The 72,089-nt window shown below is 39.4% G+C and overlaps 1 protein-coding gene across 2 annotated transcripts; it reads right to left on the reverse strand.

Annotated features, from left to right (window-relative positions):
* Positions 1–22,138: 22,138 nt before the first annotated feature.
* MMP2 (matrix metallopeptidase 2) lies at positions 22,139–56,853 on the reverse strand. Of its 2 annotated transcripts, none has more exons than XM_009807737.2 (13): positions 56,544–56,853; positions 51,960–52,186; positions 50,202–50,350; positions 47,937–48,065; positions 45,619–45,792; positions 40,541–40,714; positions 38,320–38,493; positions 37,161–37,316; positions 35,201–35,324; positions 30,000–30,136; positions 28,016–28,175; positions 24,473–24,582; positions 22,139–23,166 (listed from the first exon to the last, which is right to left on the reverse strand). In XM_009807737.2, the coding sequence occupies exons 1-13, from the start codon at positions 56,685–56,687 to the stop codon at positions 23,063–23,065; spliced, it is 1,962 nt and encodes a 653-aa protein (XP_009806039.2). In that variant the 5' UTR covers positions 56,688–56,853; the 3' UTR covers positions 22,139–23,062. The 2 variants fall into 2 exon arrangements, with proteins under 2 accessions (XP_009806039.2, XP_009806038.2); XM_009807736.2 differs by having other exon boundaries at positions 35,201–35,354.
* Positions 56,854–72,089: the final 15,236 nt, after the last annotated feature.

Consider the following 72,089-nt stretch of genomic DNA (forward strand, 5'->3'; position numbering starts at 1 on the left):
TTGGGAAAGGAGAGGGACAGTAGAGGGAGAGGGAGAAGGAAAGGGGCAGCAATACCCTGAGTGGGTGCAGAGCCGGGGGGAAGAAAGAAGTGCCAAAAAAGGGGAAGATCCTTAAAAATATCTCAGCAGAGGTCTGATGGCTTCCCAGTGTTGAGCTAGCCTGTTTTCTTCTGGAGCTACTGTGGAGAGTGCTGGACCAAGACACACCTAGTCCTGACTCCGGGAACTTCACTGGGGTCTGCAAATAAAGTTGGGCTTAGACCCATGATTATTCATTGCAGCTGAAAGGCCACCTCCTCTCCTGAATGGCAAAAATAGATGTTTACATCCTCCTGCTCCCTTTGAAATGGAAGGATATTTTGGGACTGCAATCAGGGAGGGTTAGCACACCTTTGAGTTAGTCTGTGCTATTTGACATCAGTGCTGTAGGCGGTGATTTTGTGGAATTTAGATTGCTGTCTTCTTGCTTAAATGGAAAAACCACCTTGTTTGGTCTGATTTGAATTTTAATTATTTTTAATTTTGCAATTTATCCTTTTCTGCTGAAATTCTTATAGATTATTACAGTAACCAGTGGTTCTACCTTTAGAAATCCAAATTTATGTTTATTAATTGTACGGCTATGTTTTTATTACAGGATTCTTTAGTAGCAGCAACAACTGCACATTCATTTTCTGAAAGATTGCAACTTTTTTCCTATTCACAAGAGGGCGATAAATCCCTAGTAATCTTCATCCAGCCTCGCTATTAAGTGATCAGTACGTTACTGTAAAATGTCACGAAAAGCAGCTTGCTGTCAGATAACTGGTACATATATATATATACTGATCTGTACACTGATCTTTTCTTTTGTTTTATGGGAAGTTTAGGCTAGGCTCTGTTCATTTCATGCCACTGTAGATCCTATTGTCAGTAGAAACTAGATGTGGAAACATTATTTATAATATTCTGCTCCACTACAAGTGCAAGTGTTTTTGTCATGGTACACTTGCAAGTATTAAATTCAGATGAATGTCAAGTGCCTCAAATAATGCAATTTTCAGCATACTCTGTGGGAGAATTTCCCATAGCCTAAAGGTTGTTGTGTATGTTTATTTCTTCCTCACAGTGAAAGTGTTTCTTTGGTAATCAGAATTTTCCATTTCTGAACTTTAATCCTTTGCTTCAATGAAAGTATCTTTTATCTTGAATCTCTCCTTTATGTGCAATGTTATTTCATCTAAATACAAGGACCACAACTTTAAGCCTTTTTGTGGTGATAATATCAGTATGGGAATCTGCTGTTAGCACTTTGATGTCTCTATTTGTGTAGATAATTTTACAATTTAATAGTACACTATTATATTTTTAAATACTTAGATTTATTTGCTTTCACATTCATTGTCTCTCAAATAGTTTCTCTTTTACATTGTATAGTAAGAATAATTTCAGGAGTTTTTCATGGAACAAGGAGTAAGGGAAAGAAAAAAGAACAACTGGTTCAGTATAGTAAATTATTTTATGTCTCTGTTGATGTTGCCTGAGTTCATTCCACCTCCTGTGTTTGAAGGAGCTGGATTCCTTCTAGCTCTAAAGTTCCATGACCCAGCCTATGCAATTTTTAAGCTGTCAGTATCAGAACAAATTTTTAATAATTTACGGCATAGTATGGCCTCTGAAGAATGTTTTCACTCGGTGTCTTAATATGAAAAATAAATAAATGCCCCAAGTCTCTAGCAACACACTGAGGCATTTGCTCAAGGAGTTAGTACAGTGTCCAACTGGGTTTAAGAGCCTCAAATGTTGTGACTTCCAACATATCCCTTAAATAATAAGACAAGTCCCTGACTCCTGAGGCTCTTTTTGCAGTCTGAAATGAGTTCTGGGGCTGTCTCAGATAGCTGAGACAAAACCACCTTTATATTGTCTTTCAACAACTTCAGCAGTCTTTGGTTGCAGAGATTCAGTCTTGCCTGGCCCCTTGCCCAGTCTCTGATTACCTCAAGCCTCTGGTAGGAGGGAGCTGTTAGAAAGCAGGGCTACCCTTACCTTATTTATTTTGATATTTTCTTGCCTGTAACAACCTTCACAATTCATCTCCATCCCCTCCTCACCACTGGTGTCTGCAGGGGCTGCACCAGCGCAAGGGCAGAGCTATCTTTGAGCGTAGCAGCAGTTCTGCGCTACTGGTAACTGTAATGCAAAGGGGAGTGTGACTGTGCAACAAGCGGAGCTTGGAAGAGATGCATGTTGGAGTTTTGGGGAGAAAAGCTTTATCTTTCTTATTCTGTTGAAGTGAAATTAGAGTCTGCCCTGTTCCTTTCCTAATCACCAGACAAGGTCTATGGCGTCTTCACTGTGTTTTCTCAACTGCAAAGCCAAAGGCTTTTAATGGGTGTCTTGCCACAGTCGGTAGTTCCTAGGTTGGGAGCTCCACTTTAAACACAAGCTCCTTCACAGAGATTCTCTCAGTACAGTCAGGCATTTTGGCTATTTTAGTTAAGACCAAAATTATATAACAAAACCATGTGACTGTGTCTGTTGGTTTACCATCAGCTTTCCTCTGGACAGCAGCAGAGTTCTGTGTGCTTCATTAACGTCTTCTAACTTATTTGGCAGATGCAGCCCCAGTTCTGCTATGCATCTGAGGGTATGAAAGTCTTAATAGGGCAAATTAAATTGTAAATATGATATGCCTCACAGTAATGTATAACTCATGTGTTTCCAGCTAAGGAAAACAAACCCTTCTTACCACAACTATGCGCCCTCCAGAACTTCATCCATATGTCAGAAAGATACTCGAGTCATATTTTTGTCATATTATTTAAAGTTTTAAGTAGACCACAGTAGTAGGAGAGCAAGTATGCAGACAGGCCAATTCTTTTTATATATTTGCAAGAAATAAAGAGGAGTTGAGAGCGAAGAAGCAAGAGCAAGTGAGGCATTTCCAGCCAACTCACTAACTGTGACTCAGCTTAAGTGTCTGAGGAAAGTAAGACATTGGAACTATAATTAAGGGGGGAAAGGAAGGCATGGAATAAACCTTTTTTATCTAGCAACTGTAGGAAGATGTCCTCCAACTTTAGATATTTTTGTTGAAGACAGTGGGCTTTTTACAGTGGGTAGAATGAGAAAATCATCAAGAACTTGCTTTAGCAGTAGGAAGCTGAAGAGTCAGTGGTATCACTGACTGAACAAAAACAGTGGGAAGCCCAGCACACAGCATGGGTTGTGTCAAACCATGAAGTCCATTTTACCCTGTGTGTTGATGTAAGTCTGGGCATGACCAAAGGTTGTCCATTCTGTAGTGTTAACAGATAGCTGCTTTGCTCAAACAAGTTTCTCAATGCCTTTTTAAGTGCTAACCCTGAAGCCATCCTAATGCCATTAATAAGACAGGTGTGGCTGCAAGATTGTAAGGACAGCAGCAAAATTCAGGTGTGTGAGCTCAATTAACACCAATGCAATCTACCCAGAAGTACACTGTCTTTTCAAATGTTGCAGATTTGTTGCTGATGGTGAGAAAGCCAGGTAATTTAAAGCAATACCAAGTACCAATACTGTTTGGGAGTCAGGACCGATGAAGACCACAGCAGTGTCTCTTCTACACAGGTACTTGCAGATAATGTTGATATGACATAGGGACCAGCCTAGAATTTTGCTATGAAGCACATAGCAGAGATGTATTGTGAGCATTGGAGTACAGGTTAAAAGAAATATTTTTTTAGAGGAAAAGAGCAGGAAGAGGGGAAGTGATGACAGTCTTGCAAAAAAGGAGTGAATGCTAGGGAAAAGACTTGATATAACTTGGTGGCTTTCAGAGACCTGCTGCTAGTTCTGCATTAAGAATAAACATTCTGCTTTTTCTGCTGACCTTAGCCTAAGTTGGTGACAAGCCAAAAGGCAGGTGAAGCTCTGAGGAAGAGCATGCATCTAACAGGGAAACTCCAGATGCTGATTACAGGTGCTTTGCCCAAGTAAACTCCTTATTTCAAAGAAGTTTTGAGTCTGGAAATGTGCTTTAGGATTAGAAACACTGCCTAAGTTCTACCCAGCTGGCTTGGAGAAGCTTTTGGATACTGGTATGCGAGGCAGGTTCAACAGACTGGGATTGGGCCTTGAACAGTAAAACAATAACCTCTTTTTCTTCTGTGGAACCAGATCACAGATGCGGATGTTAACAAAGGATTATGGAGCTGTAGCTCAGTTCTCATAAAGAGAAATGGTGATTAGTTACAGAGACTTGTGAGCTTACTTCTTCCCAGCAGCAGAGGGGCATGGACCCGCAGGGGCCGGGTGTTGGAATTTCACCCATGCTTCACTGGGCAAATGAAAGCAACTCTGTGCTGGCTTTCCAGTCTGTAGTACGATGCGGTTATCTTACTGAAGGGATTGAAAGGCATAATCAATTGTAAAATGCATTGAAACAGAAAGCGTTATCTCGGTGCAAAGTGGTTTTATCTACTGCTGCACACCCAAAGGATTTAATTTTGAGGTGGAGACACATTTCTTAATGCCTGTGATTTGTACCGAAACAACTGGAAAGAATAAAGCCTTGGGTTAGTGGTGTTGGAACCTTGTTCTTATTGAGGTCAGTGGCAATTCCGTCACTGATTTCAGCCGGAAAAGGATCAGGCCGCTTTATCAGGAAGCATTAGGTAAATACAAGAGTTGCCAAAACTAAGGAACTGGGCTTTTTGGAAGGCTAAATTATGCAGTGCCAGCCCTCACCCCGGTAGTCCGATGGTTCACTATAGAGACTTCATGTCAACTAATTACTCAGGGATTTATTAACTTGAAATTTTAAGGAAACTGCTAGCTTCATTTCTGTCTACAAACAAAACATGCAGAGTGAAGAATGTTTGAATAGCCTAGGGATTTTGGCAGAAAGTGAACATAAGATAAAGTGTGTTAATTGAACAAAGGAAGGTAATTTGAAAGGATGTGTGCCATTAAAATGGATCATATGATCCATGAAAGAGTTTACAAATAAATACAGCGCACCACTGTTGTGGAAATCTCAAAGTGACAGTAGATGGGAAGAAACCAATAGAAAGAAAGAAAGATAGAAAAAACTCCACAAAAACAAACCAAAAAAGACCTTGTGGAGATTTATGAAGGTTTACCCCAACATAAATCTAGTTTAAAATGTATTGATATTTGGGAGATGCCTCTGACAGTTATGAAGTCAAACAAGAAGCATGGCTTTTGCTCTGAAGAATTTCAGAGTGTATAGATCTGCTAATAATTTATATATCAAAGCAGTCACCAAATGGACTGGAGAGGCAGAGCAACAAATTATTTCCAGAGGCTGCTATTATCAGGATTTAAAAGTAATGTTAATCTCAGTGTTGCTACAAAAGTGAATATTAATGTCTGTATTTTAAATAAAATCTGATTTTGATTTTGGTATCGGGGCTTAGAACTCCTTGGAATTGGTCTTGGAAAACTGTGCTGTAGCCATGTCATCTGGAGTCTTTCAACATATAAATGACAGAAGTCTGGAAAGTTTTCTAAACTATATGTACTGTCTTGTTAAATCACAGTGCAGTGTTTCATCTACGTTGAAGACCCATGTAGTAAGTAGAGTTAACAGACAGGTGCACAGGTGACTTTCTTATTAAAAATCAGAATATCCCTCACTTATGTCTGACGTTTTTCTAAAGGATTTGTGTTTCCAGATGATTTTAGGCCTTTGCATTCATTTCTTATTTTGGAAAGGAAGATCATTTAATAATGTTTAGCATCAACCTCGCCCACCCCTGCAATTTGCTGCTCTGGTAAGAGTGCTGTTCCACTGCAAAAGCTCATAACATGCTATATGAAATGTCAAGAATGATAAAGCAAAACAAAGAGCCTCTGAAGGAAAATGTGCTTCCATGAATATCTGAAAACTACTGACCCACTGCTTTATTATACTTAAATTTCAATAAACACTTTTCTTAAGAGCTTGTGTTTCAGTAGGCAGGGAAATGTGTTTTCTATGTAAATAGCAGTGTTTGCCTTTTCTTTAAAAAATGTATTCTCACCACAGTGGTAAGTCCTACAAGCAAGCTAAAACACAGTTTAGGCTGTGAGATATGGAATAAAGTCTCTGAAACCTCTCTCTGTGCTTGTTGGATTGCCATTTGTGGCCATAGAGCAAGAATGCCTTAGAAAACTGATTTTCAGTATGTTTTTACATACGTTCAAGTTTCGAAAATAAGAGAGAAGGGAGGAAGCCAAAACCTTCAAAAGGGCACTAATAAGCTCATTTTGCCTCTTCCTTGTTTTATGTCTTGCTCCAGATTTTATAGCTTCACTCTTAGCAGATATGGTATGGCACAAGATTTATTTCTGAGCGCTTATCACTCCTTAGTAGAAAGCGTTTAAGTTTTTCCATAAGAATGCTTTCTATTCACCTCTTCCTTGATAGCATTTTTATCCACTTACTTTACCCTGAAGTAGCACTTAGAACACTGCTCAGAGGTTGGCAAGGGTTAGTGTAACCATTAATGCATTAAAGTTGGATGCTGGAGGTGTTAATTCTTTGCTGCCGGTTGTGTTTCAGTGCTAGCTGTCTCTGGTGTCAAAGGACTTCCTTTCCTAAATGCAAGGCCAGTGTCGTCCTTGTCCGAAGTCTTCCTCAGTAACTCTACTAACTCTCCCAGTCACCACTTTTTTCTTTCCCAAGGAATCAGGCTTAGAGCCTTGAAAGTCTGAAAATGTATCTGTAATTGTTTTTACAAATGTTTGCAAATATAACTGGTTTTCCTTGGTGGTCATTTCAGTATGTTTCATTTCCATCTCTTGAGTGCCAATTTAGGAGCCAAGCAGAAAGACAAGTAAAAAGGGTTGAGCGTAACAGGCCCAGTTTGTGACTCTGTCCTTTGCAGAAATGTCACTTGAATAGTATTTTCAGAATGACAGGCAGAGCCTCCACTTCACTTTTATATTCTGCTTATGCTTTTGTACTGCTCTTCTGCAGAACATCTGAGAGCTTTTGTGTAGTTCTTCAGGTGAGATAACTGTTATCTGTCATGCAGAGCTTTCTCTTTTTCTCCTCCTTTCCAAAGAGGATCATTATAAGGGAGTAGTATAATAATAATATTGCTACATGTATCACATTGAGTGCTGTGGCGATTGCTTAGTTTTGCACGGGCTAGAGAGTTGCAGTGTTCTTAAGTCGGCTGGTGATTTATTCGGTGCAGTTGGATCAGTTCTCAAGCTGGTTTAGGAGAGATCTGTTCCACTGTGGCTAAAACTAGCAATCACAATGCTTATCCATGAAAGCAAAGTTGCTTACTTTTGCACAGAACTAAGGCACATCTCCCTTGGAGATAATGTCATAGAATAAAGTAGTTTAATGAAGGAAGAATGGAAACATTGGAGAATTCTTTGGGGTTTTTTGAGATTTCATCTTCCTGTTCTCTATCTCAAAGTAAACATTCTGTCTTTGCATGAATAAGTTGAATTGTATGTCAAGACCTCTGAATATGCTTGGATAGCTTAAAATGAAGAGGCTATGTCATAGCATGGTTGAGCACAAAGTTTGTGGTTGAGTTTAAATGCTTCTGAGAAGAGAATAAACATGTGTAAGGAACTTCAAGATAAAAGGCCAGGGATTTTAGCATGCACAGTTGTGCAACAGCGTTCCAGCTTGTTGTGCTTCGTTAAAGAGAAAAAACAGTGTAAAGAATTACTGATGTCCTGTGACACAGTAGACTAATCAAATGCCACTTAGCAGATCTTTGGTCCAGCATGGGTTGAAGTCTTATTGAAATAAAGAAAAAGCTAATTGCTATTTTGGGCTGCACTGTTGCATGCTGGGTTGATTGCCTTATCCATTTGGGAATGTCTTATGTAATAAGCTAGGACATACTACCGTAGGTGCAGAAGTTCCTATCATGTTTTCTGGAGAGAAGTCCAATATATAATTGTGCAATTTCTATCAATAACTCTGAATGCTGAGTGCTCTGACCTTGTCTTTCTGAAGGGGAGACTGTATTCTGTTGTTCCTACGCATTCTGCAAAGGCAGAGTCATGACACCAGCTAGATTCTTTAGTGCTGCTGGATTGGAAAGCTGCTGGCTTTTGGGCTAGCACTAGTAGTCTACCACTAGCTGCCCATAATTGCACCAAAATTAAGAAGCTCCATAATTATGAGGAGTACGGTCATGTTTTCTTCTACCCTGCCCTGCCTGTTGCTCGCCATACAAGTCTTCAAGGCGGAGGGATGAGCAGATGCCTGTGGTTGCTCTGCAGTTCTTCAGAAAAGGTGGCATTCTGGATCTGGTGCCTCTGCCTGTGGCAGCTCAGACTCCACAGCAAACTCCCCAGTTCCCAGAAGTGCCCTGTGGATTAATTAGTTCATGTTTATAATGTGCCTTGGTGTAGAAAGTGTTGTTATTACTTAAAGCTCTTGAACTACTCCTTGGTATAGAGATGCAAGACTAATAGGTTTTAATTACTAAAAATACATATGCTGAGAAACACAATCCCATTGTCTGAATTCCAGTGAGTTTTTCTTTGTGGTTTCCTGTTGCCGTCCAGTTGACTTTTAGGAACATGTGATTTTTAAATTTTATTTATTTTTTTATTTAGAATGGAGGTTGCCTGATGTTAAAATATTTAGATTTATTCTGATTTTATTTTTAATTGCATACAGTGCTGCTTTGATTGAAAATATTTAGACTGACGAACCTGTGCCAGTAGGCTGTATTTGTATTTGTGCTCAGTTCTTCAGGAAATTGCTTGTCTGTCTCTGTTGCTTGGCTATAATGCACTTAATGAAAAGAGCTTTTCATTGTTGTTGTTTTTTAGAGTAAATCTGGTGTAGAGACTTTGGGAAGAAAATGCTGCTGAGTTCCCAAATAATTATAAGAAACAAAGTGTAAATCAATTTGTATGTAAGCTGTATTATTTCTCATTCATTGTATTGCTTTGCGTCAGAAGCCTTGGAAAAGCTAGAAGTAGGTGTTGCCATGGGCAAATGATGTAACTGATGAAATGAACATGGTTTAATATGGAGTCCGTCTGTCTTAAAGTTATCTATTCCACTATCTGTCGATCACATGCAATACTGCAAGTTGATGAAAGCAAGAGCTTCTTTTTATTTCTTGCTTTAATGAGGAATCATTTCCTTGACTCTGAGTCTCACTGGAGGTTGACAAGTCCAGACCTCATCCGTGTCGGTGCCTGAAAAGATGAACACAGTAATATGGTTCAAACACTTTTTGTTTTAAATTAAATATTAATAGTTGCATTATTTAATTTATTCTAATTTAACTTGTGAAAATGTGAAGTTAACCTCATCGAATGTTTTGGTTCTAGGAAGACCAAGTAGTTCTAGCTTCTGCTTAGGGCACCAGGGTTAGCCTGAGTTAGTGAATATTATAAAACAAAGTTGCGATCAATGAACTAATGTGAAGCACATTTTCAGAAACACATCTGCAGTCAATAATCCTGAAGAGTAAAGAGCATTATGGACAAATTCGTTGAAAGCATATTCTGTATTGGATATGAAATTCTTGTGCACATGTATAAACAGTGTAATTCTTGGGCTCTGGAGGTCTGATACAGGGCTTTGGATAGACATTTAGCTACCAGGGTTTGTATGTTTGCACATAGTTCGTAAACAGCATGATTTGGAACCCAGTCATGTCCTGTGGTTTCTGCATATCCCTCATGTTGGATGAAAAATAAGCTGTCATTCATGGCATTGTGGAAACAGAACTACTTAAAAAGACAGCCATTGGATGTGGTAAATTTTCCATTGTTTATAGCCTTTAAATCAAGGGTTGTTGCCTATCTAAAAGTGACTGTGATAGATGTAGTAATCAGTGGCTGAAATTTGAGGGGACATTTAAGGAGATCAGGCTAAATTATCACAATGTTCCTTCAAGAGTAAAAGCTACAAAAGCAATACTGAGCCTCTGCACAATCGGAATTTTATGTACCACATTTATGTTGAAATGGGTATCTACTGTTCTAAAGCACTTGGGGGGGGCAGGGGGAGGAGGGGGCCTTCACTTTAACCTGTGCGTCCCCAATGTCAGCATGAAGACTGAGTTATTTTAAAGTGGCGTGCAAATAGGAAGGAAGAAAAGAACGTCCCTCCTTTATCCATAATGCAATGCTGTTGTGTTTAATTCTAGGTCAATGCTTTTTTCCCCTAATAAACAAGAGAATCTTGCATTTTGATAACCTAAAAGTGTGTTTGTGAATAGCCACCAGTGCTGTGATACAGATAAAACCTGTTCATGTTAATAGTATGCACCCATCCCATCAAAGAAATGGAGCGGTCTTGCCAATATAGATTAGATTGTGATGGTTATTAGACAGTAAGGGAGAATAGATTAATCTATATAAATGTGAAGTATTTAGTGGTATTCTTCAGCTCCAGATAATGAAATGCCATTGAGGCACAGTTAAATTTCTGTTTATTGACAAACATCTGCTGCAGTAAAGAGCCTGGCAGGAGCATAGTCTATGTTTTGAATTGATTTTATATCCTGATAGCTCTCCATAGTTGTGTGAAACATGCCCCAGTGCTGGAATGGAATTCAGTAGTTCTGTCTATACTAATAATTTATCTGTTACCTTGTCTATGATTATTCCTCTTCCAGTGATCACCCCCCTCCCCCTTGCAAATAATAGCAGAAGGAAGACCTCTGCTTTGCCCCTCTAATGACAAGGGAGTTAACCTCAGAGTTTTGAGCTGCTTGAATATTTATTTTATACTGTCAATACTTTGTTAATATTTCCATGATGCTTGAAGCTTTGGTATCTGCCTAAGTGCGGTAGTAGCTGTGAAAGCTGTTTGGTTGACAAGAATAATTTTTGGACTCAACGTGTAGCTTTATGTTGCTGCAACTCAGGATCCGACAGTGAGTGCTGAGTGATGTACAGGGTAGGATGACATGGGGGACACGAGACCAGTGCTGGCTTCCCAAGGTTGAAACAGAGCCACAGCCTCTGAGGAGATGAACCACATGGCTGCTTATCTCAGAATCCATTTACTCTACCACTTCCCTTGCTTTTTTAATATGGTCATTCTCCCTTATGGCCTCTATATGTTTTGGTTAATCCTGTGAAGTTATTGGCTGGTAGCTCTGTAGATTCATTGTTAATCCAAGAGTGGATTGCGCTGCCCTTCCTCCTCTGTAATTCTCCAAACATGCGTGTTAGGGGTGTGAGTGTACAGCAATTATCGCTCCTAATTAGCAGGATTTCTCACTGTATCTACTCTATTCTCAAGCACACAAAGATATTTCAGACTATATTTTCGCTGTGATGCCATAGTTGTGCCATACCTTTTATTTGTAGAGGCAAGGCCTGCTTAATTTCCCGTTCTCTGGGCTGAGAAGTTGGCATGCTAGTCACACGCCAAAATCTCTAAAAAATGACTTTGCAAAGGGATTTCTAGAGTTAAATAAACAGTTTCATGTGTTGAATTATACTAAAGAATTGCAGTAAGGTGACCCATTAAAATTATATTCAGGTGGTATCAGTTTAAAGAACAAAGAATTTAACAATGTGCATGTCTGGAAAAAAATACAGATAATGGGTGGGAATATAAATAGTGCATGGCTGAGATATTGCTGAGCCGTGGGCCAGAGCAGAGGTTTACTGGCAGCACACCGCGCTGCTATAAAGACGATTTTTGCTCTTCAGGCTGGCAGGAATTGCTGTGGGGGACTTACCTCCTACAATGAGGAAATGCCTTGAACCCGTCTCAATCACTCCCCACCCTCTCCTGGATGAAGGCTGTGCGGCTTTGGATGACTTTCCTCCTTTGGCTTGAAGGGATGGTCACTAAAATGCAGAACTGAGGGACATGGGGAGGAGGGAGGGACAGACAAACTCAAGGAAAAAGCATCCCCTAAATGAGCGCAGAGTTTATATATAGTGGAGTGTATATGTAGCGGAGTATATATGAGAGTCGTGGAAGATGGTACAACAGTTCTCACTCTCTTTAAAGAAAAGCTTTTGTAAACGCATTTTCACACTTATTCCCAACAAAATGTGCTTTCCTTTTGATGTTTAAATACCCTTTATCTTTTTCAATAGCTTGGTATTACCCGAAAATAACTGACACAAAGAGAACAAAATCCTGCAAGCCTCCTGCTTGGCAGTCTCTTGCTCTGCATCGCGGACTCGGAGCGATACAGCTATTTTCTGTGCTGCCTTTGGTACGCAGGCTTGTTCTGGGGCCATGTGGGGGAGGAGTGGGTTTGGGCTTGATGAAGGCCCTTTTCATTAGTTCTCACTGAACTTGCTCCAGAGGGTGGCTGGTGCAGTGATTCATTTTAGCCTGCGAGTGGCATTGTTTGTCCGGTTACTGGACTCAATAGTCTAGATTATCTGAAAACCTTACCTAAATTGAAGTATTTCAGAATCGCTCTTTCTTTTCAGATGTTTGTCTGTGACAGCCTGTTTACTGACTCTGAAAATAAAATCAAACTAGAAGCAATGCTGTGTCAACGGCAATAACTCTCCCTCGGTTTGCTCTGAACCAGTCAATTATTGTAAAGCCACTTCTTGGCACTGCAGAGGCTTTTCTCTCCTTGAACTTCAGGAACGCTTCCAGTTTACATCCACATTTCATAAATGCCCTTCTGAATGAGCTGCCTACCTTGGGATTGTACGTAGGGGTCTGGTGAGGATGCAGCGTATTTCCAAACTTAGGAGAAAGTAGGGCTGTTTAGGTCTCATGAACTTTGGTTATATTATTTCCACTGTCATTTCTGCAGAGGCTCCTTTGGCATTTTCACAGTGTACCATGTGGTGTCTACAGCAGCTCAGCTCATGCCACAGTTATTCAGGTCACACTCCATTATTTAAATACAATTCTTAAGAATTTTAGCATTGGCAAGCAAGGGAGCTACATCTTCTACGAAGATACAGGTATTAAAACAGCATCTTTGTTTCTAGGAGCTACTTCTTTACCTGCTGCAGTTAATTTTACTCATGTTATGTTGTCAATGCGAAAATGGAATAGAAATTCTGAATAGTTTGCTAAGCATGGCATTCCAGACATACCTGAAGACAACAGTGCATTTCCCATTGATCCATTTTGGGTGATTTTTCACTTTTGAAAAACTAGAATGTATTCCCACAAGGAGTGTGAAACCCAAGAGGGCCTCTTTTCTCATAAAATTTTGATTAGGAAATGTGGGAAGGTGGTTCTCCTATGGGGCTGTATTGTGCTGAGGAAGGGATATGGAGCTGGAAGTCTGGATTCTTTTATGGCTTCAAGTGATCTTTGCACTTATATAGCAAAGTATTTAGTTAGGGTTCGTGGTACACTCGCAGACAAAGTGTGAATCATTATCTTTAATTTTTTAAGTAGAGAAACTAAGGCCAGTTCAACACATGAAAAAAGCTGAAGTTAATTTAAAAAATGAGCACCTAAATGGATATTGTAACATGTGTGTTCTTAAGCCCTCCACAGAGTGTAGCCTTTACCAGCAGTGATTAAAATACTAATGAGGAGGAATGAAATATTCCAGAGAGATGAGGAAGGTGAATTAGACTTGGTGTTTACCTGTAAAGTTTAAAAAGGTGAGAAAGAATGTGTTCCCTTGACTCCAGACCACTTCAACTTCATAAAAGAAAAATTCCCCATTAATTTAGGACTTCACTGCCTGTGTGTAACAACCTTTGAATAGACACAGTTTTCTCAGGAATGCTAAAAGCTGCAAGGTGCCCTAGAAACATAATATATTTTAGCAATATTTATTATGATGTTAGTTTTAATTTTCAGAGACCATATCCAGTTTTGCATGGCTAGAATTTATGGAACAGAACTTTTCAAGGACTAGAATTATTTAAGAAGAAATATTTTCATTTTTCACACACAGAGGCCCTATGAGGTTTCAGAATCTACCCAGCTTTCAATTTTTGGAGTATTCTTTCCTGTGTTTTCAGGAACTTTTCACGTTCCTGAATCTAGTTATGGGATTTTCCCTCTAATTGAATCCAGGCTTAAATGCTGGAGTCACGCATTCTGTCAATTAGTGCAAATAAGTTCTCCAAACTCATTTGGTGGGTGCAAATAGTTTTCATTTAGAGCTGTCTGTAGCATTGTGTCTCCAGTGTATTTTGTCACACTTGTGCGAGGGATGCTGGACCGTTCATGTTTGTAAGCTTTCCAAGAAGGTCACAGGAGAAATGCTGTCTGTTGGGAAAGTTAATCGCGCAGTACCGGTCAGCAGTTATGCTCAGCTGGCTTTCAAGGTGCTTTTCTGATGGTGGTCCAGCAGCAGAATTAGTTACACAGCTTTTATTTCTTGGGGTTACCCATCGTGTGGCTCCCTGTAGTCAACATAGCACTGGTGGAGGCCATGGCTGGACCAAGGCAGTCTCGGGTACTAGGTATACCATAACTCTGAGCCTGCTTGCAGGCATCTGTGTGGCTTGGAAGGATGGTGGCACAGAGCCATTGTTCTCTTAGGGAGAGTTGGGAACAAGTGTATGGAATCCTTTTCTCAAAAATGGTGGGTTTGCTTCTTCTCTGTGAAAGCAGCAGAGCTACCAAGATGGGGTCCTTGCCCATGTGCAGCCTGGGAAACCCACAGTGCTTAGGCTGTTGGCATCATCAGCTTATGGAGCTTCCTTGGCCAGTTTTCTGGGCCACCTTTGCAGCCAGTGTTCTTTTTTTTTCCTCTTTTTTTTATGGTTTTGGGGTATTTTTGTCCAGAAAATTGAACTTCTGACATACAGTCCCAAATGCAGGAGCCTGTCTTGGTGGAAACCTTGGTCCCAGTGAAAGAAGAAAAATTATGTTTCTTATGTTGTGGACAACTGGACAAAATGTGCCTAGAACTTCTCTTATTGCTACCTTTACTGAAGAGTGTCAGGTAAGGAGCTAGCAGTTGGAAAAATAATGGTATAGACAAGACCACAAAGGGATGTCAGACTGTCCAGGCAAGCTTCCCACTTTGTTTGGGCAAGAGTTTGCCTGCACAATTTTACCCTGCCTGTCTAGTTGTGTTTTCTGTCATAATATCTTATGAAAACTGATGAAGTGCTTTTGCATGGTTTGATTATTAGCTCTAGCATGCTGAAAGCTTTCAACAGGCTGAAATCCCCTGCACTGTTTATTTCATGTGATACTAAAGATCTTATAGCATTATAAGCAATCCATATTTAATAGCTTTCTGCATGCATTGTTGAGTGTCGCTTTCAATAATTTAATGTGAAGAATTGCTAACACAGTGGAAAAATCAATTGTATTTATTGTACTGAAAGTAACCTGATAAGAATGCCATCTGCGAGTGTCTTTCAAATTGGGTTGGTGTACGAGTGCATAGTTATGTCTATGATTAGAGAGATACCAGGTAAGGGGCCTATGATGAAATTTTAATATTGCTTTAAATTTGAGGTTTTATTCTTAATTTCCCTGCTAAAATCTGCTTGTGCCTAATGTTGTCATCTTTGTTTGGAAGGGTGCACACATTGATCCAAAACATCGGGAAGGGCGAATCAGCTTTTTACTACATTCTTACCCATAAAAGTCAGTAGGGATTCCTGCGTGAAGAAGAAATACAGGTTCAGATCCTGAATAGGAAATGTGAAGCTCTGGAGTTGTCACTTCTTTAACAATGTCATTTGTTTGCGCTTTCATATGAGGATTTTGTAAAGTTTTAGGGTTTAAATGTGCTTTTTTTTTTTTAAATTAAATACTTGGTTATCTTTCAGAAAAGCGTGATTGCCACGTGGCAAGATGGCCTGTATTTATAGTAGACAAAGTAAAGAGTACTTGCTGAGAGCATGACCCTATTGCAATAAGCGTCAGTTTACCCTGAAGAGAAAATAGTTTTTAAACCGATGTACAGTAACCTTGTTTTGAAGCCTTCAGTTTAATGCAGTCTCAGTGTGTGTGATTATGTATAAAACTTGCCAAAAACAACATGGCCAAATGATGTGGCTAGACACCTGCTGGGCCTTCTTAAAAATGCTCTGTAGGGTTAAGCAGGAGGTGATTACCTTGGTCTAGTTTAGGCTCATCTGCAATTTTTTGGCTCCTAAATGTTTTAGAAAATAGGACCTAAATCGTGATGTGCTATTGGTTTCCTAAGCTTGTAACAGGTTTTCTGTGAGCTCTAGATAGAGTAAATATCTCGCCCTATTCTACCTCATTCAATGTCTTGCTGTCAGTTTGCCATGTGTTGTATACCAAATGTCCACTCTCAACTGTGAACTTCTGCTTAATGCAGGTGTACAGTATTTTATGCAAATATAAATTTACATAAATACACATATTTATTAGGATAAAAATATAATAAAATAGTTGGCATTAAAATTCTTATGTGGCCTCTCTGGCTTAAATACATATAGATGAAACTCCCTTATTCTGAACTCAAAATCAAAAGCAGAAAAGAAGAGTCTGTGTAGCATGTATTAACAGCCAAGGGGGCGCTGAGATTTAAATAGAAAGGCTCTATTTAAGCTCATAGTTTCACTAAAAAAAATACAGCAAATCAAGCACAGAATCTGCTTGCACAGAATCACAGAATTGCCCATTTTTTCTGTCCATAGTACAAAATTTGCATGCAAAAATAAAGAGTGTATGTAGACAAAAATATCTGAAGGTGACATACATGGTCTTGTTTCCTAGAGTGGGTTGGAACTGGTGATTTACAGGTAACAGCTAACTCCTCCCTGCCAATTTATTGTTTTGGTCCCAGTGTCTAGTTCTTTATCTAAGAAACAAAGCTGAACGGACAAAAGAGTGAAGAGGTGATAAAACTGCAGTGAAACCGAAACAAAATCTGTAAAGGCCAGGAGTGCTTTGATATATTATGCATTTCCTCAAAGGACTTGCTTGAAGCAAAAGCCAAAGCAAAACCTGAAAGCTGAAGATCCGTTAGGCAGGTGCCCTACCTTTTGGGTTGGAAACTTACTCCCTTTTAGCTTCATGATGTTCCTAGATTCAAAAATACTGCATGAAAGTGAGAGGAACTGGAATTTACCTATTTGAGCATAGAATGAAGCCATATTTGTACACACCAATCCATGATGCAAGACAAGAGATAGAGGACTGAGGCAGCGCTATGCAGTACTGCTACACAGGAAGGCATCTAAATGTAAGAATGGATGAAAGGCATTATTCACAAAGAAGAGAGTCCTACAAAGTCCTACAAAGTTGGATTTTAAAAGGGCATAAATAGAAGTCTCTCTGACCACATGGGAAACAACAGAAAAAGGATTTTCAGGGTAGGTCCTCCTACTTCATACTTTGGAGCTGTTGAACAAGAGAATTGTCAGTGAAAGTACATGTTTCTTAATGGAAAATAAAAGCTTGAAAATGCAAGAATTTAATGAGCCTTGCCAAGTCTTCAAATAGTGAGAAATCACTCACTCTTTTTAGAGGACTAGGTTCAACAGTTACTGCACTGACCACAGAGAGAAAGCAGACTGATTGTCTTCCTTTTGCATGCAGGACTTGTCTCTCGGTAAATTGCTTCAACTTGGTTTGCCTAATACGATAGTCAGCTGCCGTCCTGTAGCAGTGAACCCTACTGTGGTGGGTTTCCCTGTAAGTCAAATTAAGGGACTTTAAAAGGAGAGCAATGGAGAGAGGCAGTGGCCAGAACTGTCAATTATAAGTGCAACCGCAGAAGGAATAATGTCTCTGTGGCTTAACTAACTGAATGATGTGACACTGGATGGGAGACCTGCGGTTGAATTTCCTAATTCCTTGGCTAGTGGTGATTAGAAACTTTGTGCAGGGGAGGTGCTGGGTCTTCATCATTGCCTGGCACCCAACTGCAGAATGGGACGCTGCTTTCTAGCTTCAGCCCTTTTGGCAGCAGTAGTGTGGCTGCTGTAATAGGCATAGGGAAGACAGGATAAGGCTATGAAGCAGTCCAAGATTAGAGCAGTGGTTAGAGACACGAAAAACAAGCCCACTTGTGATAGCTTAATATTGTGAATTCCTGTCTTTTAGGAAGGGGAGACCACCTCCAAATAACTCCAGGGACAGACTGCCAAGCTCCAGGCTAATGTAAATTAAAACAATTATCCTCTTACAATTTTAAGTTTATTTTGGCATTGCTAGGAAATTCTTAACAGCAAAGCAAGTTAGTCACTCAGGAGTAGTTCTGAGAAGTCCCGGAGGAAAGCACTGGGCAGTAACAGACAGCTGAAAGCTCAACGGTTTTCTGTTTTGTCACCCTCTGGTTCATTGTGCAGAGAGTCTGCAGCAGGGTTAGCAAGGGAAATGCAGACCTGTAGTGACATGAAGCCTTTTGTTCTTACCTCCCTTTTTTCAGAGTGGCTTGTTGGTTGTCTGGTAGAGTCTGAGCATGCGCGTGGTGAAGTTGGCTGAAGCTGAACTTTAGAAGTATACTGGGAGTTTGAGGATTTGCAACAAGAGGTGGAAGAATGATCCAGAGATTATATTGGCAGGCAGCATGGATACAGCCCTCCCAGGGTTGGTTAGGCTGACCAACCTCGTAGTGTTGTTAGAAGCTGCTATGACCTGTTGAGTGGTCACTCATTCAGCTACTGCAGCTATGGAGAAATTACTTACTGTTTGAGCAATAAAACCAATAAACTACTGATTATTTTGAAATTCTTGACTGTTATCTCCACTAGTGCTGCCAAGGAAGAACACCTGTGCAGACTGAAAACTTGTATTTTTATCTCACAGTATTGTCCTTTGCTCAGAACGTGGCGTATTTTATGGCGTATTTAAGGGAAAAAACGGTGCGATGTGCTTAGCAGGTTAAGGTCAATTAGCATCCAGGCAGTTGAACTAGATGATCGTTGTAGGTCCCTTCAAACTGAAATAGTCTAGTCTATTCTAATGTTCATATGGAATCCTTAATATTCAAAATGATATTGTAATATAACCATGAGCTATTTCTTTGTGTGTCTATATGCGAGTACACATGCAGGCATATATTTAATACATAATTTTAAGAAGCTATTTTATATACTTCTTAAAATTATATAAATTAATTTCATAGCCTAAGGCAGTTCAAAGCTGTTGGGTTTGTTGTTGTTTTGGGGGGGGTTGTTCTGGTTTTATATTTTTGTCCTTACTACAGTTCCCTGTGTTGAAATACCTTAGTGTTACAAGCATTTTACATAACCAGTCTGGAACAAGTCTGTTTCTGCTTGCAGGTATAAATCTCTGCATTTGCAGCGATCCCACAGAGCCCAATGCCTGCTCCATTTGTTGGCTTCATCTCTTCCAAAAGCAGAAGAATGTTCATTCACCTAGTCTTTTCTGCTAAAAACACGCATGTTTGGGTTCATAAATAGAAATAATTTGTCCAAAATGGGCCCAAAGGACTTACTTCCTCCTGATTTAAAGAACAGTACAGTTACAGTCAATTGCTTAAATTTATGGGTGACTTCTGCTTTGTAACATCATGACAGAATAGCAGGAAGAAAATGTATTTTTAACAAATACAGAGTGTTAGTGAGACACAAATTGTTAAGCATGATTCACAGTTCAGGCTGCTGTGTCTATTAAGTATTTAAACTATGGCATTTCATTATAGCTTTGGCTGCCTTTTATGTATTGTGACAGGGCAGTTACTAAACCACTGCCCTTTACTCCATTGGATTGGAACTGCCCTGCTGGGTGCGTACAGCCTGTCCTGCTCATAACTGATAGAAAATTTCCTTCGGCTCAAGGAGCAAGAGTGTCTGAGCAATATCCATGTTGCAACAAGCCCCTGTGCAGCATGTGTGCAACCCTACCCTGACACCAAAAAGTCCTAAGTGAAGCTGACTTTAGTTTAATAAAACTGTAGAAGTAGAACAAGTTAGGTAAAGGTTTGATAGAGTTTTGTGCTGGGTTTTATATGGATTTGAGATAAACGCTTATGCTTTTGGCCTTTGTTTCTTCCTCTGTGAAGAAGATAGGTAAAAATCTTGATTCAGTTCTGAAAATGTCTTAGGAGAAACATGTTGAGGGCAGGAAAGGCAAGGGCAGTGGCCTCACTGACAAGGGCACAGTCTCGCAGTGTGCAAGAGAGGTGAAAAGAGCAGGCCTGGGGAGGGTAATCTGGTTCAGCCAAGGGTCCACCAGTCACCAGAAAAGTCCATAGTGATGGGGCAGGTCCAAAGTCAAACAGGGAAGCAAGTCAGTGGGATGGATCGGCATGGGACATGGCCAGGTACAGGCAGAACTGCAATGCTGCTCAGGCAAGGACTTTCCATCTCATGGTTAACTCATTACAAACAGGAAAGAAGAGGCACAAAATTGTTGAGGAACTGTACAATTTCTTGAGTTTTGGCCGTAGGAAAAGAAAAGCATCCCTAACTGCAGAAAATGCATTAAAGTAACTTTTTAAAGTTTCTTCTCAGTTATCATGACTAGGTGATATCCTGGAGGTGGAGTAGGTCGTTTCTGGGTTCCAACAGTGAGGTTTTAGAAGTGGCTACCAGCAAGTGGAAGTAGACCCAAAGACCTTTTCAGGACACTTTTTGTGACTTTTTGTATTTCACAGGTCAAATGTGAAAGGTTAATGAGAAAGGTCAGTATACTCCTCCAGCTCATCTGATACATGTAGGTGATAACCTGGCAAATGTTACAGTTCATGAGCAGAAACAGATGTGTTTACAAATGACCTGTGATAAACTTAAGGTTGCCAGTCTGAGACTGAACCCAAAGAAGTGCGAGTTGGTTTAAGGACAGAAAATTTATTTCTGGTTTTCTGCCAGTGATGTAGTCATTGGAGAATGGATTTACAAGGCAAGAACAAAACAAGAAGCTGAGCAGAGCTCCTTAAACCTACCAGATGTGCGGAGTTTTGTAGGATTATGATCTTATTATTACAGAAGGTAAGCTGGTAGATTTGCCAATGTTGCAAAACATATACATAAGTTGTAGTCAAAAAGGAAACTATTTCAGTCATCAGTAGAAATGTGATTTAGCAAGTTCACAGTGAAAAGGTCCATTGCTAATATTCCTCTAGTATATCTGTGTTTCAGAATCCTTCCATATTAAATACAGATGCTAGAGCACGCAGTTTGGGGCAGTATGTACCCAAGAACATAAAAATCTTGAGGGGATGGCTATTGAGGATGATTAAAACAGTTAGAGCTTAAATTCTCTAGGGAGAGATTATTGCAACACTCAAAAGGAACTGACGGCAGTCATTAAAGCTACAGAATATTTTCAGCACCTAGTATAGGAGGATGTTTATAGTCAGGACAGATCACACATCCCTGCAGTGGCTCAGTAGGTCCTGCAATCCTGAGAAGGTTGCCAGGTGTCTGTAAAAACTGTAACACTATTGTTTTGCAATTACAACTAATTTGTTTTGTGCCTTTTGTTGACTCTGGTGTGGGACTAATTGGGAAGGCGATTAATGGTTTCTGAAGAGAATGAGGATGCTCAGAAGGAGAAAAGCCATGTTTCCTTTTGGCATAGGTGAAAATAGTACTGGTTCATCCAGGTGAGAATTGTCTGTAGTAATCAACAGCTTCCCAAAGTGGGAGTTATATCTGGATAGTGTGCAATGGAGAGATGATTTGGCAAATGCAGCCACTTTAGAATCAGTGTAGTTTCAAAATACCATAGTAAAAAACCTCTGCTTAGAACAGGAAAGCACTGAGTGTAAACATGAAGTTGTAGAGGACATGAGAAGAAACCAATTGATCATTGGCTCAGGTGTTAGTTAGTTACTAGCCAGTTCTATGAATCATGGACTCAATGTGAGAGATGTGTTGAGAAGGGTCTGGGTTGCATGATGCAATCCGTAGAGTCTCACAAAGTGTTTCATGTGCATGGAGCTGGATAAGATCCTTGGCCAAATGGTGTATGATCTCATGGGCAGGAGTAAGGTTTTACATCTCTGTTTCTCAAGCTTACATTCCCTATAGGATACGTATACCGCTGTGTCTATGCTGACTCTTCCTGTCTGGGTTGTGGTGAGGTAGCCTGCTGATAAGGAGAAAGAGCGTGGATAATAGACAGGCATGTAAGCTGTTCTGAGAAGGCAGTGGGCTTCACGGAGGTGTGGGACCATATCATCTCTTTAATGTAAATTGCTGCAGTTACATCTTAGAACTAATAGAGAAAATAACCTAGGTTTCTAAATAAATCCAGTATGCAGTTATATACTGGGGTAATACTGTCTTTCCTTTGACAGGTATTTCACTGTAACATGCTACTGAATTTCTAATTTCAAATGATACAAGGAAGCCTGGCCATGAGAAGTGTTGACAGTGTAATTTGATTTTATTTGTATCGTTGGCACTTCATGTGTGGGACATTCTTTTCTGTTTTATTTTTTTAATGAGAAACATTCCATCAGATTGTGAAAAGAACATTTTCTGTTGCCCAATGCATAAGCAAAAAACCTAACCGAACAAAATCCCAATATTATGAAGAACAGAAAAATAAAACAAGTTAAACAATAATACTTGACTTTTATGTATAACGCATTGACTTCAAAAATCTGAGTCATTCCATCCATATAAACAAGTTATATAGTAGTAACAAAGTGCATGAAGCAAATTGCTAAATTTAACTAAGGTATTAAAATAAAAAGTACTTTAAAACAATACTTTAACACAGTTTCTTGCCATGATTCCATCATGCATCAACACAAATCAAATCCTGAGGCAACCTGTGCCTTTGACAGTCTTTCTGTATTATTCTGTAAATAAATGGAAGTAATGATCAAACTCGCAAGAGGGTGAAAAACATCAAGACAAACCATCTATTTATAACAGCGTTGTATTTAAAAAAAAAAAAAAATCAAAGTGCACTGCTGGTACATCTCATTTGAGCCTATTTGGGATGTGTATAACACGAGGGGGTGGTCCAGTCTCCAATGGTTTCAATGCTTTGTTTAAGCACCAGGGGAATAAAGAATAATGGATGTTCTGTTACTAGCACTACTATGACTAGCATGAAAACTGAAAAATTGTACCAGAATATATACGTAAACATCTTTTGTATACTGAGGAGGCAAACACTCTTAAATTATCTGATGTGTACAGTACTGGTACTTAATGTTGTGGTGCCAGTACCAGACTGGTCCAGTAATTAGCATTCAGATCTATTTCTAATTACAGATAAGGCATATAACAAAAAAGTAAATATTTGGTTATTAATATCTCATACAGTTCAGCAACCCAACCAGTCAGAATTTATCTTGCCAATTTTAACGATCTTCAAACTCTTGTCTTCCATTTGTAGATAGTACTGATCTTTGAAAAAGTAGGTGTAGCCTGTGAAGGTAAATAAAAAAGCATACTCAGATTATGGAGCACATAATTCTTGATCACAGCTTTTTTGTCTGTTTGATTTCATGAAGCTTAATGAACTGGAAGACTTATTTCCCGAAATACTTATACACAATAAAAAAGATTTATTTTAAAAATTCCCGTCCTGGAGAAGAGAGGTCTTGTTAAATGGAGACTGAAGTCAGGTTACCATTTTGTGAGCCAGAATTTTCTGGGAAGTGTTTGCTGGCAAAATAGATGTTGAAAATGTAATCGCGTCAAGACTCATGTGATATCAGCAGTGCTTCCAGACATTTACATGTATCTGTGCAAAATATGAGGCCACTTAAAACCATGGGCCAGGCTCTCAGCTGCAGTTGATAGGAGGTTTAAAAAAAAGAGCAAAATACAACCCGTTTCTGCCTGTGATCAAGGAGATTATTGTACTCGAGTTCTGGCTGTGCTAGAGCAGGATGATGCTGAAATGGTGCTGTGACTGCATGCTGGTACTGAGGAACCTATGGAGCTGTCAAGAAGCTGGGAAATTTCCAAGCCATAGGGACTGGCCCAGTCCTGCCTTCTGGTGTTAGGACGTCCTGTGTATTAGGTGGAATGAATTGCTTTAGTCTCTGTCTCAAACTACACTAGAAAGAGAATTCTCCCCAGAGCTAATTTTCCCCATGCCCAAACTGGAAAACCAGCATGAACCCAGATCTGAGCCTCAGGGACATCTTAATATAAAAGTGACTGCATGATGGATTACTTTCCTCCATGTCCAGTCTGATATGTGTATAGCAGATTTCTAGACCTGTACAACGTAGCAATGGAAAGCAATCAGGTGCTTCAAGACACTTAAACAAGACAGTGTATAGCCTGGCAAGGAATAAAAGGGGGAAGATGCTAATAAAAGCTGTTTCTTGCCTTGTTAAGCTTTGCAAAGTGTTCAGCATCAAGGAAGTAAATGATAAAGAGTAGTAGCAGATTGAAATTAAATGACCTTCATGGAAAGGGAAATTAGCATAACTATTATTATTTGCTTGGATAAAAATATTCAGGAGAGGTCTTATTCTCTAAATGTTTCATTTTAAAAAGTCTGAACTGTGATTAGTAGGGTATTTATCAACTGATATTTAATGGGAAAATAAAGAGACAAAAAAAGTTTGTTTGAACCAGTAGTTTGCAAAGCTGAATGGGGGAATTTGGCTCAATTTGGCTCCTACTCATGGACCATAAGAAATCAAAGTCTCCAAGAAGTTTCACAGCAGACAAATAGGAGAGCTTGTTAGTGACTTAAATCAGAATTACAGCTTACCACTGTCACCAAGACCCAGGACAGCATCGAGGTTATCTGGAACTCCATTCCAAGAGTCAGCAATGAATTTAGGGGATGCAAGCTCCATTTTCTTCTTTTCTTCATTGTACCTGAAGAAAATTATATCCCTGCATTACAAATCTGTATTTAATGTTAAAATTTAACATAATTTTTCAGGGACTCCTCAGCAAATGTGACTATATAAAACAATCAAACAGAAATATAATAACTGCGGTTGTAACATTGTTTCTATTTCATTATAATTATTCCTGACTCCTTTAAAACCCTGTGAAATTTTACATCTTTCCTTTTGGAAATGCAATTCTTGCTGAATTGAAAATACACTTTCTAAGCAAAACCCTTTTCAGAAATGTAGCTTTAAAATTCCAAACATAATTCTAGGAAAGGTAACTTTTTTCAGGCAGCAGCCAACATCTGAAGATAGCAGATTTTAATGTGAAATGGCTATCTTTTAAAAATCTTATTTGAAATATGCTTGTAGTCCATGTAATTGATGGATTGCTATTAAATTACTAATTACTTTCCCTAACATTAAAAATCTCTATTATTTTCACACAGTCTCTCTCTCAGTGATGATCAACAGATAAATGCCAAGTTAAAAACTTATGCTTTTCTTTGGGGGGAAAAATAACCCCAAACCACAATGGCTTTCACAATCCATGCTTTAAAGAGGAAAAACTCAGCTGATGTAAATCCACCTAACTCCACGGAAGTTGGATCTAATCTGCAGTGTCCTTCAGAAGTGAGTGTATCCACATCTGCAGATGATCAGTTGTTTCATTTACTCTGTGTGCTTTCCACTGTAGAATGCAAAGATAGATTTTTACACTCCCACAAACAAGTAACCCAGGATCTCCCTTCCCATATCTAGAGAATAAATGTCCCAGGGGTGCAAGCTCCTTGAGAGTGAAGATGGAAGGAGCAAGACTGTGGCTTTGTTTCCCCATTTTTCTGATTCATAGACGGGAGTCAGCGCTGAGCAGGAGGAGTGGAGATGTCCTGAGGAGCAGTGACATGGGATATAGTTTGAACTAGGCTTCCAATGCATGTGAGGCCTCAGTCACCCTAGCAGCACCTCTTCAGGAGCAGTGGACTTCAGAGAGGTCGTCTTTCACAGGTAGTGGAGGGAGGGAAGCATTTACGTTCTTGCTTTCTGTTTATCCATATCTGTATGTATCTCGGGTTACCTTTTCCTCATTGCTGTATGGAACGACTTGGATTATGTCCAAAGTTAGATGAGTGCAAGTGAGCAGTAGGTTGGTCAAAATCAATTTAAATGACTAAATTAAATTACTTACTATTTTTTCCTTGGATATTTAAAGAAAATCTAGTACCTTGCTGGGTAGCTTTAAAACTTCAGCTGAGGAATCTGAGCTAGCTCCTCTTCCTCTCCCTCACAAAACTTCGCTTTGCTTAACAATCTTGTTAAAACAACCCTAAAATAGCTTGGGGCTGGAAGGAGGGAGAGGAGAAGGCTTCCAAAAAATCCATTTAAAGTAAGTGTGATAATGGCACAGGAAGGACTATGGTATGTAACTATTTTGATTCCATGTGGCAGAGTCCTTGTATAAAATAAACCAGCCACATACTTAAGGGTTATAGCGTCTGTATTAAATAGAGATGCATTTTTTTCTGAAATATTTGTGAACTGCTTGCTTTCTTCTTTACACGGGTAGAAATCACTTAAGCTTATTTTGATTCCTTAACAATAAATTATGTGTTCTGCAGTGACTGCAATTGATAAGGTACTTTGATAGAAATACTGTCTGTGATTAGAGTGATGAATTACTTGGAGGCCCTGGAGTACAGTTAATCAAAACAATAGTTGGTACAGAGGAGACCAGCAGCTTTGCTAACTCATAGTCTGTAGGTTTTGGTAGGAATCTGAAGTATTGCAAATGGCTGTATTAGAATTACTTGCAAATGTTTAAGATGGTCTGTACAATACGACATTAAAAATGTATAAAATTCTTTAGCTTTTACGTTCTTTTTTATTTCTTTAGATAATGGAGAAGAGTACTGTCCTCAAAGTAATTGGAAGTTATGATCAAGTGGCAATTGTGAAAGGGTATTTTATTTACTTACAGGAATCCACAGCCATTAGGATGTAATAAAGACACTCATCCAGTTTGATCATAACACGAAATCAATGTTCACATAAAATGGACTCAATTATACTGAGACCTCCTTTGATATTTTATATAGAGCGTCCTCAGAAGGAACCCTTATAGCTTGGAGAATCTTTTAGATTTCTGGTGGGTGTTTCTGACGTTTAATTTTCTTCTAAATTGTCAGTTAATGAATGGTTCAACTTTCAGCCTGTTGTGTAATATCCTGAAGTAAAGTCCTGTTCCTGGAAGAGACCTCTGATGGTGAAAGCAGGAGTTAGTGTCTCTGTTTTGTTCTTATGCTAGTCTGATAGGCAGCACAGAGGTAACTCACAGAGTTCCTCAAAGCACCAAAGTGCCTCTGCTTTTTAAGATGATCTTCTGTGCCAGATCTTCCTGCCAGTTATGATAATGAAATTCCATTAAATACAATCAGTAGACTGTTCATCAGGTGTAGTGTAGGATGGTTTTTTCTACTACAGTAATAGCCTTGAGACATTTTAAGGACATTCCTTCCTAAACTAAGAGTCCAAGATCTTTCTTGGACAGAGCTTGGTAGCAGGTCACCTGAGTTTCGTTGCTTACGTTGCATCGTATTTTGCTTCTCATACAGTCTTTCGAACAGGAACCTTAGTGCAAATACGGAATTAACACGCATTTGTGGTGTTCTCTGCAACAAAAACTTCTCTGAGTGTGTACTGGAAACATGAAAAGGATTGTAGAGACTGTCAAAATGAATTGAAGCTAAGATTTTTCCCAAAGTACTAACAGATACATTTCCTGTGGTTTGTTCAGATCTCCTCAGTGCCAACTCTATTAGTAGAGCAAATGTGTTAGTGACTGGTACATCAGCTGCTGAAAGGATTTACAGTCACCCCCTGCATGCTTTGCTAGTCACACTGCTGTTTCTTTTACATCCAGCGCCTCCAAACCCGATGGCTTAGTGAAAGAATTTCAAAGGCAACCTGGTCAGTCTTCAGCTTCAAGTGATTGGAGATCAGCCCATTTTTAAGGAATTCCTTTCAGAGCTTTCTCCCAGCAGTTGTGAGCTGACAACAGGGGTAACTTGCCCCTCTTAAGAGCCTGAGACTGATGTGGGGCAGTTGCTGGTACATAGGGGTTGAGGGATGGGTTGTTAGTGGTGAGCAGCCTGACAGAGACTCCCAGATACCATCCTCCCTTGCAAGCTGTTTTCTCAAACACATACTAGTTTCCTGCTGCTGTATTGAAGTGCTTTCCTAGCCATACTGCCTGGTTCAGCATCCTCGCTCACCACTGCTGTCAGTGCGAATTTTGTATTCTCAAAGGATGAAACCCCTCTGTTTGGTTCCTGCCTCCTGAACCTCGGTGTGCATTCAGCCCTAGAGATGCAGCTCGGCTAACAGCATACCACCGTCACTTCAATAGATCTTACTTCCAGTATCTGTCTCCAGCAAAAATGTATGTCCTCTTGTTTCTGCCCCAGTTAAAAGCTGCATCAACACGTTGCACATCAGGGGGTAGTCCCAGGCTGGTGAGTTTCTTTGGATAGCCCCTGTCCAAGTTACTGGCTGAATAAACCCAGTACTCATTTCCTAAGTAGGGGAGGAAACAAACCAAACAAACACTGTTTATTAATCAGATACAGAGGAGTATTTCTTCTTTTATGCTTTGTTATGTGACTTTTTATTGCACTAACTGTACTACTAGTCTTTCTAGTATTTTACCATCTGTGAAGCACTAGATTAGAGTGCAGGTGTACTGTGATTACAATTTCTGCTTTTGCCTCTTAAGTGTTGCTTGCCTCTCAGCAAAAGACATCACCTCAGTGTGCTCTTGCTTCCTCCCTTCTTAGCTGTCTCATTTTTGAGGCAGATACTGTCTTAGTACAGTTGGGGTTATGTTAAAACAAATAGTTAACATTTGTAATTTTTTGTATGACGAAAATGGGCTGAAACCAGGCATGGGCACCTGAAGGTCAAATGCAGAAGCTCATGTTCACCTTCCATTTGTTTTGTTGAGCTATTTTATTGAGTGATTACCAGAAAGTTTTTGCCCAGAGTTCCTGTTTCTGTGGTCTTTTGTCATAGAACATTTTCTAATGTCTCTCCGTATATGTACTAGTGGAAGATGTACTAGTACTCCGCGTTCTTTACATGGAATTACAATTTACTTAGTAAATACCCTCACTGGATTCACTGAAAGCCACGGAAAGATTCATTCATGAAAGGACATTTCTTTGATTCTGTGCTAGTGGGAAAGAAAGTAAGTAAAGTATTAATATGAGGAAGAGAAAAGTGTACAGTGTAGCATGTGAGTTCCTGAGAAGTTACTATTTCACCATTCAGGAGCAAAGGGTGGGGTTCAGTAGCAGTAGCAAGTATTTTAAGATAGTTGGGTTACACGTAATTTTCAAACCAATCTTTGTTTCTCTGATCGTTGTTTTTGTGGGTTTTTTTGGTTTGGTTTTTTTTTTTTTTTTTTTAAAGCAGGTTAGCTACATTTTCCTGGAAATTTTAAAGAGAGAGAGAGAGAGAGATATGTTTAGATGTAATAGGATTATATATAGTCTATGCAATATTTAAAGTGTTTTGGCTTGCCTGAAATAAAACTTTTTTAAGCTTTTTTTTTCTCCCCTCCATGTAAACTAAAGCAAATGGCCTTTGAGACATGTGGAACAGATTATCATTACTTTTTTTTCCTCCTGTACAGAAAATGTACAGCAGCATCAGCCATATGGTTTTTACATGATTGGAGATGTTTAGTCATGTTTTTAGTAGATACTGGAGCCCAGTTTTTGCTGGCTCAGTTTTTTCTGTTGAAAACAGCCTCCCAGCTCCACTAATTTGGCCAGTACAGCTGAACCATCTGTGTGACTTACGAGGGCCAGAGTGGTGCTTCCTGTTCTCCTCCTCTCCCATGGAGGCAGCTCGCACGGCCGCCTATATCCGCTGCCTGATGAGCCACCAAGGCAGGTACTTGGAAGCCAGAGTGGAAGTCAGTCTTTGGCAAAAGAGGAGGAGACAAGGAAAGGCATGGGGGGAAAAATAGCTTAAAATGAGAGGAAACGAAGAAAAACAGAGCAGTGACTGATGAAACAGGGATCCCACTGTTGTTGTTGCTTTTTCTTTTAAATAATGACTCTTGTTTAGTCTTGCTTATTGTTGAATGTATCTTTCTAGGTGCTTATAGCTCCCCTTTGTTGTAATGGAGGCTGAATGCTGTTCAGAGTCTTTCGGACCCAGCCTTTGTCCTAAAATCCTCAGCATAGGATGTTTGAGATCTGTCACCCGTACCTGCTGGCTATACGGGCTCTTAGGCAGGCCATTCCCCGGCCCAGTTACAACTCAGAGGAAACTGAGCTCGAATGCAACATTTATGCAAACGGCTACTTACAGTTTAAAGCTTAAAACCAATACCTGAAAAAAATACAGCCTTCTCGTCCTGAGGGGCCTCGTAGACAGCATCAATTTTCTCTGGCAGATCAGGCCAGAATGTAGCAACAAGAAGAGGACCTGTGGGTTTTCCTCGGGGGTTTACAGTCCTCCACATGAATCTGAGCAGAACAGAAAATTGTACGAGATTTACAATGAACTAATTCACCAGCACATCTGTTTCTCATCATTTCTGGCAAAGGCCACATAAGCGTGCATATGCACACATGCGCACACACACACGTTAGCAGCAACACACACTTGTAACTGTTTTCCTACAGTGACTGAAAAGCCAAATCATTCGTTTAGAAGCATTTTGCTAAAACAGTTGCACAATAAGCTGCATGCTGGACTGTAGGTGAAATTGCTTGCACTGATGGCACTGATTGCTTTGGAGTTCCTGTTGCTTTTTGCATCAGGGCAAAATGTATTCTGTGCTTTGAGTATACAAATAAACTCATTTACAAGGCATTTAAACTATTAGAGCTCTCCTGTCGTTGTGTATGGAGCAGATGGATGAGCATTTGACAAAAGCAGAGATTTGTATTCCATGAATTGCTCTTGCAATTACTATTGTAGTGACTAAAAGTTCAAATTTAATAACAGTATATCAAACTGCTTGGAAGTGAGCTTGGCTGTAAAAGGAACTGCTAGCACTAAAAATGTTCATTAGAGAAATGCAAAGGGTAATTTACTGGCTATTTTATGTATAAGTAGGATCATCATTTGATTTAAGCTTTAAAGAGCTGTAATTATCTTTAAATGGCAGAGCTTTGTGCTGAGGGCTTTTGGTATTAAAAATGGCACTGCTATTTCCTCCTCCATAGAACGAACAACTTTTTTCCCCAACAGAACAAAAGTTTTGCCATGGTCATAAAATGAAAAATCAGCAGGCTGGTGGAATAGCTCTTGCACCAAGCTATAGCTATTAAATTCTCAGGTCAAACAGCTTTTACCATTATTATGTTCCTGAAGCTCAAGGTGCTACTGGCATCTTGTTTTTTACAGAGTATAAATAGTCATTATCCATTCCTACCTAGTATAATTATACCTTTGAGAAACCCAGGATCTGAAGCTGAATTTTGGTTTTGCTTAAAACTTGGAGGAGCAGTCCTGAATTTGTTTAATAAATTGCTGCATTTTTATCAACAGAAGTTTGACTGCGAACAAAGCTAGCTAGGACAAATAAAACATTCTGAAATGCATTTGCAAGTATGATTAATTGCTGCATACTGAATTATGATATGATAATCTGTAGGTTTTGGTATGAGGAAGAGTACAACTGGCAAGTGCATTGTCTTTTTGTCTCTTAATTAAAAATATGTATTAATTTAAGCTGACATATGGTACTAATAATTAAGATAGTAATATGTTAACTTTTTTTTTGCATACATGTATGTATTTTTAACATGTACAAAAGTATCTCGGAGCACATCTCATCGTAATTTTCATTTAAAAAAAGAGGCAAGGATAAGGCATTCAGCTAATTACTCTTGTTCTTGACAATGTTTAAACACGTATGAAACGCTGTAAAAGGTAATAACATTTGTTTCGTGCATGTCTTTTTAGACAGAGAAGCAGATCCAATACGATATGAAATGGAAATCCATATAACAAATCTTTCTAACACTGCATTCAGAAAAGTAGCTCCTTTAAAAATCCAAGTTACAGAATTCTCAATCAAATTTGGACCTGATTTATGGCTGAGTCAGCACTAATAATTACTATCTGCATGAATTCCAAACTTTCCAGAGCCAATGGAGGCTTGAACACTGGGTTTTTATTAATGCACACATGTCAAGGGACTTGTTAAAATGGGGAGGTTTTCTCGTGGAAAGGGAAACTTTGTCAAAGCTGATTTTTCTTTTGTTTTTGAATTGGGCAGGAGGTATTTTTATTTCTACTCATCTCATTGAGGAAATGGTGAAATTAATTATTTGCCTTTCTCATTTAACTTTGAACATGTTCAAAAGTTTTAACTCATTCAGGTTAAATTTTAATATTAGATTTATAGACAGATTTAGTACTTTGTTCCAGTAAGTATTTTACATTATAATTTAACATCATCAAGATTTGCCATTATTATTATTATTGTTATTATTATTATTATTAGCAGTTATTATTATGGTTTGCAGTTATATAAAGGGACCAAATCAGTGGGTCTCTTTTAATGACTTGGTAAACCTCAGAAGTTTGAAGTTTTGTTCACTCTCAGAACAAAAACATCTGTGTAAATGCTGTACTCAGGCACTCTGGTTGCTTGGAGGATTCTGTGCCCGGTGGAAAAGCTCAACTGTTCTCTATGGCCAACAGCACCTCCAGTAATTCCCTTTTATTTCCTTGGTTTGAGGGGGAGGGAAAAATACTTTTTTGAAAGTATCTGACCTCCGTTTTGCTATTTACTCCTTTTGCCTGTGTAATATGACAGTTGGATGCTATGGTCATTTTCATGAATCATAAAAGTCACACGACACATGATAGACATTTGTTTTTTGAATTCCAAAAGTGAGTCATAATGCTGCTTGCCTGATACTTGGAAAGCTGCAAGACTGACAGGCGAAGCCATTCCAGAGCAAAACAATTCAACAGTTGTCTGCTTTTGCTGCATGTTAGATAAAGCATGAGTCAGTTTGAACAGATTGTTTTGGTATTTGCATAGTTCTTTGACCAACTGAATCTGAATGCAAAATACTTCTATTTTGCTGGGATTACATAGAATACTGAACCGCTTTGCTGATTTAGGAATAGATTTAAAATTGTTCCGTGTTGAATCAAGCCTTGTTGAATCAAGGCTGGACTTTACAACACCAGGAGATACAAATAACTATTAAATTGCTGTTTTATGAGGGGGAGCTTTGTTTGTTGGTTCCTACTTCCTTTTAAATTTCAGCTGACATCTGGCAAGGAGCAATGAGCAGGTGAATTGTAATACTTCCATCAGCTTCAGATGCTTCTATGTATATGTTTCTATAGGTCAGGAGACAGTGTTTGATTTAGGCACACGCAGTGAATGTGCCTGCGCCCAGATTTTCAGTGGCTTTGGGAGAATGTTCAGGGTAACTGAGGATAAATGATTTCAGATTGGGCATTGATTTATGGCAGGGAAAAAGGAGCTTTAGTGTCTCTCACCATGGTGCTGCCAAGTCCCGCACTCCTTAGGAGATGCTCTTCATTGCCGAGCAGCTGGGTAATACAGGCCCTGGCAATGGCAGCGGGAGCTGCAGCTGTGCAGCCACCTCATTTTATCAGGAATGTCTCTGCTCTTACATCAAAAATGCCTTTTGTGTCTTCTGCCTTGGAGGCCTTGCACACATGGAGCCTATCCCAATCACCAGTGTCCTTGATGTGTTATCACAGCAGCCATGAGTCACATAATACTGTTATTTAATAATTTTGGACTCAAGCTGGATTAAACCACTCACGGACAAGACTTTGCTCGCAGATTTCCATGATTGCATCTTTATGAACATGGGAAAGGAACAGATCCTCTTTGGACCAGTCTATCATAATGAAAGTTAAGCTAAAATTGAAGATTTGCTAAAACAGTGTCTCCATGGTGGGAGAGGCACTTGAGATTATTGCTACTAGCTTTGGATGAACTACTTTTTTTGAGGGGTGTTTTCAGAAGTCGAGATTGGAAATTTTCCTGCAATCGGTTTTGAAGCTTTCCCCCCAAGTGCAGACTATATGAAATGAAATCAGGAAGGATCGTGCCTCCAGAGCTCTACTCCTCTGAAAGTGATGGGATTTCCATTGCTGAATTACAATCCTTGTAGGTTTTGCTACAAAAGGCATCCGGAAATATTTTATAGGGAATGAATCCTTCTTTGGCAGGCAATAGACTGGCTAATGCATCTCTTCAGTTGCTAATTTTGTGATTAACATTACAGATGGGTAAATCTCTGAAGATTTTGGGGGTCATAGCTGGTTTGCATAAGCATTTAGATGTTTTGATGTGTCTCCCAGCTACTTCACCCTTTTGAGCAACCCTCGTGTGACTCCATAGAAGCCAGCAGGGCTGACACCAGGGTTAAGTTTTGCTCTCCAGTCTGTAAAATCGTGCAGAAAATATGAGAACAGGCTCTTTTGTGAAGTTTGTGGCATTTCCTTGTCCTGATTTTAGCTGGAACTACCACCAGCCCGGTTGTTGTCATAGCATCTTGGCATGCGCAATCCCAGTGTAGGGCAGAAACCAGAAATTAAAAACCACCACAAAACTGCCTAAAATAATGACTGAAGTTGAAAATTCCAGACTCTCAAAGAAGTTTGAGAGTAGCGCTAAGAAAAGGTCAATTTATGGCATGATCATCTCACCTATCTCTAATTACAGACAATCTTTTGGACATGAAAGTGGTTGGGAGTAGTCAGCATGGATTCTCAAATGGGAATTCCTGCTTGACCAACCTGATAACCTTCTATGGTGAAATGACTGGCCTAGGAGATGAGGCGAGAGCAGTTCAGAAAGGTTTTTGACCCTGTTTCCAATAGAGACCCTGTTTCTCATAGAGACGCTGTTGAAGTAGGGGCAAGGTAAACAGTGAGGTGGACTGAAAATTGGCTGACTGGCTGGCCCTAGAGGGTATGGTCAGTGGTATGAAGTCTATCTGGAGGCCAGTAACTAGCAGTGTACCCCAGGCGTCAGTACTGGGTAGAAGACTGTTTAACATCTTCAATAATGATCTGGATGGTGGGGCAGAGTGCACCCTCAGCAAGTTTGCTGATGACCCGGAACTGGGAGGAGTGGCTGATATGCCAGAGGGTTGCGCTGACATCCAGAGGGACCATGACCCCTGGAGAAATGGGATGACAGGAACCTCACGCAGTTCAGCAAAGGCTGGTTCAAGGTCCTGCACCTAAGGAGGAACAACCCCAAACACCAGTACATACTGGGGGCCAACAGGCTGGTAAGCAGCTTCGTGAAAGAGGACCTAGGGATCCTGGTGGAAACCAAGCTGACCACGAACCAGTAGTGTACCCTTGTGGCAAAGAAGGTCATATTATTTAACCATAAAACCAGAATTTGCCATCTCTTTCCCTTAGGAGTTGATTAGGACACTTTGCTGTCTCTGAACACACAAAAGAAAGGGCAGAGATTGTGCCTGATAATAAATTTAGAGATCTTGATGAATAGGTCTGATGGATTCCTCCACTTGAGGGCTCATTGGTAAGCAATTTATCTCACTTACCTATCTTTGAAGAAAAACGTTTCTCCTCTAATTTGTGCGACTCCATCAAATACAATATCGTGCTTGCAGAGCTCTGGAGTGACAGGTCCAAGGGTTGGACGTGGGCCTGGCCCTGGTCCTGGCCCTGGTCCAGGTTCGACATCGGTCGATACTTCTGTAATGGTGAGCAGAAATATTCTGTTACACTGAAAAACAGTGCTGCAAAGGTTACAGAGAGAACATGAACTACCATAATTTCTAGAAGGGAAATAATTTGGAGGCAGTGCTTGAAGGAGAAAAACCTTATAATAAAGTCCTTCCAGAAGAAGGGTGATTGAGTACAGCTGAGAAGGCCTTAGCTTCCAGTCCTGCCTTAATCTGCTGTGCGGCCTCATTCAAGACACTGTGCCTGTGTGAGTGGCTGTCCATGTTGAGCTGCCTATTTAACTTGAAAGATATTCAGAAGTGACTATACTGATTCAAATGTTAACATTACAATTTTTATGTTACTGTCTTCTAAAAAGAAAATAAATGCAATTCAAAGTCGTCCTGTTCAGAATTATCCATAGCTCCACTGAGAGAGATGTCAAAGCGGATTTCTCTTCTTTCTAGAAGAGCCAGTATTTTGCAGGTTACAAAGGTGCATTTTGAACCATTTCTATGATCTTTCTGCCCTCATCAATAATCAAAATGTGCTCTTCAGAACATGCACATTGCCATCTGGTTTATTTTATTTTGTTATATTATTTGGCTGCTGCTGTATTGCCTTATGAGGCATTTGCCTTTTTTCTTAGACATCAGGTTGATTTACTGTATGAAACAAAGTGGAGTGTAGCTGATGTGAGAGAATAATAATGGAAGAAAACAAAGGTTTTTTTTGAATGCTTGGTTTGTGTAGAAAGCAGTTTGTAAAGGGTTATATCAGTTATGAAGAGGCAAGAAAGATAGTTTTGTCTCAGGTTTTGAAGTGTGCCTTGAGAGAACTGGATTAAATTCTGAACTCTATCAAAGATACGCTGTGCAAGCGTAGAAAATTCACTTAACTTTGCCTATGTCTCAATTCCCAGTCTTAATTAAAGCAGCTAAGAACAAGGAAAAAATGAAGATTCAAATCAGATTTTTGATAAAAAGGTGTCTCATGTGGTAATCATTTTGGAATAGTCTTATTATCATTTCTAAGGTGTTGAATACTGTAGAATATAGTCACATACAATTAGGAAGATATCTCAGTAGAAAAGTGAAAAGCACAAAAAGAGAAATGGTATAGATTTTCTTCAACTGCTTAATTGACTGTAGTATACTTGTGCCTCTACAAGGTAGAAAATATATAGGTGAAAGGAACTTTAATCATAATAATACTTATGCATTTTACTAAGAGTGTCTGTGGAGAAAATAATAAATTTTAAAGATGTACCAACATAAAAATACCTAAATCCTCTTTTTCCCCAGGAGCTTGCCAAATACATTTACATCACAGTATCAGTTCCCACATGCTCTCTGCAAACGTTATTGTGACGGAACAGCTTGAATTGTTGTGGGAAGGCACTGTGAACTGTTTCCAAGCTGGGACGGGAAGCAACGTCCTTCCCCTCTCTCAGGGAGTTGCAATCTGGGAAGCTCAGAGTGTTGTAGACAATAACACCCAAGAACACCCACATCAGGTATTTCAAGCTAGAGAAAGCACGGCATTTCATTGTCCCAGTAAAGGCATTAGAAATTTTCATCTAAAGGTTTGGTTATGGGGAGTTTTGGGGCTCCTGTTAGTTCAGTAAATTTAGTGACCCTCGTCCCTAAATTGTGGTATTTGATTGAAGTAGGAGCCCTGGTAATAACAGGAAGAAAGCAGGGAGAAAGGAACAGAGGATGTTTCTGGCATTGGTGGTATTGTGCAGTATGTAATTTACTGCAAGTTTTGAGTCCCAAATTTCAACCTGTGCTGCATGCTTTTCTGATGAGTTCTGCTGACGAGGGAGGACTTTACCATATAGCTCCTGGATCCCTTTAATGTCATCCTGAGAAAGTCGAAAGTTCTTGGTGTAGGTGTAGATTGGGGCCATAAGAGCTCCTGGATCCTCAGAGTGCTCTAATCCCATAGCGTGGCCAAATTCATGAGCAGCAACCAAGAAGAGACTGTAACCTGAATAACATAGCAACATAGTATTAGCTGCTTGCATCTAAACAGAAGTATACCATGCAGGTTATTCATAGTCTGATGTTTGCTGCTGTGTCACATGTGACTTTGACCCACAGTCTTAATACTTCTGTGAAAAAAGGAAGTGTAGCAAATAAAATCCGTCTTTTTTTTAAGCACAGAAGAATTAAACTTGCAATCTAGACCTCAAATCTTAGTTTTCATCATGAAATGGCATGCAAGTGATAAACAGGTCTGTATATCTGTGTATGTGAACAGAGCCTAAATCAGTACTGTTGTACCAAATATTGTTAGGTTAAAAAAAATCTTTTCTCATAGGATGATGTTTTATCAATTATATCCAAACAGTCTCTGAAATTTGGAAGTTATTTTCCTGCTAAAGGAAAAACCTGAATCTAGAATTTGTTTGTAAATGTGTAAAAAGCCTTTTGCTATATTTAATTTTACCCATGTTACAAATAAGGACAAAGATTAACCAAAATAGTTTAAAATACTGATATTCACCATACAAAATTTATACTGTCTCGCTGATATTTTAAACATGTTTTTCATCTTTGGCTATATCAGTCACAAATGTATTAATTTTTTACATTTAGCATTTGTTCCTAATTTGGCCAATATCAGAGTGTAATTATTACATACTAGTGAAATACTATAGTACTTGTGTTTTTTAGCCTTGGAAGGAAGAACTGGTGATGAGAAAAACATGTATTATTTATTAAATGTTTTTGGGTTTTATATTTTGAAAAAATACTTCATCATTATAATTTCAGAAAATCTGAATGTTTCAGGCAGGTGAGCTCTGGGACTGACATTTTAACAATAGTCTCACATTTAAATGTAAGGTTTTTGCTCAGATTTTGGGCTGAGGAGAAGTACTGTAACCAGACAGGAGTGATAAGTATGAGAATGAAATCATCCTAAGTGTGACATCATCGGTGTGGTCAATATGCTGTTCCCATTGTATTGCTCTGACAAAGTGCATTACCTTGATCGGGACAGAAGCCCCACTTGCGGTCATCATCATAGCTACTGGTAGAAGCGCACCACAGCTTGCCATCATTGCGACCTGCGCTCGTACAGGACTCGTACTTATTCCCAAGGAAGATGAAGGGGAATACACAAGGGGCTCCCTCTGAATTTCCACCAACTGTTGACATGGCTGTGGAAAACGACAGAAAACCACAGTGAGAAGGGAATCCCTTTGGTGAGATTGAGCTGATGCATCTTCTCCTAAACTACACATTAAAAACAGAAAGCAAGCAGAAAATCTGCAGTCCTTTTAAGAACATGAGGAGTAAGATTAAAAGTAATATTTTAAAAGAAAATTGTGTGATGCAGAAAAAAAGGAAAAAGTATTGCAATGAACTTGCCAATAGTTTTGGTGGGAATAAGAATGAGCCCCGGACTCACCTTCACAGCTCTGAGAAAGCAGCAGTTAACAGTGTTTTGTGGAAGGTGATTGCGTAGCAAGTATCTTTCTGTTGTCATTTTGATGGTCTTTCCTGGTGATGTTTTAAAGTGTGTCTCGAATAGGTGGAAGGTAAGTTTAGTGTCAGAAAGGTTAAAGGGCTATTGAATATCCACCTGGTTAGTAGGTGTCCCACTGAAGTATAAAGTTTGAAGTAAAAAAAACAACCCAAAAGGTTCAGAAGAGCAGTCATATCAAATAAATTCAGGAATTGTTTTATGCTGACAGCAGGGTACAGTTTAAAAGCATATGCTTTTAAACATTTTCTAAAGAAAAGGATATCAAACATGGGTGACTTTTTTTTTTAACCAGTATTTTTGAAAAAACTTGTAAATTTTTTCCCCTAAGTGTGTTCTCATCTATGTAGTATATGGCAGTAATATATAAGAAATAACATTTGTATATGCATGTGCAAGTATTTTCTAGAGGGAAGAGGGTGTAACTAAATCTAAAAATACATTTTAAAGTAGGCATCTTAAACAGAATATGAAAATAATATAAAACCCATTTAAATTCATTTACACTGCTACCTGGCAATTACAGTTCCTTTCAAATTATAGTCTATCTTCCGGGAAGGTACAGGAGAGAAACACAGACGCAAAGCTGGTTGTGTCCCTAATTATTTATTATTATTTATTTCTCATTCGTTATTATTAATTTATAAGCCAGAAATAAAAAAGAAGGAAATCACAGCTACTTCAAGCAATAACCTTTTATGCTGAAAAAAAAGCTTAAACTAAGTGTATTTCTTGGTTCCTGTGATAGAGACTGTGTTACATAGGACTTTGGATGTATTGTTTCTAGATATATTGGTTCTTTTGTTTGTTGAACTATCCTTTAGATTTTTCTCTTCCTAACTGTGTAGCAAGTTATAATGAATTTGATACTTTCTTTCAAAAAATATTTTTTTTTAAACATTTGTAAGGTGAAATTGAAGGGTTACACCTGGTTATCAAAAGTAACAGGAAGCCAAATACTGATACATCAAATCCCTATTGCAAATGGTTAGGGCATTTTCAAAAGACTCAAAAACCAGGGTGCATGTGGGTTTGAATGTAGCTTCAGGGTGCTACAGGGTGAATGTAGCTTCACCTCGGCTCTGTTAAAAGCCTGAGATTTTAGAGCTGCCATAGATAACTAATACGATCTAAATACGTATGGCTCTAGTCTGTATCCTAAAATTGAACACCTGCCAAGCTATACAAGGCTATAAATTAATTTTTGTTCCTTTATGTAATAAAACTCAAGTTAAAAAGTATAAAAAAATTGTGAAGAAAGCAGAAATCTATTTTCCTGGCTAAACCATTTCACTTAGTTCTTTTGAATTGCTGAAAAGATCTATTAACTCAAGCTTAACATACTAAACAGGATTTCTTTTTTCAAGTGTAAATGGTAAGTATTAAAGTAAAATGTTATTCATGCTTTCTTCCGTCACATGAGACTTCTCTTCCAGGGCCATTAACAAATTGTAATCTACTCGTAATTATCCTGCACTGGTAGACATTTAGTCCTATGGTTCAATGACATTTGTGTATCCCTGATAAACTCGGTGTGCTATGGCATACCGTGTCGTTTACATAGATCAACCCTGTTCTAGTTACTTCCGTGGCCACCTATGCTGAAATTGTGCCAAACTCATCAACTTTTGTATGCTCTGGTGAAGGTGTAAAAAAGCAGACTTCCGTTACTTAAAACAATAACAAATTAGACTGTGCTATGCAAACAACATTCCTCATACCAGTCTCCGGACAGAATCCATATTTCTTATCTCTATCATAGTCTTCAGTGGTTCCACACCATCGGTATCCATCTGTCCTGCCCTCCGTTGTGCACTGGTCATAGGATTGGCCTTGAAATTTAAAGGGAAATTTGCACGGCTGCCCGTCACCATTGCCACCCATTGTAAAAAGTGCTGTAGGGAGCATGAAAGAGAAAAATGTCAATATGCAATGCTCAATATCAATGAGGAATCACACACAGAATCACAGAATGATAGGGGTTGGAAGCACAATGTGCCAATGGTAACGTGCAAAGGTCTTGAGAGAGATTAGACAGCCGTTGTGCGTGGTGCAGTTCACACTTACAACCTCTACGCCACAATGAAATGCTTTGGCAAGATAGACAAGGGATGTTATGATCTCACAAGTATATAGAAAGGAATGACTGATTGATCTTTGTAAATGAACTGGGAATGAAGAAAATTCTACCAAGCAGTTTGAATGTGCTTTGAATTGTTTGATTCCTTTATAGCCTGCCTCATAACATATAATTAATATCCCCTCTTGAAACATTTAGAAAGAGGGTGCTGGGAAAGTCACTCATTCCTTAGTGCTTTGCTGATTCATTTACCTTGCATCAAAAATGTTAGCTAGAAAGGCAAAGATTGCGCAGAGCCATTGACTAGCCAGATCAGTTTTTCCTAATGGCCATCTGTGTGCGTTTTCAGTTTCTTTAAGATGATGACAAACAGTAGAGTTAAAGTCAGATAATACCCTGTAGGCTTTTCCTCTGGCTGAAGGGTGACTGGGAAGGGTTCTAACGATGGGGTATTGTGACACAGATGGTCCATTTTGCCTTTTCCACTTAAATCAGTAATTGGCCACAGTATCAGGGGCATGAACCAGTAAGTTACTGCGGTAAGTTCCAGTCCCGCTAAGGAGAGGACTTGGAGCTTTGCAGGCCTGGCTTACATGCGGGAATTCACTGGCCAAGCTCTCATCTATATCCCTCTGCATCCTGGACATGGAAGCAGCCACACAGAGATCCTGTCTCTAGGCTGAAGATGCTCATCAAGATAACTGCAACACACACACACTGTGCCTCCCCAAAAGAACAAGCTGCAAATGTGTGTGTCTGTCTCAGATGCTGTAATAAGTCAGGAAACGTGCATTACCTAGGACTGTGGCTATCATGATTGGAGAAAGACTTTATTTTTTAATAAAGAAATGATAGAATTGGAAGGCAAAATTAAACTGAGTTGTTTAGATGAGTCATTTACCATATGAGCTGCTTCCAGCTCTAGATCTGGCAAACTCTGTATTTTAGTAGCCTTTTTTTATTGGTTTAAATGTGGCTAAGTTGCAAAAACCTTATGGAAAGTCAATCTCTTACTGCTTTGCATGGAGTCTTTCTGAGTCACAGTCAGAATGCAGTTTTTCATTTTGCTTGAGGTAACATCATGTGATGGTAACAACGGTTTATTAAGTTTTCAAATCCTCCCCCACCTTAACTAGAAAATTCTTTGCTTTAATGTAAATGAAAGTTAGAGACCAGGTCAGTTTCCCCCAAAACACAACAAAAGCTTTATTTACTTGTAAGGGGGTCTTAAAGGGCCTGAGTCTTGTTCTGCATCATGGTAAGCTCAGCATTTTAAAAATCAGTGGAGACGTGCTGATGTGAGAGCAGATTCAGACTGGACATTACTAATCTGTGAGCTGCACTGCACTGTTAGCTCTTCCCAGAAAAATCAGCTAGTTGTGATGTAAGGAAACCTCAGGCTGGAAGGCTGCTAAAAACCCTGTGGCACAGGTCCAAGGTGGAGGTAGCTGCAGCTACATGAGAGTTCTGCCTGGGAAAGCAGTCGAGCAGCAGCCTATGAAAACTGTGACTGGTGTGAGGCACCAGTACAGGCAGAGTACAGGTATCAGTAACGTTAGATATCGGAGGACCAAAGGAGCCACTGACGCTTCTTGCAGTGTCAGTGGAGTTTGGTGAAGAGAGAGATTCAAGATCCCTTGATTCCATATGACAAAGGAGAGGTTCAGCACACCTGCGTAAGATTTGTGTAGTAGGTAGATAACTTTCTGCTTTCCCTTCTTCTGCTTTGGCAAATGATAGTTGAATCTTGTCTACAAAATTAGGGTACAGATCTGGGATTAACTTTAGAAAAGCCTGGTATAGTACCATAGCTTTAAAAACGTTTCCAAATACGCAGCGTGGCTCTATAACGAGAAGAATTGAAACTAACTTCGGTGAATTAAATGGGGGAGAAACAAACACTGACAAGTAGGAATGTTGCCCCCAACACAGACTCTATGATGTAAATCCTCCCCTATCTGAATTTACTAGCTGGGTTTTAGCAAATGGTGTCTTGGAATAATGAGTGAACAATGCCGCTCTGAATTTAATAAGAAACATCTGTGTACAACTGTTGAAGGATCTTGCGAAACAATTACATCAGAAACAAAAGGCTGAAACCCTTCTGTTCCGTTTCAGAAACCTTGACACAAGCATTTCCAGGAACATCAACTTCCAGAACCAGCTTTCCCTGAGAGTGCTTCACTGCTTATATTTTCGGTCTTGTATGACTTTGGGATTTTACAAAGGTATCAGTCAGAGTATGTGGATCTCTGTTTGTCCAGCTACCTATAATCCAGGCTTTGTTCCACCTATATCTGAGCATTTTGGGTATTTTAAAGAAATAGGCCCAATTTTGCTCTTTTCCGGCTGGAAGGATTAACCTGAGGGAGAGGAGATTTGGGGAAAGGTGGGGAATGAAGGAGATGACAAAATTTTAGGAAAAAATGATTGTGTGGGTATGTGCACACATATAATCCACTGAAGCAAATGTTAGGCTAAAGAAGCTAGTTCTGAAAGTCAGGTAACTTAACAATAACTTTTTTTGATTAACTGAAGTCTGTTAAACTTGACACTTCTGCTTGTTCATCCCCTATAGTCGTATAAATAGTTGTCATCATGGTAGATCCCAGCTCTAGATGTGATTTATAATGGGCAATTAGGGTTTTGGAAATTAAATAATATTTTTTTATCACATTAGGGCTAGAAGACTGATATGTTCTACAACAGATTATCTTTGCAGACCCCTACCATCCTGATGCAGAAAATTTGTAATCTTATATTGGAAACAATATGGTCCCCAAAATTTGTCAAGCAGGAATCCATTTTGTGTTTGGCTACAATAGGATACCAGCAAAGTTTTGAAGACAGCGTATCTGAACTTTTTCTACGTACACATATGTGTGGTCTTTCGAAAAATTATGTGTACTTAACTGACACATACATATTAATGCACATACGTGTGCTTTTACAGTACTTGTTGAGGCTTGCTTGGGACATGTCAGGCTGTGCTTGTGCATTCTTGGTCTGGCAAAACCCTGAACGTCTCTTGTTTTGTTAGCTTTGCGTCATAAGCATCACTAATTTTCTTTCAGTAATCTGCTTTCTCTTTCCTTGTACTGACTGCATGTTCCCCTAATATTACAAATAAGTTTAGTGCTATTGTTCCAAGCAGGATTAGCGTATGTCCAACAAAAGCTCCATTGTTTTGTGTTTCATTCTCTTTCATAACTCTCATATTATTTGTTACAACACAGCAGTAGCAGGCAGGAGTTTTAGTGACCCTGTGGGTCTATTGCTCAGGACACAAGCTAACGAGAGTGATGAAATGCTCCTGCTGCCAAAAGCTTATAGCAATCAGTTATGTACAAAGGGAAAAAAGTTAATGTGGGAGACTGCAGTACTGGGAATGTCCATGAATATAGGTGCCAGCTCTGGAGCTGGCAAACAGGAGATGGAACAAGTGGCTAAAAGCCCCTTACCTTCTCTACTCTTCTCACTGCTGATAAATTAGCACAGTAGGCTACAGCCAATTATACTTAATTGCTTCTCTAAAGGTTTCCTGCTGTGTGATATACAGGAGATCAAATCAACACTCATATAATAATAAATTGTCCGAAATATTATATCCAGTAGACTCATCAATATTTTCAAGCATATAAATACGTGTTCACAATGTTTAACAGGAAACATATTGTCTTCATCTCATTTGAAAGATAATAATCATATTGTATATATTTTGAAAAAGTTGTGGCTACATGAAAGCATTGTACACGTTGTCCAATCTGTAAATGGGTGTTTCCAAATATGAAATAAATTGCTTGTGAAACAGAGGATTCTGTTCACATTCCAAAAACTTAGAAATGAAGTACGATCTTAGCTTGCCTGGACCATCTAACAGTTTTGTACAGATACTGATAGAGAGTTATGATTTCTGAAATATGGTGTCATTTCTGCACCTAAAGTGAGTTGTTGGAACTGCTTCATGAGTTAAAAATAAAACCCTAAATTCTAAAAATGTGAGTGCTGTCCTGGCTAGCAATTTGCAATGTACCAACATATAAATAACTTTGTACCAGCATAGATACTCACTTGAAATGCAATCATTTTTTATTTTGAAAAGCAGTATGCGGTCATTTGAAGGGTGATTTGTAACAATAATAGTGTCATGTTGTGCTAAAAGGGCTCCCAGACTCAGAGGACCTGGGCCATTAGTTGGTAAAATTGGTATGCGAAGTTATAGAGGTTTGGCTTAATGGGTTTCATCCTTAACTGCTAGTTTTTGTCAGTTACTGCTCTTGAAGGAGATGCAAAATTGCAATTGTTAGTGGAATGGCCTGCAATTTAGGGAGAGATTTCTGTCATTTAGCTGCATCTCCAAATTTGGCCCTATCCTTACTCTAAAAGATGGTTGTCTTTCCTGGATCATGAAACTGAACCAGTAGTGTCTTTGATGTACGTATAGGGCCAACGTGGCTTCAGACAAATCTTCAATATGTCCTTGTTTTTAGAGAAATGCCCCGGCCTGGGTCATCATCAGTTACAAACTCTCCTACACCAAGGGAACCTTTAGGGAGTTTTGTTTGCTTAGATACTGAGGAGATATTAAAGAGCAGTAAATCTAAATCTGCCAGAAAGGAAGTAGAAAAAGTACAAGGAGAAGTGGATAGGCAAAATAAGCAGGGAACAGTCTACACAGTCTACCAGCAAAAAAACCAGTAGAAACAATGATCTGCTTACACTCATGGGGACAAAAGCCGTATTTGCCGTCTGCATCAAAGTCTTTGGTTGTGGAACACCAGAGGAATCCGTCACTGCGTCCTGCGTCTGTGCAGCTGTTGTATTCCTTGCCATTGAACCAGAAGGGAAATTTACAGTATTCACCATCTGCATTTCCATACTTCACTCTAACCACTATAAAGAGAACAAATGCAGTAGTGAAGTTAGCCACCAACTGATACAAAAAATACAGTTTCTGGACATCTTTTCCTGGAGGACATTTGTATAGAAACGCAGCCTGAATTTCCACTTTGAAATTCAATATGCTGTTGGTCTCTCTATTGGCAAGACGATCATAGCTGAAATAATAACTGGTAATTTTGAAAGAATTACATGGATATTACTCATGGTGAAGTGTTAGAATGAACAGTCCTTAAAATCAGCCCAGAAAAATATATATGTTGTTGTTACTATGGCAATGCAAGTGTATAAACATGCTGTTAATACATTTAGTAATTTAGTTTCTTTGGTTATATGGTCTAAAATGTTCAGTATAGTTTGAAAGGTTCCAGGCAGCAGTTGAGCATGAGCTGAACATGCCTTGTGCCTCATAAACCACTTTGGTATTTCAATTCGACTTAAGTGAGTTCTGCTGCGGCACTGGGGGATAGGGTGGTAATGCAGACACACCCAGATCCTGGGTTTTATTTCAGTTTGTCACATGTAGTCCTAAGACTACAGTACCAGTGCTGTAATATATGTTAATGTATAGATAATTCACTTATGCATAGCATTTCTTTTAATGGCAGTAACGAACTGGATGCTTGTGCAGTATTTCCACTAATATGGAAAACAGTTTCCTCCTGTTCATTGTTAGTCTGAGGCAGGAATTCAGTCCAGTTAGTACAGCTACCAGTCAATGCTTCTGCTAAGTTAAAAGAAAGCCAAACAGAAGGAGGTTGGCTATTTTCGTATTAAAATTCAATTTTTTTTTTCAATGGGAGGACAGCTGAGAAAACTAGAATTTGAAATGAAAGGCAAACATGAGTTTGCATTCTTATTCTAAGTTTCCCAAATTATTTTACAGTATCATAGAATCACAGAACGATAGGGGTTGGAAGGGGCCTCTGGAGATCATCTCGTCCAACCCCCCCGCCGGAGCAGGTTCACCTAGAGCAGATTGCACAGGAATGTGTCCAGGCGAGTTTTTAATATCTCCAGACAAGGAGACTCCACAGCCTCTCTGGACAGCTTGTTCCAGTGCTCTGCCAACCTCAGAGAAGTTCCTCCTCATGTTTAGATGGAACTTCCTATGATCAAGTTTGTGCCCATTACTTCTCATCCTGTCACTGGCCACCACTGAGAAAAGACTGGCCCCATCCTCCTGGCACCCACCCCTTAAGTATTTATAAGTATTTAAGTATTTATAAGCATTGATAAGATCCTCCCTCAGTCTTCTCTTCTCCAGACTAAAAAGACCCAAGTCCTTTAGCCTTTCCTCATAAGAAAGATGTTCTAGTCCCCTAATCATCTTTGTAGCCCTTTGCTGTACCCTCTCCAGCAGTCCCCTGTCCTTCTTGAAGCAGAAGAATTATAAGTAGAAGTACTTCTTTAAGTAGAAGAATTATAATTAGTACTATACGTTTGTGACAAAGTTCAAGCAGAAAGAAGAGGTTCCAAACTACTAATGCTTGGTCTTGTTTGTCTAGTTGAGGTGATATTATCTGGACTTCCGTTGTTTTCTTCTAAAGGGTATGACAAATTGCCTGTTCAACATTCTTGGAGATATTCTTAATCTGCTGTTTGATGTCGATTTTGTTTCAGTCGTCAGCATGAGGGATTTATATTCCATTTGTTTTTGACAGATACCATGAGTATACAAATCCTTATTCAGGCGGATGGTTCCATTTTTAACAACTGGAGCCACAGCTTAAGTCATCTTAAAAAGGGTACGTCAGCCAAAAAGCACTGGCCAGTCTGCCTCTTACAAATGAACTTAAAGATGATGTAGTTTGGGTCCCTGAGAACTGAAGCATTCAAAATCATAGTTGTGGCTTTGTACTTTTCTCACAATTCATGAAGGTTGTGCAGCATCAGGCCCATTATTAATTCAGTTTTTGAACAGGTAGCAGTAGAGGAACAGAAAGGGAAATCCTAGGTAACATTTATTTAGCAATTATGTAAACATTTTGTAGAGACAATTTAAATTGTATAAATTAATTTTAATCTTCTAACATTTATTGACATATCAATGAAAACGTTCAGTGCAGTGCCTGAAACAGCATTAAAACATAGCAGCCAGCAGGCTGTATGTTCTGAAACATTAAAAAGTCTGGTACCTTGCCCCTCTCCAAGAGTCCACAGTTCATCATCATCAAAATGGGAGTCTCCTCCAATTCCTGGCCCCGGTGCAAAGGCGTGAGCCAGGAGACCATCTTTGCCATCAAATGGGTAGCCATCACCATGTTCTGCAGGAGGAAACAGACAAAAAAGGGCAGTTTCTAATGACCTCAACTCTGTCAGAGTCTATACATGAATGATGATTATCATGTGTACTTTCCCATCCAAGACAGCAGCAAAATACTCTAGTGAGTGAGTTTATTGGTATGGGTTGTGCTGGCAAGACTGAATCAGAAGAGAAGCCGACAGTTCTTACAAAGAACATTAAGTGTCAGCACTGCAGTTGTCACAGCATGTTATTTTATATCTCATAAGTATTGTGGAAAGGAATCAAAGACAGTGAAGAACAGTGAAATATTGTACATTAGATGTAGGACTGCATACACACTGCTATTTCTCAATGGAGACTGGTAGGAGCTGTAAAAAACCCACGATAGATGAGAGGTATTTTCGGATAATTCCTATCAGTTTCCAACACAGAGATTGGAAAGGATTTCTTTTTGCAGGCTACTCTTTTCTGTGGCCCCTCAGACTGCTGTGCTCTTTTCTTTGTGCAGGATACTAACTACTTTAAGCAGGAAAGCAAAGCAGTGGAGAGTCTCAGTAGTGAGCCTCTGGAAATCTAGCTCTTATTCAGTGCTCTGAGTCCTGCGAATGAGCCTATTCCTCCTCCACACCAACCACTCCAAGACTCAGGCAGCTCAGACGGCAGCAGCAGGTTAAGTAGCTCTCCTGTTATTACACTGTAGGCTTTTCTTGGAAGTACACCGCATGTGGGTAAGGCAGGCTGGCAAGGGCATAACCCTGGTATTCATAGCTTTCCCACCACACTGACCTGTGCATCAAAGCTGGCTGCCAGCATCTCCAGTTGCATCATTTCAGGCCTTTTGGTCTGATGTCTTGCCATTTAACAGAAGCCCTAAATACACAGGCCCAATTCTCTACTCTGTTACACTGATTTCATGCTGGTGTCACTCTCCTAATACTAGTTCAGTTCATTCATTTCAGTAGACTAGTGTGTCAGTTGTCAAGGAGAAGATTTTGATGTATATTAGATGCTTTACTGCCATATATTTCGAAGTAGATCCTTTGCTTAAGAGAAAGCTTAAAAATGAAAAACCTTGTGGATGTCCCAGCTCCTGTGAATCTGACATGCAGTAAAGTGATAAGAATGAATGAAAGTGGAAGAAGTTCTTCTCCCACTGTTTCTGAGCTGACTATAACCAGCAAGTACTAAAACCAGCAGAAACACTTTTGCTTTTGTAAGGCTTCTTTTTTGCGAACCAAGCCAGCCTGGATGAGGATCTGAAGTTTTGAGTTCTGTACGGAATCTCTGAAGCTTTTGAGGTCAACTCAACAGTAGCTAAAGCAAAGAAAACCAGCTTGAAATGGAGGCTTTTACAAAGAGCTCAGTTATTCTTTGAACTGTTCACTTCACTTCCAAAGTCTACCTCCCAACTGACTGGCTGCACAAGTATCTTCATTAGCATTAAAAATTCTGTGACTGTCCGTAAGAAGTTAAAATGCCCCAGGTTTACACTGAAAAGCTATAAACATTCTTTCAGGGGAAACCAGAATTAATTGAGAAGGCATGTACAACGAAAATTAATCAAGTCACCTATCATCAGCTGGACTCAAACTATAAGTCACCTTATGATCCGTATTTTTAAACTCCTCAAGACCGAAGAATGCATTGAAAGCCTGCATTCTGCTATGCTAAGGAACAGAGACCAGCTATGGAGTCAAAATTGAAAGTCACAAATCCATTTTTAAGCTCCAATATGTTAGGACCTCCACCACTATCACAGGAAAACTGAGTACTATAAATAAACAGTACAATGGCATTCCATTCTCTTCTGTGGCGAGAAGCCAGCTCACATCGTCTGAAGTTCTGTACCAATATTTCCCAGTTCTATTTCTGATTTGTAAATTTAAAAATAAAATGTTGCCCCTAGTGATTCTCTTTTGGAAAGATAAATATAGTAGAAGGATATTGTATAAATACTTATCTCTCTCTCTTGTCTAAGAAAGAAAAAAAAAATCTTAATGAAATTAGATCTTAGCGTGTATGAGCCAAGCGCAAACTAGGACAAGGTTTGCCAGAAAGGCTCATGGGTATTACTTATTGAGGGTAGATCATTCCAATACTAAGGATTAATGAAAGGAACAAAACCAAAAACAGATGTAAAAATAGAAAAATATACCCCATCGGCCAAAATTAATCATAATGTCTGCTTCTCCGTCATTTATTCGGTTAAATCTCAGCGGTGTGACATCACTCCAGACTTGAAAGGCTCGAGCAAAGGCATCATCTACTGTATCAGGATCCAAATCCGGGGTATAGCCTATAATCCTTAGAGGTAAGAGGAAGAGTTAAGTAACACATAAATCCCCTCCCAGTATTTGTTGTTTACTGATCAAAATGCTGAGTAGCCTCAGTAGTGAAACCAGTTAAGAGGTAACACTGCTCCACATGAGATCTAGACACTTTCCTTTGATTCAGAGATGTGTTTAGATGTGGCGCTTACTACTTATTTTACTTTGGAATTGATGCAGCAGCCTGAAGAAAATTATATAGCCAGAGGCTGTAAAGCCTGCAAGGCAGTGGGCCTTGCACAAAATATTCAGGGTTTTGCATCAGCGCTGAGGTGATGGCAAGACATCACCTTATGTTCTTCTGCTCCATTAGATTTGAGATTTACGTTTTTGTCGACTACTTAGCTTGCAAGTCGTACTGTCACTTTAGACATGAACGTACAAACACATCTTGATATATAAGATTTATTTGCCAGAAAAAGAGCTCAATAACACCTGAAAGTTTCAAGTGTGGATTGTTTGGCTCTTTAATAATAACAGAAAAACGGCCCTTCTCCCTCACCTTTGTAGTTAGGTGTACATTGTTTCATCCCAGCTGAACGCTAATCTTCTACCAGTGTGGTGGTTACATTGGCAATAGGATACATGGGGAAATAGGAGGTAAAAGCACGTGAGACAGAGCCATAGGCCTGACGTGAGAAAGGGACAAACTCTTAAGTGCATTGCATGCTGCTTCTTCATATATTTTCATTGGACTTCTTAGTGCCTTATGTTATAGCCAGCTAACCTCCATGTAAAGACAAGTTTCCAATTCTTTGCTGCTGGGGCTGTGCATAGTGAGGGAGACTACTTTGTGCCTAAGGAGAATGAGGAAGAATCAAAGGAAGCACAGCAGCAAGAAGGGGCTGCGAGAGCTGCCATGGGTTTTTTCAGTGTTTATTAAGCTAGTCGCAGAATGAGGGATGCTTTGAGTTGTAACTTGTGAGGAAGCAGCAGACCACGTCAAGCAGCTAAGACAAATCTGCTGTTTGTTCTCATTGGTGCTAAAAGTTTGTTCCTGGACCACCTAAGGTAATGAGTTTTTTTTATTACTGACTTCAGTGAGAGCTATATTGGTCCCTAGCTCTTCAGAGTAAGAGTAAGAAATTAAAACATGCCAAACCTATTGCAGTAAGTTTGCTTTAAATCATGTCTGTATATATCTGAAATACAGTTGTTTTCTTTTAAAATCTATTTGATGATCTCCATTTTTATGACTGCTGAATGCAGAGGAGTTTGTCCTCCTACATGACCTCTGCAGTCAATAAGTACTGTGGTCCCCGCTGAGCAGATGGGCAGGTGAGATACTCCTGCTCCAGTTCCCTTAGGCTGCTTGCAGCAGAGCAAAGAATAAAACCAAAATCTCTTTAGTCTCAACCAGAACCATGAAGTTGATCTTTAGATGACTATTGCCTAAATTTTACAATTTGAAATTTCAGAGGTGTTTGCTAAAGCATCTGGTAGTTATCCAAACACAAAGAGATTCTAATTCAAGAAATTCTGTCTAGCCCACTAAGCGGCTACTCCACTTCTAAGTGTCTTGTTTGATTGGTTCTTAAATGCGCTATGGCTATGTATGAGCAAAACCGAACATCACCAGTCAGTACCTGTATGTTATGTGATTCTTTTCCCATTTTGGCTTTCTTGGAAAGAAGTTGTAATTGGCTACATCTGGGTTACCACAGCGGGGTTTCTTCATTGTCTCAATAGTATTTTGATCCAAATCTCCTGTTTCAGGCAGCCCAAAAAACTTCTGCATTTTCTTCAAAGTATCTTTCAGGACAAATAAATTGCAATTGTCTTTTGGACACCCATAGTATTTATTCAGGTATTGCTTGAAAAAAAAGCACAGAACAAAGACTTTAAAATTCGTAAAAGAAATAGTTAATCATCACAAATAAATACTGTAGTTCCATGTTAGCTTTCCATCTGTAATTTGCAAGTTTTCTTTTCAAAATTACTATTATTAGTAACTCAGAGACCAGCAGAATCTCCTTAATTGACACAAACCATCCTTGATCACACAACATTGCTAATTAAGCAATCATCTCCATTATTAGCTATCACCTTTACTTAATGAATTGCTTTATTATTAAGCAGCGCATAGAGCTTTAATGTAGAACTACAAAGTAAAAATGGGTTTATCTTTTTTGGCTTCTTTATGATCTATAAATCTGCTTACAGTTTCAGCTTTTGTGTATTTTTTTCTTGGAAGACTCTATGGATTATTGAGAAACTTGTCAAGGTATCAAAGCAACCACACAAAGGAGACCACATTAATTGAAAAGAAAAAAACCATTGTTTATTCAAACCATATAGAGTTATTTGAATGTTGTATGTGTTTGCTTTCGAGTCAAACATTGCAAAGACCTGAGGAAGGTCATCTTTGGTAACATCTCAGTTGCCTGGACACTGCAGCCAATCATCTGCATACTTAAAACTCCATCAAACATGTCAGCAGATTATGGCCAGACTGGTCTTTCTGATACAGCCATGGTGGCAGATCACAAAATTATCTCTCCTTAGAAAACAGGCAGCACAGATCCCATTATTTTCATCTCTTATCTAAAATAATACCCATCCAAGTCTCCTCCACTTTCCGTTTTGATCAGTATGACCTAATTAGCAGGTGTAGTGCAGTTAAAAAAAAAAATTTAAAGAAAGTCTGTCTGTTGTTTGCTGCTGCCTCTAATCCCAGAGGAGCAATGGGTTAGTCTCTTCCCTGGCAATTGTTTCAGTTAAGCAGCCATGTCTTTCAGATGTGTGTTGATAAGTTGCATATTTGTGTCAAACTAAATTGTAGATAAACAGCTGTGGTCCTGAATATCCATACACGGTCCCCACCTTCTGTGCAATACGCAAGTGAGCTCACACAAACAGTTTAGTATTTAGAATTTTTTTTCCCCTTAAGTTCAGTGTTGACTGGCAGAATAACTGTGAGCTTCTTGGGATAGGGACCAACCCTGAGAGAATGCCCGGCAGTCCCTAGCACGTGGTGAAACCTGCCATAAAAACGTAGTCATTCAAATGAGAAAGAGGGACAAGAAGCAAATGAGAAAACTTCCAGTTACATCTTCAGCACCTGTATAAAATCCTTTATCAGCTCTGCTCCTGACTGGAGACTAACAAACATGGCCACACAACAGACTGCTGGCTAGCGAGAGGTTTGGGATTCAGTGTTTGGATCCAGACAGAATTTGAGAAAATCTGTGGCTCAAGCTGTTGCCTTAGCTTCGACTGTTGCACAGAGAGGCTCAGTCACGCTGTTTAGATTATGTACAGCTTTAGATTGTTGAATTTATATCCTCATTGAGAAGAAGATAAATGGATTATGATGAAGATGTTAGTTTGGGTACTTCTATAATGATAATAACCTATCATTATCTAATTATTTTAATTCACAGGTTCTAAACAGCTTGACTAAACTATCTGGAGTTGTAGGCTTTATCCAGTGAAGTCAATCTTACGGTTCTCTTGCACAGAGATTTCAGGAACTCCACACTCAAGTCTGGGTTTGCAATATTTTATGCCTAGCTCTAGAAGAAAACCTACAGCCATGTCAAATGGCAGGTGTTCCCACACTGATGTGTAGGCCACCCAAACTGGTGCTTAGCATGGCACAGAGCTGAGAGATGCCCTTGCCAATGATGCTGTTAGATGGGAAGATTGCAAGTTACTGATCTTCCCAGTAAAACGGTCTGTAGCAGAGGAAGAAGCATCCTTCAGGTATTGTATCCAAAATACTAACTACAAATCCAAGGCAGGAGAACAGCCTAAATAAGGTAAAGGTCTATTTGCCAAAAATGTATCAGAAATATCAGAGGGAATTATTTCTAACTGAGGATTACAAGAAGCCTGACAAAATTTAAGTTTTTAATGTTAAGGCACATTTAGGTTCTTGTGCCAGGAAGTATTCCCAAGGGAAACCTTACTTTATGTATCTGATTAATTGGGTGAAGTTCACCCAGCAGACTAGGGATAAGACCACTTCATCAGCAAAATATAGCAAAGGATATTTGATGACTGCAGTTGGTCAAGCCTGGATTTCACCACCACCTCATTAAGTCCAGGCGTACCTCATCTACCCCGCATAGGAAATGGTTCAGAGCTTACTCAGAAGAAGGATTTAATTAAGAAGTTACAGCATTTCCTTCAGAAGGTCCTCCATCCACCTACTGACTAAGCACAGACTGTGTCTCGTTTTTGTGATTTTTATAACTTCTGATGTGGTATTTCTCCAGTGGAGACTGTGGCACTGGCAAATAATGGACACAGAATGGTTTCACCTTTGCTACCACTAAGCTTCTGTCTACTCATCATTAATGGGGCCTGGTGGAAATGATGTGAAATGCATTAAGAACATAAGCAAACAGGCCAGTTTGGAGGATCTGTTCTTATCCCAATTTTCATTTTAATGTAGCTTAATAGATTTTCTTATGCTTCTGTTTGCATCTCCCAGTGAGGTACCATATAATCTAGACTGTACATCAGAACTGAAGTTTACTGAAGAAGCAGGATGCTGCTCTTGCCATTTTAGGTTTGGGAGTAAGATATACAACCAAAAATATAAAATGAGGCATGGTAAAGAATTTTACTTGCTCGGATTCTAGATAAAAAGCTAACCCCTCTCAGTTTTTCCTAAAATGGAGCTTTTACTGAAGATGAGAAACGAACATAACCAGCTGTTCTATGAGAAGAGAATCTTGAAGAAAATGTAGTGTCTGTGTAAACCACATCTTGGCCTAGGCTGCGAAATTCAGTTTCCCCAGAGTCAGCAGGGAGCTGTGGTGATCTGGAATTTTGATCCAGCCCATTAATGAAACAGGGTCCAGCTGCAACATAGCAATTTGTGTTCTGATGCTGAGTGTTGGGGCTGTTCCGATGGAGGGTGTGAGGGAAAGGCAGCCAGTTAGCATTACCCAAGAATACTACAAGAAAGACAAAGAAGAACTGCAGTGTTAAACCAGCTTGTAATTTTCCTCTGAGTACACATAATAAATTGGTTGTTCGAAAGAAACAGAGATGAGGGGAGATGTGGATTGCTGTTATTGAATAAAAGCCTGACTGTGTCTAAGAAAATAGACTATTTAAGAGTGGTTAAATTACTATCAGACATGTGGGACCCCACTCTCCTCTCCCACATGCACTGCCCCCCATCCCCTGGCTGCTGTGCTGCTAAGGCAAAACGTCGGGTGAATTTGTTTTGTTAAAGGCTGAGTGCCCTTTTTGGGTCAGTTTGTCTGTTTTTCCTAAACTTTCCACCACAGCTCTCATCTGGAAATTCTCTCTCTACCCTCCCCCAGACCTTCTTTAACCTGGCAAGCTTTCCCAAGATGCACACCAACTCCTAAAGAAAAGTGACCAACTTTCAAACCTCTGTGTCCTAAAAGAAGAATAATTTATCTCAATCTTCCTTAAAATGGACTTACTGCTGAAGAAGAGAAATGTCTATAATTTACATGCTAAAATAAGGATAATCCATCTCAATATCCCCTTAAATGGACTTCCCCATAATGTCATTTTTATGAAGGTCCACAGGGCTAAAATAAGGTTAGAATAAAATGCTGTAGAGTTATAGCTGTAATTTGCTAATGTCACAGAATTCCAAACTCCTTATTTTGTTCCAGATTGAATTTGGAAAAAAAAATTTCTTTAAACCTCTGATGAGATTTTTTTTTCAAAGTTAAAACTAATCACAATGGCTTCTGAAACTCGAGCCAGCTTTCGATTGTAATTGTCACTTAAAGCTGTGTTTATGCAATGCATGGTAAACAATCGGGAAAACAAACTTCTGAAAACTGTGATACATGCACTAAGTAAGTCTCGACAGCCCTCACTTCTACTTGATTTAAGTGAAAAAAATTAGTTGTCTCTTATTTACCCTTCTCCCCTCTTACCATTGCAATCTTTTGATTATAGTTGCGATGATTTAATGAAATTATTTTGTATGCTCAGACAGGGGAAAAAAAAAATACTTTCTTTGCTGGCTTTAAAAATTTTAAGAGAGGAAACATTACTTGGCTCTAGTTTTAACTTTTGAAAGCTGATACCTTTGCTAGCTAGCTAGCGCTTCCAGAGACTCTAGGGAGAGAATGCTACAGTCATTCCTTAGCCTCAGCTGAAACAAGAAAGAAACATCTGCTTATGAAACAACAATATAAATCTGAAGCAAAGATGAAACCAACACTTACCACTGCTAGTTCTTTGTCTGTTTTGGGAGTGCTGTCTCCAGGAAACTTAATGATTGGTGACGGTGCAGCTAAAATTTTGTTAAAAAGATAGACTTGGATTAATAGTACTTTAAAAACAAAGCCACAGACAATGTGAGTCTTCATTCTGCCTAAACTCGTGCTCGCCTCTTTGGAAAAAGATTTTCCCCGACTGCCTGTCCGTTACTTTAGCTGCACAGTGCACCAGTTGCTTATCTGCCCATCTTAACTCTCGGCACCGTTTTCTCTTTTGCTTGCTCTAGCAATTCCTTTGTATGTTTAAAACATCCAGATGCGCAGTCTCAAGCTACCACAAGAGGAAGTCTGAAAACTAGTGGAAACATGAGAAAAGGGCAGTTACCAGATGTGATTGCTGTGATTTTAAGGTAGCAACAGGCAGATACTTATTACTGCCGAAAGAGGCCACATTTTCTCCTCATCTGCATATATGAAAGCATTCAGTTATTCCAGAGAGCAGAAAAAAGCAAAATCTGACTTAATCTTTCTTGAAGTCTCCCACATATATGTTAAATAGAAAAATAAATAAATTCCTAAACATTATTTTCCTGGCTAAGTATTTTTATTATTTTTTAGCCTATTTTCTTGCTGCAGACATAATAATCTGCTTTAGTCATATGTGGTTACACTCCTACACAGTCCCTTACAGTGAACATTTTGATCACGGATTTTGAGGCAGACCCTGCGCGGGCCAGCGCAGCCAAGCGCGGCTCCTGGTCCCTCTCCTGCTTAGGCTCCACGAACGGTAGGTCTGTGTACACAGGGCTCACCCGTGCTTGGCGTGAGCGTCGCTCCCTCCCTGGTCTCTGCAGAACGTGCATGCAGAGCGCTCTGAATAAGATTCTTGTGGCTTGTTTGGGTTGTTTAAAACCAGCTTGAGGCTTTGCCACCAACAGGCACGGTGTATCACCTTTGACTGTTCATGGGGTAAGAGATAATCAGGCAGATTCAGCAAATAGAAATTAGCCTCAATAATTGATGCCAGGGGAGTTGTTCAGAAGTCAGGGTTTGCCTGTGCGAGGTGTTTGGTCTGCTGGTGCAGCTGCCTTAGTCTGAAATCCTGTTGTAAATATGGCCATTGTTATGGACAGTCTTTTTATTATGTCATTCATAATATTGCCAGCTTTGAGATGTTGTTACAAGCAGAATATTTTTTTTAGCTCAATACCCCTAATCTAGGGGCTTGGCTCATAACTGTTTAAGACGGGAGGCTGGCAATTCTGCATGAATGCAAACTGTGTTCTGGCCAGCCAAGTGTCTACAGTTTCTATTAAATATGAATCCAGCCATCACGGTTCCTCTGAGATGTGTGTCAGCATAAAGGTTGTCACGGCTTTCCGCTGCATGGTAAATGGAAGTTTTCTGGATATGACTCTTGTTGCCAAATAGGGCTGTTAATGTAAAGGAAACACTTTGCTGTTGTTTGGTATTTACTCGTAATATTTTGCTATTTGATTGTAAATAGTTAATATTGACAGTTCTTTGAGTTATGCTAATATGTTAGCTATTCTGCTAACTGCACCCCATCATCCGTGAACTGAATAGTCTTATATAAAGGCAAGGTTTTCAAAGGGTGGGCTGAGGGGTTCAGAGAGAAAGCATTAGCAGAAGCTTTTGCTGCCCATACAGTCCCAGTGACAACCCAACATAGCAGCCGTAAGCACGGCCACTGGGTGAACGGGGAGCAGCACTCACCGCTCAAGAGAGAAAGAGGAGTTATGGGAACGTCATACATGAATGGAGCTTTCTTTGTAAACAAGTAGCTTTGCGCTTATGCCCTCTCGTCCTTTCATGTATGATTCCAACGGCACTTGAGTTACAGTGAAAAACTTTCCCCTAATGCTTTGACTTTGAAATGACATCTTCTTTTTTAGCTTTGCCCCATCAGCAAAAAACCACAGTCATTTCTAAGAGTTGCCTTAATAAACGGCAGTTCTGAAAATATGATCCAGTTTTTCCACAGCCCTACACTTGGTTGTGGGGAATGACTCTCCTGCTTTGTTTGTGATGACAGCTCGTATTTGTGTCCAGCCACGTGAAACTGTAGGAGAACAAAGGCTAAGAAAGCCTTCACTAGATGTGCCAAGTTACTCTTAACTTCTCCTTAATTAAGCAAGTAAAAATATTAGGTGTTGTGTCACAAGATTCTGCAGTTATCTCTGTGCTCTGCAGTAGGTCAAGGGCTGCTGTAAATCTTAAACCCTAAGAACCATGTCATTTTCATAAGAATTTTAATGTAATTTACGATGCCTTAGTAGCATTCATTTAGAAGGGTACTGCAGTGAAGCCATTTAAAGCCAAATGTGTCCTGGCACATTCCTGTTGCACTCACTGAAATCTAATGAATGCTCAATTCTCAGTGTGCCCTAATGAATGTTGAATCAGAAATGGATGAGGAAACTTTTGAATGAGCTGTGAGGTCTGTGCAGTTTGAAAATCTCACTGTATTTTGTTTCTTACCTTTGCTGGCAGTGAGAGTAGGTGGATGTCACCTTCTAAATACATATCCTCAAAAAAATCAGCAAAGCAACAGAAACCATACAGAGCTGCAGTGAAGTGTTGTTTCTCACCTTTTATTGCAGTTTTGCTGGTAAACTGCTTCGCTGGTACTACTTCAGCTGGTGAGCAGTTAAGCAAGTTATGTTCAATTAGGAAACATCATACATAATGGAATATTGGATTTATGGGTGCTGGGTGAACCCATACATTGAGTTTCTGACCGTTCAGTGAAAGGCATTCTCTTCCATTAGCAGATGAGATCAGCAGCAGTTTATGAGATCCTAGCTGAAGTGCCCTCTTTCAGGCAAGCAAAGCAAAATAAACGCTGGTGACACTTCTTTGTGAGAGTAGAAGTCCTATCATATTACGACTAAATTTGGGGTAAAATGTTTCTTATCTCCTTATATTTCTCTTTAAGCTCCATGGGATCATCCTGTTCTCAGTGTGCCACAGAGGTGCTGCTTTTTCAGGCTAGGAATGCAGTGGTGCTAAATCCTGACAGTGGGGAAATTCTGCTGCTGGCAGGCCCCTGCTTTGAGCCAGAGGTTGGGCTAGGTGACTTCCTGAGGTCTGTTACAGCCCAGATTACTCTGTGATCCTACACTCTTGCTGAATTTGAAAAGACATGGTATGATGTGTTTTCCATTCTCAGACTAGATAAACTTAAAATCAGGGAGACAGACTCTGAAACATTTGAACTGATGTATTTTGACATTGACAGATTGACGGTTTGACTGCTGTTAATGTTCAGTGCATAAACATTCCTTGACACTCCATACTCCGAAGAGATTACCTCTGACAATAATTAGTGACTTCTGAATAGATTCCTGGAAGTTAAAAATTAAGGAAAGAAGCAATACAAAACAAAGAGAAAGAGGACTTCCCCCGCCCACCCCCCCAAAGGGAACATAAGGCCATCTACCAACTTTATGGAAGGGCTGAAAGAGTAACCTAGATCTCCCTTGTCGTACCTTAATACTCATTCTACATGATATTTTGTCTATGTACAAAGATGCTACCTCTGGATTAGCTACAGAAAATGAACACAGTTATAACAACTACAGCCTTTATTTGTGGATAAAATTAATTTCATTGTTGCATATAACTTCCTTATTAGGTAAGATATTTATTTGATATATACATTAATTTCTCTCTCCTGAGTCATAAAAAGCTCCTCTGTAGTTACCGTGTTTGTTTCAGGTTAGAGCCACTTCATATTGAAAATTTTAAACCATCTACTTTATGAGTAAGATGCCAGATTTGATTTTTAAATGCCTACTTTCATGCATTAATAGGAACTGTATGGCAGAAACCACACAGTCTGAGATGGCAAATGCCTCTTTTGAGGACATACTTCAGTAATAACAGTAAAAAGGGAATCGTGATGTCTTGTGAGCCGTAAGCTACATATCTTGGTAGATCTGACTATGATAAGAGATATGTGAGTGAGTATTAACATGCTGTTTTTATCAAAGGATTTTTCTGTTTTCAGAAAGTTATTTTTGAAATGATTCAGGAGCACTCAGCAGTTTCAGGATTAGACTTCAGATGGTGTCCTGGGTAATTTGCTGACAGAGTAGTCATCCCTCCAGAAATGCACTGTAGCATTTCCTACTGTCACTAATTCCAAAATTTTATCAAAAGCTGATGATTTCCTGGTGGTTCCAGAGGAATACATTAGGCAGGGTGTCAGTAAGCACAGTCCATGGGAGAATGATGGATTTATTCTTAGTGGGGTTTCATGTTCTAAATTGAAACCTGTTGCTAGGCTGAAGAAATAAATAATCATCAGGACAATTAAGATTTCTCAAGAAAGCAGCTGATCATCTGATTACAGAGTCAGCTGGCTGTAACTGGGTGCAGTGGGATGTGTGTCTCCAAGTAAACTATTGTGGTACGTGTATATAACCTCTTGTATTTGTTACTTCTTCCAGATTCTGCGCTGTCAGTGTACAGCTTCAAGTTTAGGAAGCAAAACAGCAATTTGATTAACGTAGATGGACTTGCACTGATTTTAGCAGGGTTCTTAAAAAAAAAAACAAAACATGAAAATTGTTAGAAAGAGCCAATGTTCTCAGAATGTTTCATTCAGAACCTCTAGGACTGGAAAACCTGAAGCTCAGGGTGATGGAGAAGTTTGCCAGGGCTTCAGGAAAGGTGCCTGTGGGTCTATCCCAGGTGCAGTTTATCCAGGCCTTTGGCTCCTTCTCAGTTTGCCAGGGTTGCCTTGTGACTCATTCTCCTTTGCACGGATCCTGTTCTGTAATTTCTCCTGGATCATCATTCCAATGCCTTCTTTTCCGGTCTGAGGAAGAGGAGTTTATAAGGACCAGGAAACCGAAGAGCTTACGGAAGAAAGCATGGGAGTGGACTAAGCTAAAGGAGGGGGTTTGGTCCGTTTTGCCACATGTCTGACTTGTAGGGCACTGCAGTAGAAAGTAGCAAGGCTGCCAGCATGGTGCTAGACTGAAGCCCCACTGAACCTGAGATGCATATGTATCATTTATCTACTCACTGCCCTTTTAGTGGTACCTCTGCTGAAGATGGACTATCTATGCAAGTAATAATATTAATATACTAAGGGACTACATTCTTCCTGGTGTTTGGCACTGGCGAGACACTAAGCTCCAAGTACCTGCCATTTGGTGCCTCTAACAGAAGTAGCGGGTGTCTGCTGCTGTTGACTGATGGAGACATGTGCTCATGTAGGAACAGAGAAAGGCATAATATTAGCAGTTTATCTGTTTTAGCAAAGTTGTCTCCAGGAAGAAATTATTAGTTACAGCAGTCCCCATTTGAGTTTAAAAGGATTAATAACTTCAGCGAGAATTCATTTATATTGCAGGCAAGTGAGCTCATCTAAGACATGTATGTTGAAGAGTTGATCCTAACAGAACGTAAGCCTTAAACATCCACATCATTTATTATCTGGATATGCTCTCTGCCTGCTCAGCGGCTGGCTCAGACTCCAGTGATCTAATTCACCATATCTGACCACCACATGAGGGAGTCTTTAAACTGTTGGAAATCAGTGTGTGTGTGCGTGCATGGAGGGGTGAGAGCAGGACAATGTACGAAGGGTCAACAGTTGGTACCAGATGTCATTTTCAGCATTTAAGGTAGCAATTATATTTTTGCTTTTGTTTCTCTCATCCCTTCTGTTTTGGGAAGTTGGGTCCTAAGGATGTGAAGTTCCGTTGACACATGGATTTCATTTGTTAGCTTGCTACTAAATTAGAAATGAATTTTAAGTAAATCTCTTACTCTTGACAAAGCATTTTCCATTACATTTGTTCATTATGCTTCTGCCTGAACGAGAAATTCCTGCTTGTGTCCTCAGCTGGTGTTAATTGGCATTGCAAAGCTTCTGTTGGATGAATTAGTTCAGCGGAAATATGGTGAACTACTTCGGGCAAAACCCCAGGCCAAATTGACATGTGTCACCAGGACAAACGTCTTTGTGCCTTCTTAACACTGCCAGATAGTCTAGAGAAAACTAAAATGCAGGCACCTTTGATAAATTTATCTCTTGTCCCTACACATTTTCCCAGTGTAATTCTTACCTGGTTTAACTATTTTGATTTCAAGTATCCGGTAGGATAAAGTGACATCTGGTGCGTTCTTGTAACTTGAATTTGGGGTGTTCTGATTACTCATTACTGTTGACTGATCTGCGAGCTATTTAATTCAGAAATTATAAAGCCTTTGGGAATTTGGTTAGAAACTAATTTCAAACACTTTTGTTTGAAGTTGGTCGTTGCCTACTTGTCACCCCTGAATTTCAGACAGAAAATATGTACAATTAAAAAATATGTCTTTTAGGTATGTCCATTTAGAGACTGATTATAGTAAGTAGCATATGTCTGACCTATTAACTGTTAAGGTCACTAATTGAAGTGTGTCTTCAGTGAAAATTATGCCAGTAAAATGGAAAGTATAGTGCTTTCACTAAAAATGACATCGTTTAGTAATGCAAGGGATGTGAATGGGGAAATATTCTTAAATTGCCATAAATGGGGCATAATATAAGGCAATTCCTTATGGTGAAACTGTGAAAATACTCAGAGAAATAGTTTCTATACAAGAACAATTAATTAATAATAGAGATCATAAATTGGACAACTACTGTGGAATATTGTGAAAGTGTGTATTGATAATGTTTTTCAGAATGAGTCTGAAGAACTCCCTTTTAGCGTATAGGGCTGTTGAATTTCAAGGAAATCAGGTTGGTCTATTGGCCAAGATCAGCTGCTGGAGGAGAGAAAAGCTCGAGTGAGGAGATGGCTCTGGCTGCCTCAAGGGCCTTGCTGCTTAGCTGCAGCGGGCTGGCTGCCCACACCGCCTGCGGTCTGTAGAGAGAAAACAAAGTTCAAACTGCTCCTCAGCAGTGAGGTGAGAAAAAGGGTTTAGTGTCAAGCTTTCAACTGCAAAGGAGTAAGAGGAAACCTTTATTCTGGAAAATGAGTCAAGCTGATTTTGATTAAGGATTTTTGAGTTATCAGTATTCTCTGAGGACAGTGCCTCTGTAAAGGGCACAGAAAACCCAAGTTGTTTCCGATGTGAACCCAAGCACCCTGCTAAAGGAGTGCTTCAGTTTGTATTATTTCAAAGAAAAGTATCATGACTATTAGTACCTGATTTTATGCTTCTCCTATTTCTGCCTTTTCACATATTGACTCTTCCCCTTATTTTCAAGCATCCAATTCCACAGTGATTTACAAATGATGTTATCACTTACCGTTAGAGTTTGCCCAGTTGGTTGCAATGTATGAAAAACACCTAGCTATTCTGTGTTCATTCGTATTTCACTTTATGAAGCGTCATCTGGCCAATGGCTTCTCTATTTGAAAATGAACTGTATCGTGTGGTTAAAATGTGCAGAACTAATTTGCCTTTAAAAGAAATTCCAGATCACTGGTGGCTCAGCAGAAGAATGAAGTCTCGATGCTTCTGTATTCGCTTAAGCTTGGTAAACTCAGCATGTTCATAACTAGCACTGGGGATGGATCCTGCCATCCATATTGATGTTGGCTTGCATCGTATTTTGTCAGTGAGCCCGTTGATCTTAATGAGGCACCTTGCAGTGAAAGATGTGAGTAAGCATGATGGGATCTAGCCCTTAGCTAGTAAGGTAGCCGCTACTACACACACAGTAAGAGCGAGAGCTAAGTTGACATGATTGTGTGATCAGCTCCTAAGCCCCATAGTACAGAGCTACGGAATTTCTGCTTTTCAAATTACAGAGGCAGACCCTAAGGAGTACCTCACTGAGTGGCCCATTTCTCAAATTCTGGGAAGAGGCACATTACTTCCAAACAGTGCCATGCCAAAGCTTGACTATTCCCCACCGCTGTTCTGTTTGTATTCATGGGAGATCTCTTTGCTGTAACAATCGGCAAGTGCAATCCTGAACATGTCAGAATAATAGTTCTGCTTGCTTTGCTGCCGCCGCCGTGCAGCCGCTTGTTGATAGGCACTGTACATCTCACTTGCCATTATAATGTTAGTATTCAGACACCGAGGGGCCTTAATTAATGACTTTGAAGATCTGGTCTTTCATAATTCATGACAGAACTTTAATTAAAATCAAATATATAGCATTTGAACTAGCAAAGGATTTAAAGTGCACAATCTTTGATGGAGACAGTGATTCCCTCTGACCACTAATGCTGTATGCTGAATGCAAATTCCATTTCGTTACAGCAGGTTCAGAGAACAGAATGGGCTTTTTTGAAACAGAGAGGTCCCTGTTGTTACAGACTCTGGAAAAATGGTGAGGCCAAGGAGCCTGCAGTCATTTGATTCCCCCTCCTACCCCCTTTTCTCCTTTTAAAATCCTCATATTTTTAAAATATCTGTATTGGTAGGGAAAAAAAAAAGGACACAAATTTGTATGATGCTTGCATACTTATTTATTATTTGTAGAGATGGGGTGCTAAAATGTTAAAATGGATCAAGTAGTCAGTCACTCCAGGAGTCTTGTCAAGGCAGAAGGAGAATTCTTGTTTCACATGAAGGGAAACTGAGGCAGTGCTTTCACTCAGACAACGTAGGGGAAATCAATGTATTTTTGAAGAGTTCAGTCTGGTGCAGTGATCAATTCCATCTCTGCCTTAGGCTAATATGTAGCAGAATAAATTGCTGTAGATTAGATCTGTTGTGCCAGGGAACATGGTTTTCTTATGACAGTTGAATTTGTTTCAGTTTATTTGGTCTTACTGTGTACCTTGATTCACCTGAATTTCTTATCAAATATGTTTTTTATCTAGGGGACTTAAACTGCTGTCCCATTACTGCAGTGACTTCCATGAAGTTCTCTGAATGGACTTCATTGTCTTGCTGGTTACTCTGCCTTCTAGGGTAAAAATTTGGAGGGCATCTGTGGTTTTGATTTTACAACTGTGGGTTGTATTTTAAGGTTTATCATCTGGCCTGGTCTACTAAGGGATGGGTCTTCCTTTCTGGGGGATTAATTAGTTGATTGTTTGGGGTTGCTAAGTTTCCCCATCCTGGGTATGGAGGCCAACCTATGATCTTACCATCAGAAACAAACAAACAAAACCAACCAACAGGAATAACTACCTGCTACATATACAAAAGCTAATAAATTAAACAAAATTTACAATTTAATAGAAGTAAGGGAAATTAGTCAATAAGTCACATCAAGATCTTTCAAAAAAATTGCCTTGAGAGGGAGATGAATAATGGAAAAATTGTATTTGAATAAATTAGTCACTGCAAGCTGGCAAAAATTCAGAAATGTCTTATTTACTCACTATAGAAATGGTTTAAGAGTACGCAGTTGCTGAAAAAATGTGTTTGATAAATTTTGAACATCATTCAACCATCTGTAGTTACCATCTTTACCTTTACAGTGGCAATAATTTCTTAGTTATAAAGATAAAGATATAAATATATCTTATAAATATAAAATAACTTCCCTGAAAAGGAGACATTACTTGATTTTGTCAGTGATGGCTCTTGGTAGTATTGCAAAAAAATTATTGGTTTTGTATTGTTAACTTTTCACGCAGTAGTTCAACCAACTGCTAAAAACTACAGTTTGTAAACTGTTGAAATTGAATTCCTGGGCACAATCATGGAGGAGTTTTATCCAGAGTTTTTTCTTTTGTTTTTATTGTCAATTTGCTACAGTAAACTGTTACTCATATTTGAGAGTTTAAGGCTGTTTGGCTGGCAGATATATTTGTATATGAGTCTTAACAGCACTGGGCTGTTACTGCAGGTCCAGCCATCGCTAGGGCAGCTGGGGCTGGGCTTGGGTCGTTCTCAGCATGGTGAACCAAAGTAAATGTCCCCTAATTGCAGACTCTCCCCTGGTTGAGCAGTGTTCTGTGGCACCGTACTGGAAAAGCTTTGGATTATTTTCAAGCTCAGATGTGCAGAAGTATGTTCAGTGACTACACCAGGATTGTTCAGACAGTTGCCGGCACCGCAGGTGTAGCAGGAGCTCTTTGAGCAGGCTGTTCAGTAAATCAGGCTTGCGGCTTTTATTTCGTGACTTCCTTTCTTGTATAATTAGGCATCAAGGTCAGCTTCTTTCCCTTTAACAAGACACACTAGGTCATTGCTCCATCACAGAGATCTCAGGAACAGAATCACAACCTCAAAGATGCCAAAAAGGAGAAAAATCTAAGGGCACCATGGGAATCCCAAAGGGGAGAAGTGAGGGAAGTCGACCAGCCCTCAATGGTTAGGCGGGAGGTATTGAGTTCAAAGGAAAAACTCCATTAGAGGGAAAACCTGAACCAGCGGCACCACCTGCCTGTCCTTTAGCGGTCTGTGTTAGTTGTTAATGGGAATGACTGGATAAAGGCAGCATTTTAATGGTCAGTGAGAATGTTTCTATAACGGGATTAAATTCCAGTTTTTTGTCTTTCAACATTTTTATTACTCTTCCTATGCTTTTTATGAGCCGTTAATTTCTTTCATACTTGACCATTATTAATACAGGGCAAATAAATGGCTAAACTACTTCCAGAGGCAACTTGATGGGCCATACAGCATATCTACATTTTCCTGTCAGGAAGACTGATTCTAGGGCCATTGGCACAAGTTTTATACTGTTTTTTGTTCCTGATTTTAAGATTATATTGAATAATATTACTACTGCTGCACACAAAATCCGGATCACATATTTTTTTTCTCTGTTTCAAAGAATAAAGTGCTTAAGGTTTTACTCTGAAACCTAAATGGAGATTTACTTTGGTTTTATTTCTGGATTTCCTTTTCCCCCCGCCCTGCTGTGATGTAACAGACAAAGATTTGAATCAGGAATTATGATCATAAGTAAATCAATACATGTTTTTTGATGATAGTAAAATAAGCAGTTGGAACTTCTGTGTGCAATGATGGATTAAAAGGCATTACTGAAAACATGCCATCTTCTATGGTGCAGCAGCATCTGTAGAGTATTACTAAGTTTCCTTTATTTTATTTTTTTTAGCATTACCATCTGTGATGGAGTCATCTTCCTATTCCAGGAAGGGATATACTTTAAGATGCAGAAGTCCTCTTGCTTTCAGCTCTTCACATTGAGAGTCTTTGCAACCTCAACAGTCATAGTTAATTATCTTTGTTTGCTTGATCCTCTGAGTAGCTTTGGGAATGGCAGTCCACATGTCACCTGAGACAAGACATGATGTTTTACCCAGAACACTGGTTTCGTTCTGGACACTACTGAGCTTTTGTCCACTCCTCTGGTGCTTGTACCTGCAGTCTACAAATCTGTCTCAGGTAATTTGCAGATCAGAAATCTGTAACCTTAAAAAAACTACTTTCTGTGTTCCCAAGGGGGAGGTTGGGCATTTAGGCTTCTTTGGGGAATGAAATAAGTGATTTACCATTTATTTTGGTCTACAGACATCTCATAAATTAAGACAAGAAGCTTTTTCACACTGATGGTCCAAGACCCAGTCCTCCCTCTCCACCACCCCTTTCTGAGCATAGTGACACTGAGCATTTGCTGCTGCCAATGGTGTGTAAGCTAATCTTAACCATATTTCTAAAAGAACTGATCCAATAGCTTTCCAGAATTTAGGTTTTTCTTACCTTAGTAATACCTGAGTTTGAGGGAAGGAGGGGTCCTCAGGTGTCCCAGCTGCTCAAATGCTTTATTAGGGTTTGCACTGCAAGTCCACTGGAGATTTGTACACATTAGCTCTTCCAGTTTTCTGCTCCAGACAGAAAAGCCTTACATTTCCCTCCCAGAATTTACCATTTCAAGAAATATTTGCATGTATGGTACTCATTAATTTGATCTTACTATGACTTACCTGTAGATTGTTCTGTGCTAGGCTATTTCTTAGGTACATTAGCTGGTATGCACAGAAACTTCGTTTTCATTTGTTTCACTTAAGTTCATCAGGTCTGTCTTTTCAATAAAGTTGACGAGATCATTCCAAGAAGCTCTTTAGGGTTCCCCAGTACCATGTGCAGAGCTGGGGCTATGATTGCTTGGCTTGTTGTATCTCAAGATTTCAAAGTTTTGGCAGGGAGGGTGGGAGGGAAGATTGTCCTCAGCCTTCTGGATTTCATTCTGATCAAGGAAAGCTATTTATATTGAAGTCAGATGAAATCCTAATAATCTGTAATGTTGCAGATTACAAACTGCAGCCCTCGTCACAGTGAGCCTCTGACCTAATACAACATCTCGGGAAAACGAGTCTAAGTGAGCACTGTTTATATTACTTTCTGGTTTATTGCAGTAGCATGAGAACTGATTCATAGCCATCGTTTGTTACTAATGTGAATATACAGATCTGAATCAATGAAATATGCATGGATATAGCTCATTTCACTGCATGTACTCTAGAGGAATTCATGAATTTACACCTCATAGGTTGCACAAAACTCTATACTCTGGATCAATTTTTTAATTGTGTAAGCAATGTAACTACTACTGATGTGTACAACAGGAAGACAGCAGAAACGGCCAGAGACATTGTTGGTATATTAGATTCTCATAGTTTTAGGACATGCACCACACTTGATATAACTGCAAAGGAAAACCCAGTCCCTGAAAGGATGGCGAAGAATCTGTCTCTTCCCTCAAACTTCTTAGACCTGTAATTAGTGCTGCTTTCCCCTCCAAAGTTGGAGCAAGATGTAACAAGGGATATTGCAGCTCTAGACGAAGAGTCAAAACTATGATGGGAAATTTGTATCTTTTTTTTTTTTTTTTTAAAACCTGTGTGTATAGGCACTATACCATGTCCATTTTGGTGGAATGGCAACCAAATTATCAATAGTTTCTTCAAGTTTTGGAAGCGAACTTTTTTCAAATTACAGGGTTCAACTGCCAATTGCTGCTTATTCTAGCAAAAACTCTTATGGCCTCAGTTTGACAAAGCACTTGAGCACTTGTTTTTACTCAATAGTCATGTGAAACAAAAGAGATTAGTCTTATGCTTAAATGCTCGATTGGAATGTATTTGCTTGAAGAAAATTAAATGCATTTTATCATTGCAAAGAATGTAAATTCTATACTGTCAAGTTCTAATGGGCTGAAGTTCAGTCAAAAGAATAGCACTACTCATAAACAGTATGAGGAGGAAAGCAGGTGTAATAGCAAGAAGAATATTTAATACCTCCAAAGCACCTTTCACCCAATGAGTTCACATTGCTGTGTGCATAAAAATGATCAACTTTTCAACACCTCTGTGAACTAAGCTGAATATCTCCTTTCTCAGATGGGAAAGTCAAAGCACAAAGACTTTGAATGATTTATCTGCATGAATTGGTAGCAGCACTAAGAATCAAATCTTGGCTTGACTCAATCTGCCATGGTTTTATTGCTCATCCCAACTCTTCAGTCACTTATACTACATAGAAGTGACAAGCTCTGTCATTCAGCTGGATAAAAATAATTTTAAAATATGATTTCAGTACAGCTCTTACTCGCCATTCTCCAAGTTCCTTTTATAAGAAGTTTGCCTTTTTCTCTCCCATGACACCAAGCCTTGGATTTAGATTTTACGGCACTCGTTCTGCTTTTCACTTCCAGCAACCAGTAAGTTTGGACTGGCCAAGTCAACTTGTCCACTGTTAGTACACTGATATAATAGAAGTGTGACTAGGCAAGGCTATGCGGAAAAATCATTCCCCTCTTACTGGCATATAATACTAGTTGTGAAGTCTGTTACTTGCTTTTCATTCCGAGAGCTATGCAACAATGTAAATTTAGAAGACATGTAATATAATCCCCTGAAGCTTGGGCAGAACCTTTTATCATACAACCCAGCGATGCTTCTCTCTTTCCCAGCCCCTGCAGGCTAAAGGTGTTGCCTCTCCTCTCTCCCCGTTGTGAGTCATGAGAATGGATTTTTTACAGTCCTTTTTGTGTAGAATATACTGCTAAAAAGAATTTTGTTCTCATTATGTAGTAAACTGGAATTTCTAGATCCTAAGGAAAATTACATAACTAAGAACCTTAACATTATGACTTCTTTACAACAAAAACATTTGTGTTTTGACCAAGAACTTTTCAAGTGTAGTAAAACAAATACCTGGTGTTTGACTCCTGAAAGTTTTGATGGTGGCATCTTCCTCTTGCAGACCTTGCAAGGTTGGCCATTCACTTCACTGGGGAACAGCACAGGGCTCCTTACTTTAAAGGTCTTTAATTGCTTTAAGGTTTAAGATTTCTATTGTATAGAAGCCAGATGCTTTTCTTAGTCCAGCTGTCTCTCACACAGTGCTCACATGCATATCCTACTTCTAGTTTACATGCTGTAAGTAACTTCTTAAATGCCATTACAGTGAGGGAAATGACTATAAAACAATGGCACTTGCCCCCTAGACCTGCTCCCCATATGTCTGACGTATCTGCTTGCTTAACGGAAATGAGCTTTTATCATTGTTAACAATTAAGAGACAATATGGTTGTGGGAAAGAGAGCTGGTTTTCTGCTCTGTCTGGCACATTAACAGCATCACTCTCAGGCAAATTTCAGCTACCAGGTTTTTATTATTGGTGATGATACTTGAGCCCTGTAGAAGGATCAGACTTCTGATGCCAGGTTGCATTTGCAGAACTGGCAGCATGGAAAAAAAAGGAAGAAAAGAAAATCACTTGCTTTGTAACTTGAGTAGACTTAGCCTGGAAGACATTGAGAGACACTAATGGTTCATTAAAGCACATTTTCATCATTTTTAAGTTCAAACAAAGTTTGGAGCCGGGGGCGGGGAAAGAGAGTCGTTAATGGTGTTTGTAGAAAAAATATGTCAAGGTATGAGAAATATCATGATGGATTGTTGGTCTTTCTTTTTAAAAGGTGTGACATGCTCTTACTCCGTTACCTGTTTTATGATGTGTTTCTCCTCCAGGACTTCAGCCTCACCCCATCATCTGGTTGCACACACCCACTTTTCTTTCTGTCCCTCCAGCACACTCTCCAGAGGCACAGCTTGCACTGGGCATTCAGTATAAAACTCACTGCAATGGCATTTCTGAGTACCAGCATGGTCATGCTGTTTCTATTTCTGGTTACTTTACTACAGGAAATTTCTGTGACCAGCACTTTTTTTAATTCTTTTTTTATTGTTGTCAAGGTCATAGTACAAAATAATTCAGTGATTAATTGGTTGTTTCTGCAAATTTGGTCAGAACGTTTAGCACCAGCTGTAATAATGAAATCCAAGCTGTTGAGGTTGAACCACTGGGTTGTTGGTGATTTAAGACAAAAGCACTTGCTAAATGGTAGTTAAGGTGAGTCAGGGGCCTCCCATCCCATGATTTAGCCACATCCCAGACTTCTAAGCAATGTGCACCCACTGTTTCATTCAGAAGTGGCATTTCCAAAATTACCTCTCTTCTTCCTCAGATGTGTATGTTGCTTGGAGGCTCCAGCCTGCGGGAAGCAGACACTGCTGTATGCTCTGCAAAGTCCCTGTCCTAAGTCTGAAAACATAGAATCAAATGAACTTCGAGGGGAGCCGAGCCATTCCTAGATTCTGGACATGCCAGGAAATGCCTGCTGTGTCTTTGCTC

Source organism: Gavia stellata, chromosome 15 (assembly GCF_030936135.1).
Source record: "Gavia stellata isolate bGavSte3 chromosome 15, bGavSte3.hap2, whole genome shotgun sequence".
NCBI classification, from domain to species: Eukaryota; Metazoa; Chordata; class Aves; order Gaviiformes; family Gaviidae; genus Gavia; species Gavia stellata.

Bases quoted from the DNA above. Each gene is read 5' to 3' on its own strand.
- MMP2 (XM_009807736.2), bottom strand. From the start codon at position 56,687: ATGAAGACTCACATTGTCTGTGGCTTTGTTTTTAAAGTACTATTAATC. The intron at 50,351-51,959 runs GTACTGACTGGT...CTTACCTCTAAG, and splicing joins AAGAATCACATAACATACAG to GATTATAGGCTATACCCCGG. The intron at 35,355-37,160 runs GTAAAGTCCTCC...TCACCATTACAG, and splicing joins AGGGATCCAGGAGCTATATG to AAGTATCGACCGATGTCGAA.